Source organism: Gastrolobium bilobum, unplaced genomic scaffold (assembly GCF_033153095.1).
Source record: "Gastrolobium bilobum isolate Gb01-03AN ecotype WA unplaced genomic scaffold, APGP_CSIRO_Gbil_v1 utg15118, whole genome shotgun sequence".
NCBI lineage: Eukaryota > Viridiplantae > Streptophyta > Magnoliopsida > Fabales > Fabaceae > Gastrolobium > Gastrolobium bilobum.
In genome coordinates, this window is record NW_026897539.1 from 270,734 (window position 1) to 342,822 (window position 72,089).

Genomic DNA, 72,089 nt, shown 5'->3' on the forward strand with positions numbered 1-72,089 from the left:
GATAAAATATTGATAAGAAACCAGGTAAAATTACAAAATGCACCCTTTACGTTATTAAGTGGGTCCGCAAGATTTGGTGCATGCATTTATTACCGGATGCTGACAACATAAGAAGACAAGAGATCATAATTCAGGGTATCAACTAAACATGATATACTACATCATCCAAAATGGTGGAGATGAGTCACTTGTCCGTGCGGTTCGTTGGGTTTTGGAAGCTTGGAATAAATAAAAATTATGAAAAGGGGAAGTGGCTGTGGGTGGCAGGAGGAGGGACGGTGGTGGAGATGGCTGAACGGTTGTGGGCTGCGGTTGGAGAATGGGTCGGGGAAGGAGATGTGGTGGATGTGAGAGAGGTGGGTGGTGGCGGTGAGGGGTTTTCGATCAAGAAGGGGTTGTGGTGTGGTGGTCCTTGCCGCCGAGCTTGGAGGACCGGTGGTTGATTGCTATGGAGGAAGGTGACCGAATGGGTTTGTGGGTCGGTGGCTTTGTGTGGTGTATGGTGTGTGGTGGATGTGGGTAGCTGGAATCACTGAGTCGGTGGCGGTTGTGGTTGTCCGGTTGTGTAGGCTGTGGTTTGAGGGAGGATATATGGTGGTTTGAAAGCACCGATGAAGGGTAGTTTTGGAAGCTCCCTTTTCACCCATTTTCACTTCCCTGGTTATCCATCAAATACCACCATCGGAGTGGGATTTCAACGCCTTCTTTTGGGTCCAATTTTACATACAAATCTCGATTGCTAGGTAAATGGGTTAGGTATGCAAATATTTGGATCACTTCTACCAAACATGGAGAACCTATTTACCCACTTTGATATGCCTAGGGAAATTTTGAGAAAACGTCTACCAAACGGCCCCTTAAGTAATCTAGTTGCTCCTTACCCAGAATAACATCTAGTTAAAAGCAAGTCAATTGCATATCTTATCTATAGTTGATTTCTCTCAATTTGACGGTTATAATTTATAAGAAATTAATAATTAATTAATAAATGAGTCTCAATATATTAATTTTTTTTTTTTGAATAAACCATAAGTATCCTCCATAACAGGCAATTCTATTCGAGCTGGGAACATCTGCATCATGGTAGGTCTAGCTCTCTCAAAGAAATTTTTTAGCATTCACAAGAACTTAAAACCCTAGACTTTGTTTAAGTAGAATCAAATATGTACTACTAGAACCAACCCACTTTGGTTGACCTAGTAGATTAAAATTGATAGATTCATGGAAATCAATAGTTATGATTTGGTGTCAAAGAATCCTACTATATATATATATATGTGTAATATAGATGTAAAAAGCAAGAAGTCTTATACCCCTTTTTTGATCTATTTATATTTAATAACTCACATAATTAATAAATTATAGTCGTTAGATAGATGTGAAATTAACAATTAAAATTGAGAAAATTATTTAATATACATAGAAAAACATTTTAATTTTGTACGTTACACTTTCAATTTGTTATTGGTTCTTATAACAACCTGTTAGTATATGGATGTCCTAGAGACAATCTTTTGATTAGATTAGGACATATGTGTACCTTTTATGTTGTCGCAAATAAATCATTAGCACTCTTTATCCTGTTTCATATTTTGTCTCGATATCATTGTTAATATATTGTATGAGTAACTAGATAAATCCCTTGGAATAAAATAGGTATCTCTTGAGTATCTGTGATGAGATCACGATCATGAGGATTCAAGGATACCGGATGTTTATTCCTAATTATATGTTCCTAGTCTAGAGACACTGAGAATGAGAATGGGGATCAGAAATCTCGGGTAAGACTAGCACGGCTTATCTACTTGTATTCAGATACAAGGTAAAGACATCATGAGCTAAAGATATGGAGATGTCTTAGCTAAAGTCGTGGGCGGACCTATCAAGATATAGGTCGCACTGAACAGACCCAAAAAAGACTCTATGAGGAAATCTCACAAATAGTATCATTAGAGCAGCCTCTTATTATTTGGGTATGTCTTTCCTTAGACCAGAAGCTTTCACCTAGACTGTGTTCTAGAAAGCATGTTTTGATTGTATACCTCGTCTTCCTGAAACATGGAGATACATAGGTATATCTTTGGTCATGTCCCGAAAGAAGACAAGCCCAGGGTGATAAGCTGAAGGAATTCGTCAAATCTCTGTGAGAGATTAGGTTATCTGTAAATCGGAGACATCGGGATGACATTTACGGGACTAGGGGATATATGCATAGTAAAAGAGATCATGAGATGATCTGCCTTTAGAGTCAGTAAATTGAAGATTCCCTATTTCGAATTAAAGCTTACCCTAAACCGCAAGGGTTGATACATCTCCTCTCCCTAGGTTTAATGGGAAGGTAACCGAGACGAAAGGAAATACATACAGTAACCAAATACATTTAATAGGATGATCATTTCATTAACCTAACTAACTCTGGGGAAACAAAGCATTGCTAGTGCTCTGTGTTGTCATTAAATGGGTTGTGGTCTTGTTGGGCCCAAGCCCATTAATGGGTCACACACTAACACCTTATTGTCTTGACATTATAGCATTAAAGGTTTTGGACCTAATAATAGTTGTTAGCCCAAGAAGAAGTTTGGATGCTCACCTAAGAGGGAAAGAGGCACATGAATTGTAGTAATAGGCTTGGATGGTCCAAGACATTATTAATTAATTTAATTAGTTAAATTAATTATCTAATATTTAAATTTAAAATTTGAATTTTAAATTTGAATTTTGAATTTAAATATTTGAATATTTGAATTTAAATGTTTAAATTTGAATTTACTATGAAAGGTTGTTTCATAACAAAAGGATGAGATGAGATCTTGATAGTATCTTGTCAAGATCAAATCCCAAGTATCAAGAGGAGATCTTTGGACAGCATCAAGGCTGATTTGGGTGGTCTAATGATGGTCATTTGGCCAACAAATTTAGCTCCATTCTGATTTGGTTTGTTGTGGAAATATTTGAGTTAGTTGATTCAATTTAAATTGCAACTACTCAATATTTTTGGACTGCATTTGGGCTAAATGGGGCGCACCATATGGCTGACCATGTGATGGTTATTTGGCCAAATTTTTGACAAGTAGTTGACTTAGTCTTATGAGAATAGGATAGGAGTTTGTTGGCTAGATTTGATTTGCAACAACTCCACTCTCTCCTCCACCAAAGGGGCGCTCCATGATCAGATTTTGTGGAGAAAAATCTGATTATTTCTGCTAGGGGTGTTGCAGTGGATCCAAATTAAATTGATGATGTAATTGACTGGGAACGACTGAAGACTGTTACTGAGATCCGTAGCTTTCTGGGTCTTGCTAGGTATTATCGTAGATTTATAGAGGGGTTTTCCACAATGGTACTACCGTTGACCCGATTGACAGGAAAGGATACTCCTTTTGTGTGGACCCAGGAATGTGAGAGATGTTTTCTGGATCCTAAAGAGAAATTGACTACTGCTCCTGTGTTGACCTTCCCCGATCCGGAAGGTCAGTTTGAATCATATTGTGATGCTTCCAAGAAAGGTTTGGGGTGTGTGTTGATGCAAGAGAGGAGAGTGGTTGCTTATGCTTCTAGACAATTGAAGCCTCATGAGGAAAATTATCCGACGCACAACTTGGAGCTAGCTGCTATTGTATTTGCCTTAAAAATCTGGAGGCATTTTCTGTATGGGATGAAATTTGATGTATTCAATGATCAGAAGAGTTTGAAATATTTGTTTGATCATAAAGAGCTGAATATGAGACAACAGAGATGGGTGGAATTCTTGAAGGATTATGATTTTGAATTAAAATACCATCCGGGTAAAGCTAATGTGGTGGCTGATGCCTTGAGTAGGAAGTTTGTTAGTGTGTCCCAGCTGATGTTGTGGGATAATGAAGTGATTGAACAATTTCGTGATTTGAAATTGACGGATGTCTTTGTAGGCAGGATGGATGAATTCGAGTGTTTACGAGTTGAAAATGAATTACATGAGATAATTAAAGAAACGCAGATACGGAACAACAGTATCAAGTATTTGAAAGGGCAAAGTGGGATATCTTTGAATGAACAGGGATTATTAATGTATCAGGGCAGGATTGTTGTGCCCAAGGAGTTAGCAGAGGAGGTAATGGTTGAGGCCCATAAGGGTCAGTATACTGTCCACCCAGGTTCCACAAAAATGTATCAAGATCTGAAAACTAAGTTCTGGTGGCCTGGGATGAAGAAGGATGTTGCTGAGTATGTATTAAGGTGCTTAATTTTTCAGAAAGTCAAGATTGAACATCAGAAACCTGCTGGTTTACTTCAGCCGTTGGATATACCAGAGTGGAAATGAGAGAGTATCTCTATGGATTTCGTTGTTGGTTTGCCTCGGACTCAAGCTGGTCACGATTCAATTTGGGTTATAGTGGACAGGCTTACGAAGTCTGCACATTTTCTGCCAGTGCGAGTGGATTTCTCTACGGAGAAGTTAACAAAGTTATATGTGAAGGAGATTGTAAGGCTCCACGGGATACCGGTTAGCATTGTTAGTGATCGGGACCCGAAATTTACTTCTCGCTTTTAGGGAACCTTGCAGCAGGCTTTTGGCACTCAGCTCAGGCTGAGCATTGTGTATCACCCGCAGACTGATGGTCAGACAGAGAGGACCATACAGACACTTGAGGATATACTGAGAGCTTGCACATTGGAGCAGGGCATTGCTTGGGACAGGTACTTGTCATTGGTGGAATTTTCTTATAATAACAGTTTTCATTCCAGTCTGGGCATGGCACCGTATGAGGCATTGTATGGACGGAGATGTCGTACTCCTACTTGTTGGACTGAGGTAGGTGATAAAGAGAGGTTTGGGCCAGATTTTGTGCAAGAAACTACAGCACAGATTGAAATGATCAGAGAGAAACTTAAACAGGCACAGAATCGGCAGAAAAGTTATTATGATAATAGACACAGACCGCTGGAATTTGAAGAAGGTGATCATGTATTTGTGCGGTTATCTCCAGTTACGGGTGTTGGTCGTGCATTGGGTGTGAGGAAGCCGAGTCCTCGGTTCATTGGGCCGTATCAGATAATGAAAATAGTAGGATTAGTGGCCTATCAGCTTGCCTTTCCCCCACAGTTGTCGAATTTTCACGATGTGTTTCATGTATCGCAGCTGCGGCGTTATATTTCAGATGAGTCATATGTGGTGATACCGGATGATATTGAGATTCAGGAGAATTTAAAGACTCTCGTAGGTCCTATTGATATCCTCGACCGCAGTGAAAAGAGGCTGAGAAGTAAAATTATTCCAATGTTAAAGGTTAAATGGGAAGGACGTACACCTGAGGAGGGAGCGGGAGGATGAGATTCTCCGGTTGTATCTTGAGTTAGCGGACATGTATGATTTAATTTTGCGGACAAAATTTCAAAAAGGAGGGGTGAATATAACACCTCACATTTCTAAATCATATATTAATATATTAAATGAGAATTAAAGGGATGGATTAGTGAAAATCCTGGAAATTAGGCTAAAATACAAAGAAAGGGTAAAACGGTAAATAGTCAAACACACAACCCTGGGAAGGTAAAATTGCGTAGAAGGTCTCAGATGATAAAAACAACCCTGGAAATGGATTCAAAACGAAAAATTGAGTGGTTAGGCGAGTTTCAGAAAATTCAGTGAATAGTGTTAAAATTTGAGAAAATTCTGGGTTGGCCGTCGGCCTGTAGGAGGTAGAGAATGCGGACTGCTCAGTGGGCTACTGCACATTGGGCAGTTCTGGACCAAATTAAGTTTATGATATATCAAATTCAAGCTTTAGGTGTCTAGTTTGTTGTATACAAATTTGAGAGCAATTGGCTGAGTGGATGTTCTGCAGTAATTGATTTAATGAAGGATGTTTGGTGCTGTTTGGGGTTGGCTGGCAGATTTGCTTTTTCAACTTCAAACGGCGATATCCGTAGCAAACGAGAACTTTATGACTCGTGTTATAGCTTCCTAGAAAGGTAATTAAGTCTAGAATAACATACTAAAAGATGGGAGGCTTTTAGAATGCAGTTTGTCCTCAAAAAATTAAAGAGCGAACCATGTTCGGATAGGTAGAAAACCCAAAAGTGAGATTTTGGCTAAGTGGGTTAATGGGAACCCCTTAGTGACTTAAGAGATGTAAAATAAGCTATAAAAGTAGTTTAAATAATTATTCTGCAAAGAGTTTACATTTACGGTCACACCTTTTATTTATTACGCTTTTATTGTTTTAAACGCTTGCGTAATAAACGGAAAAAGTTTACTCGCATTTTTATAAATGAACTGCTGTGATTGTAACTGTGCTTAATATCATAATTAATGTTAACAATACCGGTGTACAACGGGCTGTTACACATCCCTTCACGCTAGTCGAATTACCCCAACGTTCACTTTAAATTTACTTTTTTTCCTTTAATTTTCTGTTAAATCTTCTTGTAGTAGTCCGTCTACTTTCCTGCTTTCCATTTCTGCTCTTTTCTTTCATTTTCCCCTTTCCCTTAAGCATCCTTTCTGGTATCAGAGCTTGATGGGAAAGTAGGAATATGTGGGTGGATCTAAAGACTCTGCATATTTAAGATTTTCATCTTCAATTTGTTGGAGAGTATTTTCTGTACTCGTTCCCATTTCTTCTTCGTTTTGCAGTTGAAGAAGGATGTTATGAAGAGTTTGATTGAGAGGTTTATAGTTGGTGACTAAGCGGGGTGTGCCATGCTCAATCATATATATGGCATATGATCAAATTATACTGATGTAAGCATAAAAAATCTTAAAACTTAATCTTAGTCATTGATTTGATTACATTTGACTTATATATAATAAATTAAAGTTGTCTTAATATATAGAAAGCTGATCCAAACTTTGGAAACTTTGCTGATGTGTTGCTCTCTCCTTCATTCTCAGGTTTGTGTTCACAGTTGAAAGAATTTGAAATATTTTCTCTTTTAGAATTTTGTTTTCCATTTTAATAAATTAATTCCAAAATAAATTTCAAAATAATTTCATTTTCAAATTCAAATTATTTAGTGGCCAACAACAATAATTAATATCTCACTACTTTCTGTATGGAAAATAGTTAAGCCTATTAATTGTTAAATTCAAATTCAAAATTTGAACTGAATAAGTGGGAATTATAAGCCTATTAATTGTTAAATTCAAATTCAAAATTTGAACTGAATAGGTGGGAATTATTCAAATTCAAAACTTAAACTTCATAGGTGGGAAACAACTGTATTAATATCCCACTACTTTTTGCATGGGTAATTGTTAACCCTATTAATATCCCACTATTGAGTTTAATTATTAAAAAATGAAATTATTTCATGTATAAATAGAATATGTGTTACTAAGTCTTTTCATTTGGTAATCAACTTTTGTGCACATATTTGTTCTCTTATCTGTGTGTCTATCTTCTTCATCTTCTCAAGTTATTCTTAGATTATATGAACATGTAATATTTTTTTTGCAGCTTTGTTGTAGAGTAAAGCCGGAGGGATGATTTGAAATCACTAAGATATGTTGATGTAATGGTGCCATTTCGGAACTGCGTTATTATAATAACAATAATTTATAGTTTCAAAATAAGAGGATTATTATAAAGACCTTAGGGTCATAAATGGAATGAGGATGAAATTCTAAGAAGTTTGATATCCATATTGATGGTATTTTACACAGATGGATTTTCATCTGTTATTTTTGACTGCTGACGCAGTAATAGTCAGTAGAACAGCTTTAATTTAAAAAAATTTGAGTTAGAGAGCTATTGTGATGATATGATTATCATAGATGAGGCTACTATATGGTTTGATGAAGTTTGATACCCATATTGGGTATTTTGGAAAAGTCACTTCTGCCGGGTATTTTGTACTGCTGTAGAAGCCGCCAATAGAATCCCGGAACGGGAAAAAGATGAGGAAATGGAAAGAAAGACCAATATATGCCTAACAAATCATAATTAGACCAATAATGTTAAAGTTAAGAAGATTATAAAGTTCGGGTACAGTTAAGAACACCAGTAAAGTATATAGTGCAATTAAACAGCAGTAAGTGGATCTGTGATCTACTAATCAAATTTTTAAGTTAGGAACATAATAATTAGACAAACTTAATATTAATTACTTAAAGTTCGAGTCTTGGAGATTTCGGGTGGAAAAATTGATAACGGTCCAGATAAAAATTACACTGGGTGTCACAAAAGAACAGAAAGTCACTTAAGTGACTTAGTCAAAACCCTAAAAGAGACCAGGCAGCCTCCTCTCTCTCCATTCAGCGCCACTTTCTCTCTCTCCCCACCATTTTTGAAGCTCAAGATTTTCTCCTCCTTCTCTCTAACTTTCCACCACCAAACACTTCTCACAAAACTTTTTCTTGAAAGCCAAAATTTCGTGGTGCATAGCCCTCCATACAGCAGCATTTTCATGGTTTTTTCAAGCCATGTTGTTGGTGCTTTGAGTTCTCCTTGAAGAACACCACTTTGTTACTTATTTCCCTACGTTCTAGTGTAAGTTTCTTAAGTTTTCTTCTTGAAAAATCTCACCTTTGTGTTGTGTTCTTGAACTCTAACCTTGATTTTTTCTTAAAGGTATGTTCTTTGTGGAAGGAAAACATGTTGGCTTGAGAAAGATGGGAGCTTGAAGCCTTGGTGCTCACTTGAAGAAATAAGCATGAAACCTTGGGGAAATGGTGACCAAAACACCTCCACACCCACTTGCACAATTCGGCCAACATGGGGTTTTGAAGGGGTTGATGTTCTAAATTGATAAAAATAGGTTCTTGATGTTAGAAAGTGTGGAAAATGATGGGTTGAACCAAGAGAAATGTTAAAAAATGCAACCTTTAAGCTTAAGAACATTAATTGTGATTAAGGAATGGATCTGAACCCTAATAATACCACTTAATCAAATCTGTCCTAATGAGTATAATTTGGGTTTTATGTTTAAAATTTAATTAAATAATGGATTAGTGGACTAATTAAGTGTAGGACTTAATTAACTAAAGAAATAGTAAACTTAACAAGTTAAAGACCTATTTTTTATAACCTAAACAATTCGGCCACCGAGGGATGAATTAGGGTTAGTATATTAAATATTGGTTCAAGAACTAATTAGGACACTAATCTAGGGTTTAATTGAAGTGGACCATGCATAATGTATTAATTAACTATAAAACCCTAAAAGTGGACCTAATTAGGGTTTAGAAGCACTAATTAAGTAATTAGTGATCTTAATGAACTAAGACCTAATGTGGATATGTGGGAATCCATAAATGACCTAATAATATAAAAAACCTAAAATTAAAGTGACCTAGGGTTTTTAATCAAAGATAATTAGGGTTTTCTAATTAAACCTAATTATGGAGTCGTTGACAACCTAGGTTTAAGATTAGTTTGTGGACACATGACCATGTAATATAATGAAATAAAATCATAGGGAATCACACCCTATAGGTTTCGACCATGTAGGAATAATTAGGGTTTTAGGTGAAAAATTATGTGAAGGATGAATTAAGGTTCAATGTGTGGTCAAAGCTTGATTCAACTTGTAATTGAAAATCCAACTTAGGGTTTACCAAGGATATAATTCGGCCATGAAGAGATATGATGACTTGAAAGTGTTGAAAATAATCTAAGTCACCTTAGTGGTCCTAGAGTGTGATTCTAAGATTATGTAAGGTGCTTAAACTATGTGGTGGATTGTGTAACAAATGAAAACTTCATAATGCACTAAAAACATGTAATTAAGTAATAAATGGTCTAGACTTGTAATAGGCATATTATTGGAATATGAGTATAGAAAGTAGAATCATTAAATGATTAAGTCTTGGATATGACTTAATTAATTAATATATAATTAATGATGCAAATAGTTCCTATAATAACCCTAATTAGCTGACTTTTAAATTAGAGGGTTATAATGAGGACCTTATGGTCATAAATAGAATGAAATTTAATTCTAAGAATTTTGATACCCATAATGAGGGAATTATGCACAGATGAATTTTCATCTGTTAAATTTAACTGCTGACGTAATAACTGTAAGAACCCGCACCATTAATTAAGGAATTTTAATTAATTAATTATGCAAAATTAGGAAATGATTCCATAATTGACATTAATAATTATTATGAGGCTCTAATAATTATAGTAAGTGATTAATAATGCTGAAAGTCGTTTTTCGAAAAAAAAAGTGCAGATACCGGTTCTGCTAGTCGATATAAATGCGTATCGAAAAAGTATCCCAGAAAATTATAATGAGTGCATGATAATTACTAGAATAATATGTAGGACTTGTAAAACGAGTTTCAAGTCCAAATAATGAGAACTAGTGCTAGAAACCGGTACTGGCTTTGAAAAGCGCGTACCGAAAAGGTGCTCCGAAAATTATAAGAAAAATATGATAATTCTTGGAAAAATGTGTAGTTTCAGATTCCAAAGTTTGGGATCAAAATGCTAAGCGTAGGAATTAAAGTTAATACTGTGTGTTAAGTGACTTAACCGCCTATATAAGCCTTAGTGGGCACTAAACCCTAGGTGCCACTATTTTCTCTATGTGAGTGTTGCTGAGCTTGAAGTCAGCCACCCCTTTGTCACCCTTTCTCCTCCATTTGTGAGCCAAGTTGCCACATTTGCTCCATTTCTTCTTCTCTTTGGTTGAGTAAACACTTGGGTGAGTGTCTTGGGAGGTTGAGGTCCCATCTTCTGAGTTGTGGGAGCTGGTTTGAGTCAAGGTTTGGGGCTGAGTCCTTGTGTTGGTGTGGTTGGGGCTTTGTGTTGGTTGTGGGAGCTTCAAGGAGTGAACTTTTGTGTGAAAGGATCACTCTTGATCACCATTTTCGTGTGCCTTGAAGGTCAGACCTTAGAGGCAGATTTGAGAGCTCCAAGAGCCTTTCTTCCTCTGTTTTGAGCTTTGGTGAGTTCTACCAACCTTGATCATGTGTTTGATGAGTAAAAGAGGTGTCTTGGTATGTTTAAAAGAGTTAAACAAGTAACCAACAATAGTATGACCCTAAATCAGTATAAAGATGCATGCTTTAACGTAATTAAATGTTAAAAACCCAACCTTGGAAGGATATCTTCACGAAATGCAGTTTCTGCATTCTGTCGTGAAATATCCGGATATGGGATTTGGATATCCGGATACGGGAATCTGGATATCCGGAAATTGTATATCCGGATATGTTCAGTGAGATATCCGGATATTGCATATCCGGATATGGTCCCGAGGAATATCCAGATATTCTGGGATTTCGAAGAACAGTAGCTGTGTTGTGTGTACAGTAGGCTATTGGGGGTTTGTGGACCCTAGTTTGATGAAGTTGAACTTCTGTAACTAATGAACTAAGTCAGAATCAAGTGATTAAGGGCTTATGGCTTGGTATGGAGCCTTAAGACGTAAAACGTAAAGGAAAGGCGTTGTCTTTAAGTTATATGCTTGTGTTGCATTATTATTGATATGGTATTAGTCCATAACAGATTGTGAATCTGCTGTGTTTGGACTTTGAGCTGTGGACTCTTGGCTTTGGGTGTTAGCTTGTAAGGTAAGCTTTCGTGTCCTCGGTTTAGCCATGTTGTGGTTCCACCATGTCCCATGGGGGTGTGGTTATATGCATGCTGTGTTACATGCTTTGAATATTTGAAATGCTGTTGAGCTTTATGCGTAATGGCTTTTAATATGCATGTGTTGTTTCATCTTGACGGTAAGCCTGAGTATGTGGCGTCATACGATATGGTGATCCGGGGTGAATGCAAGTGGCGTCTTGCACTAATTGTGGGTAATAGACGTATACTTATTCCTGCATTTCTCTGGCCAGTAGAATAGAATTGACACACATGACATGATTATCTGCTGCATTACACTGTTTTAGAAATGATATTGATGAACTGCTTCTAAACTTATATTGCACATGTAAGTGAGCTTGGGGTGGAAGATCCTTGAGGACCCCTTGTCTTACTGAGATTTCTTGTTTAGAGATCTCACCCCACGTTTGGGGAATGCTTATTTCAGGTTCAGTTAGTATGGTGACTGATGCCTCTGGCGGCAGGAGGCCAGAGCTTAGCTGATTATGATATTATGTTGTATTGCTGCCATGACTAGATTTGGATGCTGTTTATGTTTTCCGCTATTTATGATTATATGGTTGTTGAAACTGATGTTGGACTTGTTGCCTTATTTGAGTGAGCATGGGGATTGTCCATGACACTTTATGTTAGTACTTTTGATTGGAGTTGTATAACCTGCTAGTTGGTCCGGCCTACTTGTGGTAGTCCCGTGATTTCTAGAGACACACTTTTATTATCTATATTATGAGGTTTTTCAGTTAGCTGTTTTATTGCAATTACATACAGGCAATGTTTTATTAATTGATTAATAAGCAAGTTGGTAATGATAATGACATCATAATTGAAAAGAAAAAGATATTCCGTAATTTTATTAAGCGCTGCTTAATACGATAGTATGATAACATTACCGGATATATACGGGGTGTTACATTTATAGTATCAGAGCAATGGTTCGAGGGAAAAGCTTGTATGTATTGCAATAGTTAGGATGTTTGGTTGTGTCTGTCTTGTGTGTTTACTCCGTCGAATTTTATTATGATAATGCATATGTAATCGCATTGTGTGGGCCTGATCAACTCATAATTTGTGTAACTTGTGCAGAGTCATGGTAAGGTCCGGGAGAACACGAGAGACTTCCGAGGATCAACCCGATCCTATCCTGACTGCATTGGTTGAGATGCAGGCGGCTAGGTTAGCTGATCATGAGGCCACTAGATTGGCCAACGCGGCAATGATGGATGTTGTTCGCGAGGCGAACCAGATAGCCGCAGAAGAGGTTCGTGAAGCGAACCGGAGGACCACTGAGGATGTCCTCGAGGCGAAGAGGATGGCGAACATGACGATGATGGGAGTCATGTTGGAGGAGATGAGGGCTGGTGCTGCTGTAGGCCAGGCACCACCGCCACCGCCGCCGCCGCCTCCACCTAGTGTTCAGGATGAGAGCCTAAGTCACATTGGCAGTGCTGCTCATGTCGCAGAGAAGAGGGAGACTCTTGTAGAGCCCGCTGAGGATCGTGATGTGATAGATCGCCGGCTGAATGCTTTCAGGAAGCATAAGCCACCTGTGTTTGAGGGGTCTTTGGATCCTATTGCTGCTGCAAGATGGCTGGAGTCGCTGGACAAGATATTTCGGGTCATGCAAAGTACAGACCCACAGAAGCTGATGTTCTCGACTTACATGCTGGAGGGCGATGCCCATGAGTGGTGGACGAACACCTCTCGTGCTTATGAGATGCAGGGTCGTGTTTTGACATGGCCATTCTTTGAGGAATGCTTCTTGGGCAGATACTTTCCCTATGATGCGCAGGAGAGGAAGCAGGGGGAGTTTGATAGATTGGTTCAGGGCTCGATGTCTGTTGACGAGTACCTGGCCAAGTTCAATGAGCTGGTGAAGTTTGCGCACTTTCGGATGGTTCCTCCTACTCCGATGTTTTTGGCTGCTAAGTTCCGCAGAGGACTTAGTGAGGTGATTGCTGAGCATATTGTTGGAGCTGCTTCGAGGGACTTTGGTACACTGGTTCAGCAGTGTAAGGACATTGAGGATGTCTGCATAGCGAGTAAGGCCAAGAGGGCCAAGGTCGACGAGACCAAGGGGACTGTGAGTTCAACTCCTGTTTCTACTTCTTGGAAGGATAGGAAGTTTGCTGGGAAAGGCAAGGGTAAACAGTTGGCGACTAGGCAGGCGCCTGGTCAGTTCAAAAGGACTGCTTCACAGCAGGGGAGTTTTGCTAGGCCTCCTTCCACTCCGAGATGTGCGGCGTGCAGAAAGGAGCATGCTGGTCGTTGTGCTTCAGGTCAGCTGATCTGTTTCCAGTGTGGCAAGGAGGGCCACTTCTCTAGAGATTGTCTGTCGTCGACGGCGAGAGCTGCAGCTGTTCAGGCAGTTCCTTTGCAGATGGTTCCGATGGCTTCTACTTCGGCACCTGCGGTGCCACCTTCTGTTGGGCGTGTGTACACCTTGGATAGGAAGCAGTCGGACCGCGCTCCGAACCTTGTTAGAGGTACTGTGTCTATTGGTGGTATTGTTGTTGATGCATTGTTTGACTCCGAGGCTACGCATTCGTTTGTTGCTACCCCGATTGCTTTGGGGCTTGAGTTGCCCATGTCTGTGCTTTCTCCACCGTTGCGGGTGACTACCGCCACTGAAGAGATATGTGATTCTACCACTGTACATCGCGATGTAGCGTTTCAGTGGGAAGGTCGTGAGTTCTCGGTGGATCTGATAGGATTGCCGATGGCCAACTTGGAGATTATTCTGGGCATGGATTGGTTGTCTAGAATTTGTGCACTGATTGATTGTTGTGCAAAGCGCGTGGTGATGTCTCCGTGTGATTCCACAGCTAGTTCCTCGCCATATATTTCATTGCTGCAGGCTAGGAAGGCCTTGAGAGCAGGGGCATTTGGTTATGTCATGTTGGGAGGTTTTGTGAGTGGGACACCAGAGGATATGACTGGCATTCCTGTGGTGGGGGAGTTCCTCGAGGTGTTTCCTGAGTTTCCGCCACTGCGAGAGATAGAGTTCTCCATTGATTTGTTGCCTGGTGTGGGGCCGATTTCTTTAGCTCTATATCCGATGTCGCCACCGGAGTTGGCTGAGCTGAAGAAGCATATTGAGGATCTTTCAGTAAAAGATTTCATCCGGCCGAGTGTGTCTCCTTGGGGAGCACCGGTCATCTTTGTGAAGAAGAAGGACGAGACAATGCGATTGTGCACCGACTACAGCCAGTTGAACAAAGTGACGATCAAGAACAAGTATCCCCTTCCTCGGATTGATGATCTGTTGGATCAGCTCAGGGATGCTTGCGTGTATTCCAAGATTGATCTCCGGTCCGGATACCATCAGATTCGGGTGAAGCCGGAGGATGTCCCGAAGATCGCGTTTCGTTCGAGATACGGTCATTTTGAGTATTTGGAGATTCCTTTTGGTCTCACAAATGCGCCGGCAGTGTTCATGGATTACATGAACCGAATTTTACTAGAATAATATGTAGGACTTGTGCAACGAGTTTCAAGTCCAAATAATGAGAACTAGTGCTAGAAACCGGTACTGGCTTTGAAAAGCGCGTACCGAAAAGGTGCTCCGAAAATTATAAGAAAAATATGATAATTCTTGGAAAAATGTGTAGTTTCAGATTCCAAAGTTTGGGATCAAAATGCTAAGCGTAGGAATTAAAGTTAATACTGTGTGTTAAGTGACTTAACCGCCTATATAAGCCTTAGTGGGCACTAAACCCTAGGTGCCACTATTTTCTCTACGTGAGTGTTGCTGAGCTTGAAGTCAGCCACCCCTTTGTCACCCTTTCTCCTCCATTTGTGAGCCAAGTTGCCACCTTTGCTCCATTTCTTCTTCTCTTTGGTTGAGTAAACACTTGGGTGAGTGTCTTAGGAGGTTGAGGTCCCATCTTTTGAGTTGTGGGAGCTGGTTTGAGTCAAGGTTTGGGGTTGAGTCCTTGTGTTGGTGTGGTTGGGGCTTTGTGTTGGTTGTGGGAGCTTCAAGGAGTGAACTTTTGTGTTAAAGGATCACTCTTGATCACCATTTTCGTGTGCCTTGAAGGTCAGACCTGTAGAGGCAGATTTGAGAGCTCCAAGAGCCTTTCTTCCTCTGTTTTGAGCTTTGGTGAGTTCTACCAACCTTGATCATGTGTTTGATGAGTAAAAGAGGTGTCTTGGTATGTTTAAAAGAGTTAAACAAGTAACCAACAGTAGTATGACCCTAAATCAGTATAAAGATGCATGCTTTAACATAATTAAATGTTAAAAACCCAACCTTGGAAGGATATCTTCACGAAATGCAGTTTCTGCATTCTGTCGTGAAATATCCGGATATGTGATATCCGGATATGTGATTTGGATATCCGGATATTGGATATCCGGATACGGGAATTTGGATATCCGGATATTGTATATCCGGATATGTACAGTGAGATATCCGGATATTGCATATCCGGATATGGTCCCGAGGAATATCCGGATATTCTGGGATTTCGAAGAATAGTAGCTGTGCTGTGTGTACAGTAAGCTATTGGGGGTTTGTGGACCCTAGTTTGATGAAGTTGAACTTCTGTAATTAATGAACTAAGTCAGAATCAAGTGATTAAGGGCTTATGGCTTGGTATGGAGCCTTAAGACGTAAAACGTAAAAGAAAAGATGTTGTCTTTAAGTTATATGCTTGTGGTGCATTATTATTGATATAATATTGGTCCATAACAGATTGTGAATCTGTTTTCTTTGGACTTTGAGTTGTGGACTCTTGGCTTTGGGTGTTAGCTTGCAAGGTAAGATTTTGTGTCCTCGGTTTAGCCATGTTGTGGTTCCACCATGTCCCATGGGGGTGTGGTTATATGCATGCTGTGTTACATGCTTTGAATATTTGAAATGCTGTTGAGCTTTATGTGTAATGGCTTTTAATATGCATGTGTTGTTTCATCTTGACGGTAAGCCTGAGCATGTGGCGCCATACGATATGGTGATCCGGGGTGAATGCAAGTGGCGTCTTGCACTAATTGTGGGTAATAGACGTATACTTATTCCTGCATTTCTCTGGCCAGTAGAATAGAATTGACACACATGACATGATTATATGCTGCATTACACTGTTTTAGAAATGATATTGATGAACTGCTTCTAAACTTATATTGCACATGTAAGTGAGCTTGGGGTGGAAGATCCTTGAGGACCCCTTGTCTTACTGAGATTTCTTGTTTAGAGATCTCACCCCACGTTTGGGGAATGCTTATTTCAGGTTCAGGTAGTATGGTGATTGATGCCTCTGGCGGCAGGAGGCCAGAGCTTAGCTGATTATGATATTATGTTGTATTGCTGCCATGACTAGATTTGGATGCTGTTTATGTTTTCCGCTATTTATGATTATGTGGTTGTTGAGACTGATGTTGGGCTTGTTGCCTTATTTGAGTGAGCATGGGGATTGTCCATGACACTTTATGTTAGTACTTTTGATTGGAGTTGTATAACCTGCTAGTTGGTCCGGCCTACTTGTGGTAGTCCCGTGATTTCTAGAGACACACTTTTATTATCTATATTATGAGGTTTTTCAGTTAGCTGTTTTATTGCAATTACATACAGGCAATGTTTTATTAATTGATTAATAAGCAAGTTGGTAATGATAATGACATCATAATTGAAAAGAAAAAGATATTCCGTAATTTTATTAAGCGCTGCTTAATACGATAGTATGATAACATTACCGGATATATACGAGGTGTTACATTAACAGTCAGTAGAATAGCTCCAAGTTACCAAATTATAGTTAGAGAGCTAATCTAATGATATAAACATCATGAATGAGGTTAGGATATGATTTGATGAAGATTGGTACCCATATTGGGGTATTTTTGAAAAGTCACTTCTGCCGGGTATTTTGTACTGCTGTAGCATCAGCCGGTAGAATCTCGGAATGGGAAAACGATGAGAAAACGAAAATAAAGACCAATATATGCCTAACAAGTCATAATTAGACCAACTATGTTAAAGTTAAGAAGATTATGAAATCCGGGTACAGTTAAGAACACCGGTAAAGACTACGGTGCAAATAAACAACTGATAGTGGATATGTGATCTACTAATCAAATTTTTAAGTTATGAACATTATAATTAGAAAAAATTAATGTTAAGTACTTAAAGTTAGAGTCTTGGGAGTTTTCGGGTAAAAATTTGATGACGGTTCAGTTAAAAATTACACTGGGTCCCACTAAAGGACAAAGACCACTTAAGTGACATGGCACCCCTAATTAGGGAACCTTCCCCTCACATTTCAGACCAGATTCAGTGCCCCCTTCCCTTCTCTCTCTAAATTTCAAATTTTGAAAACTCCCTCACTTCTCTCTAAGATTTCTTCACCTAAATCTCTCCAAACCACCAAACTTCCTTCACAAAGATTGCTCCCCTCATTCTCCTCTTCACAACCATACCATTTTTATGGTGTGAGTCAAAAATTCCGTGCCCCTTATCATCCCAAAAAGCCACGGTTTTGTGAAGAGTAAAGGCCATGGAGTTGTGTTCTTAAGCCTTCTTGAAGAACCACACTTGCTTGCTTGTTTCTCTTGATTTTTGGGTAAGTGTTCTTGAATGTTTCATGAAAAATCTCATATTTTTCTCTTGTGTTCTTGAGCTCAAACTTATGAGCATGTTCATGAAGGTTTGTTCTTGCTTAAAGGAGGGTTCTTAGTGGAAAAATGTGGAGCCTTGAGCTAAAAGAGGAACCTTGAAGATGTAAGCTTCCATTGAGCAAAATAACTTAAAAAGCCTCCCCTTTTTGCCTTGTGATGCCTCGATTTTGTTGTGTTCTTAAGGGAAAATTGTTTAAAAAAATTTATGTCATGGTTTGATGATTATCCTTAAGGGTGGGTGTGTTTTGAACTAAGGAATGATGGATTAGATGACTAAAGGTGCCACCTTTGGACCTTTGAGTGATGTTCATGTAAAAATATGACTATGAACCCTAATATGTACTATGTATGATTCAGCCAAGTCATGGATGGTTAGGGTTTGATGACAAAAATATGTGATAAAGTTATTAAGTGTGGAAAAATGATGAGAAAGATTAACTAGGTGGGTTAACTCTAAGTAAAATTCACTAATCTTGATTAAGGATGGTTAAAAACTCTAATTAAAATAGCTCATCAAATCTTCCTCATAAAGTATATAACGGTCTAGTTGTGTTAAAGTTAAGGAGATGATGAATTAGGGGATTAATTAAAGGTAGGGATTAATTAACTCAAGAAAGGATTAAGAAATAAGCTTAAAAACCCTAATTAGCCCACTAATAATTCGGCCATGTATACTTAAGATAGGGTCACTATGTTAAAATTAATATTAAGACCTAATTAGGACATTAATTCAGGGGTTAAGTGAAGTGGACTTTTCATAATACACTAATTAAGGATTTCACTCTAAAATTGGACTAAAGTAGGGTTTAGGTACACTAATTAAGTAATTAGTAAAATTTAAGTATCATGAAATAATGGGACTAAGAAAATTTCTTTATGTGACTTAATAATAGAAAAATCCAAGAATTAAAGTCAATTAGGATTTATAATCAAAAGTAATTAAGGTTTGTTAAGTAAACACATTTAGGGCTATATAACCAGCTTTTAGGCGAAATTGGGGAGAACATATCTCCCTCCACGGAGATCATATAGGGTTGTGCCTTACATAAAATTGAAGCTTGAGATGTTAGCTATGTGATGTCAAAATTTGGTACCAAATGAAGATGTATTCCATTTTGTATGTTCGTTTGAGTGAGGACTTCCCAGGGAGGCCATGTGCAGGGGTACATGGCTGAAACTTCCACGAATTATTTCTCCCTTTGTGCTAACTCAAATTAGGCTCATAATATGTCGAATTAAATCTAAAGGTGTCTGGTTGTGTGAATAAAAATTTTAGAGCAATTAGTTTAGTAGATTTTCTAGAATCGTAGAAATGGTAAAGGATGTTTAGGGCCCTGTTCGGAGTTGACAAACAGCTTTGCTTGTCCAACTTCAAATGGTGATAACCGGAGCTAGGAAACTCCAAATGAGGTATGTGATACCTTGTTGGAAAGGTAATTGAGTCTAGATTAACATCATAAAATATAAGAATTTTATAACAAGTGAGTTGTTCTCAGTGATTAGAAAACAGAAGCATGTATAGTTATGGGAAAATCGTAAAAGTGATATTTAAGCTAAGTGCGGTTAGGGGAACCCTTAGTAACTTATAATAATCATATATATGGCTTGAATGAGTTGAAAATAATCTAAGTTACCTAAGTGAGCCTTGCATATGATTCTAAGCTATGTAAGTAATTAAATATTAAAGTGGCTTGTAATAATGCACTAAAATATGTTATAAGTAATAATTGGTCTAGACTTGTAATGGGCATATTATTGGCATATGAGTATGAAAAGTAGAATCATTAAATGAGTAAGTCGTGGATATGACTTGATTAATTAATATGTAATTAATGATGTGAATGGTTCCTACTCTAGGTGTGCATAGAGAACCGTGCACTTGCGGATTTTGTTAGAGCATACGTATAATATTGGAGTGTGGGCTTGTGCTAAGCTCCCTAAGGTAAACTCCTAGTTCTAGTTGACTACTCTCTCTTGTGGCCCCACCATGATGGTGAGAATTATGGTTGTATTGTATGAAAGTATATGGTATGATGTATATGTGCATTCATTCACATTCATATAGATGTTATATGATCTTGATGTTATGATGATGCACTGATGATATATGTTATGAGGATCCTGGCTAGTGATCATGGTATGTAGGCTGCCTATGACTTGACTCTTGGAGCTATTTCATACAGAGGTTGTGTTGACTGCCTATGGCTTGACCCTGGAGTCACATAGGTGTAACCGTCTATGGCTTTGACCCTGGGGTTACACAAGGATGATGATGTTATGTCTTTGTTGTATGTTTGTATTATATGCTTTATATCTGACTTGATATGCAGGAAGTGGGCTCAGGGGATTAGAGGATCCTCTATGAACCTTGAGCTTACTGAGATGATGTTATCTCACCCCGTTTGGGGACATCATTTCAGGTACCCATAGCAGTGGTGATGCTTCTAGGGGCAAGGCCCCCGCATTGGAGTAGTTGATGATGCAGCTGATGTTTTATATTATGTTTAGACTTATGACGACATGTAGATTTGTTTAACATGCTGAATTATTGTATTGAGATTATGTTATAGATTTATTTAGGCTCATGATTGTATCCTTAGAGCCATGGATGATTTACTGATGTTATATTTTAGGATTAATATAGACTTGATGTATGCATTCAGTTAATTTGGGCATAGAGCCTTCTTGTTTGTATTGACCCATTGAGGGGATTGTAGTCCATGTGGGACTTTCAAGATATCTGTTTAAGTTATTGTATCAATCAGGTTGATTGTATATGTGGGATCATGTTCTCAGTTATCCGAAATACAGTCGTTATGTTGTCCGTGAGACTCCGTCAGGAATGACACTTGATGCCATATCTTGATGATAAATGGCCACTAATACTGGCTCATGAGATTAATTAGTAGATGTATGTTTAGATTTATGCTTTCGCAGTATTTCATGTGAACGTTTTTAGAAATGTTTTCAGAAAATGTTTTGGAAAAAGTTTATTCGTATTTTCGTAAGATGATTTATTAATCTTTAAATAAAATATTTCGCTGTGTACGCTAAGTATCATAATAATAACAACCGGAGTACTACGGGATGTTACATTTATGGTATCAGAGCAGTTTCACCGGGACGTTGTGGCCCAGGAATTGGACTTCACTAAGCCAGAACTCACACTTCGACCACTTCGCATACAATTGCTTCTCCTTCAGGATCTGTAAAACTATCCTTAAATGTTCCGCCTGCAGTTCTTCGTTGAGAGAATAAATCAGAATGTCATCGATAAACACAATAACAAACTGATCCAGGAATGGGCGGAAGATGCGGTTCATATAATCCATGAATACCGCTGGAGCATTTGTAAGTCCGAACGGAATCACCTGATATTCGTAGTGCCCATATCGAGTCCTAAAGGCTGTTTTCGGAATATCCTCTGGTTTGACCAGAATTTGATGGTATCCCGATCGTAGGTCTATTTTAGAAAAGACTCTGGCACCTCTCAGCTGGTCCATCAAGTCATCTATCCTCGGAAGCGGATACTTATTCTTCACTGTTACTTTGTTCAGTTGACGATAATCCACACACAGACGTAGACTACCATCTTTCTTCTTAATCAGAATTGCTGGAGCACCCCATGGAGAGGTACTGGGTCTAATGAATTCTTTTGACATCAACTCTTCTATCTGCTTCTTCAACTCTCGCAGTTCCAAAGGTGCCATACGATACGGAGCAATGGAAATAGGTCCAACTCCGGGAATAAGTTCAATGGGAAATTCTATTTCCCGGTGAAGAGGTAATCGAGGAATTTCATCTGGGAACACCTCCTCGAATTCATTAACAACAGGAACATTTTGAATTTGGTTGTCAACCGAAGTCTCAGACTCAATCAACAACAGATATCCTGCAGCTCCCCGAAGGAGCTCTTTTCTAACTTGTAACAAAGAAATAGTTGAAAGAGGCTGAAAATTACCATCTCTTGGAGGAACAACGACTTTCCCTGCTCGACAGTCCAATGTTATTCTGTTCTCCGTCAACCAATCCATACCAATAATCACCTCAAAATTGAATACCGGTAGAACCACTAAATTCACTGTATAAGTGTTTCCTTCAAATTGCAAAATAACACCTCCGCAGATTTCTGAGGCCGTACATGATTCCCTCGTAGGAGTACTGATGTTCAATTCATACGGTAACGAAGATGGGGTGATGCCTATTCTCATAGTAATGTGTTTCGCCATAAAAGAACCTGATGCTCCAGAATAAAAAATAACAGATATTGGATAGCCATTCAAAATTACATTACCTCGAATCAGATTAGTATACTTCTGAACTTCATTTGCATCGAGAGTGAACACCCGAGCTTGAGTAGGATTTCGATTAGGATTCTGTGGGCAATCAGAAATAAAGTGTCCTGACTGTCCACACCCATAGCACAAGTTGTTTCCACGTCGGTAAACTCCAGTGTGATTCTTCCCGCAAGTAGGACAAGTATAAGAACTCTGTCGTCCGGCAGATGTTTGACCAGGAGCATTACTTTTCTTGAAGTTTCCAGTCCGAGTCTGCAACTGCGGACCCTTGCCTTTGTTCATTCCGGTAATTTTTCTAAAAAACCGGCCCACTTTGCTTCCTCCCGGAGATTGCATTGGTTGCTTGTTCAGATTCTTGGCTTCACTGATAATTTCCTCCGCCTGTCGACTCTGATTAATTACTTCCGACAAAGTGCGATTAACTGTAGTCAGCATGAGCTTCCGGATTTCTGGGTGCAAGCCGCTTTCATATTTCTCCACCTGCCATTCCTCGTCATAGATGTTTCGGTCATAATTGGCATATTCCATTAGCTGCGCAAATTTCGCAATGTATTCGTTGACAGTCATGCTACCCTGCCTTAGAGACAGCAGCTCAGTGTGTTTCATTCTTCTCATTGCCTTTGGAAAGTACTTATCCAGAAAGACCCATCGGAATACTGCCCAAGTCAGTTCAATATGTTGGGCTTGAAGCAGAGCCTAGCACCGGTCCATTAAGTTAAAGCTTCACCAATCAGCTGGTATGAGGCGTAATCAGTCTCCTGAGCCTCCGGGCATCCCCTGCGTTCAAATATATGCTCGATCATCTGCAACCATCTGGCTGCCGCCTCAGGGTTATCTCCACCTTCAAAGGTAGGTGGCTGAAAATTGCGGAAGTCTTTCAACCTCCGTCGGGCAATTTCCTCAGTATGGTCGGGCATCTGGGGTTGGTTTTGGTTCTAATGCTAATGTTCTCTCCACTCTCGGCTCATGTTCTGCACGAAAGTGGCCAACCCCCCGACAGTAGTGATAAGGTCGTCAGGTGCATTGCCAATTCTTCCCTGAGTGGAACCACGGGTACCTGCAATGTTTCTGCACTCACAATATCATGAAATGAGCTGATCAGACTCACTGCAAGTTATTTATGACAACAATCCCAAGTAGGTACTCGAGTTCAAATCAGATAAGTTAGTAATGCATCTGTCCCTATCACCAGGTAGTTCTAACTATAACAGTTAATATATCTCTAACAATTTAAATAATTTATCATTCAGCAAGTAATAAGTATATAACAGTCAATTACAGTCATCAAACAATTCAGCAAGCAGCAAACAATTCAATCAAAAACAGACACCATGAACCAAAACTGCTTTGATACCAATTAGTGTAACACCCTCCCTTGTATGCATCCAAGAGAGTTGTTTGCTAAGCGGAATTAGAGTTTTTTTTTACGTCATTACTTTGATACTGAAAAATCATTTTGATGTTGCTAATTAAAACTTATAATTGAAGTCGAGTCACTTACAAAAATCAGAGTGCACTTTCAGAATTTCTTAACTTGCTGAAAATACTATTTTCCTGACAGACGTTGCTGTCTTGAAAAATTCATATAAAATCAAGTTCAACGATCCACAAAAATATTCTTTGTAATATAGAAAGAGCACATCTGAGGCTTCGCGTGCATATAAAATAATAGTAAATCGGAGGTCGTTTGCCCCTCGAAACGTAACTCACAAAATGCTCGCAAAACTGTTTATAAATCCGCACTTAATAAAATTTTCAAAAAATATTTTCACAAACGTTTTCAGAATTTTTCCAAGATACGAACTGAACGTAAAAGTCTTAAAACAGTAGCTAAAACATAGGTTCAACAGTAATCCAAACTTCTCGAAATAATACAGTCATCCATCAAATAAAACAGTAACAGCAGCAAGTTCAAACAGTAGCAATTACAGCAAATATCCATATAATCACGTCCTCAAATGCTTTTGCGTCCTCCTGCAATTTTATAAAAATTACAGCCCCAAAGGGGTGAGAAAAATCTCAATAGTGTGACAACAAAACCAATAATGCAATAGTACTAACTAGATACAGAACTACAAAGCAGTCGCATCATCAAGTTAAATTCGACAGATACTAAACATTATCATATTGCGTATATATCGCCAAAACTACTAATCAAGATGCGTATATAACGCCAAAAGTGTACGTTTACAGCACCGTCGTGCCTGTACTCACAAGTACAGTGGAGATCCCATAGTGGCTCCTCAAGAGGGTTCCATCTGCAACCTAAGTGGACTGAAGCCAAGTGTCCCATACCCTGGTAACCAAGGGATGCCTACATGATGCGTGCTCAAACGTATGCATACTTTTCAAAAGTGTTTTCAGATATCAATATGGAAATTATGCATGTATGCTATGTCATGGACCACACACAACATACAGTTAAAAATTATGAATGAGCATGCATGACTAGATAGTCATCAAGATACATATATCTCATGGGGTCTAATATCAAGATGTTGAATCATAATTAATTCTCAAAACAAATATCCAGCATTTAAACCATGAGCAGAATCATATATATAAGAATTCCAAATCGAAGCACAAGAGAGCAACATTCATAACTCTTGCTCCAGCTAGCAGTCACAAAAGGTAATGTCACCAGACACTTACCTCACATGTCACAATTAATTTACCAGGCAACAGCTAAAATGATCCAAAGTCTCACAAAATATGCGCACCTATATATACAAGTGCAATCCAATCAGAATATGTTATAAGCTATTCCTTATACATTACCAACGAGTTTCCAAGCTTAAAGGTTCATGTACCCATTCGGCCACCATGGCTATTTTCCCAAAAATATTCTGACTTTAATTTAAGCTTTACCAATGTTAAACAGCAGGATTTCTAATGTTCCCAACCATGGCAGAATTGGTTTTGACATAAAAATTACTCAAGACTTTATTAATGATATTCCTACTTCTCTACTCATAAAGTGCGCAAAAGGAGAGCTTATTATCATGTTGTCTATATAATTTAAATGGAGTTTAGTACACAATAAGGCTGCACCAAAACAGAATCGGTTTAATCATACAAGGGCCCAAGACGTTTATTCGAAATCTTAGCTTAACAAGACCATAGGTGAGGGAAAGACACGTCTAACCTCATGCTGTATTTTTAATTTAAGAGGGGCCTAGTTCAAAACAGAATTTACCAAAATAGAATGAGTTTTACCTAAACAAAACATTAAAGATAGATTATTCCAAAACTCAACTACTTCAGTCATGGTGCGCTACAAGGGGGGTCTAGGCATACTGTCCATATCATATAGTATCATAAAACTTTAGAGATATACCAAGTCATCATCAAACAGCCCCACCGTTTAATTTTAAGATCATTTCCAAATTTACTAGTTATGCTTTTAAACTATAACCCCAATGATGTAACAAGGCAAAATCTAAAAAGGATAAACTAAAAGAAAGCTATTTCTTAGGCATACTTCACGACCTGGACATAAGATGAAGAAGAGGTTCTACATTTGTGCTTACCTCTCTTGCAGCACACAAGGAAAATCGAACAGAACAAAGAGCAACACTTCCGCTTTCTAGGCTCCACGAACACCACAACTTCAACCCTCCAAACCGTGGCTGTGCGCACCAAGGGAGAAAGGAAATTTCTCGAAGTCAATCCTATGTACAAGGGAATGTTTCCATCAACTAAGCGTGGTAGATGAAAACAATGGAGATGGGGAATTTCTATACCTTCTTGTGTGGAGAACCTCGGCTGGATAGAGGAGGAATGGAAGGAATTCTTCAATTGTGGTTGCTCACCAAGGTTCACGGTTTCAAGGAGGAGGGAATAAGAGTGTTATACGATTTTTGGTGGTCTTTCCTTGGTCTCCTCTCAAGGTCGCGTACGCTCAAGGAGGTTGGAAGAATGAAGATGCAATTTTTTCTCTTTTCTCTTGCTACACCTACAACTCACGGTTAGGGGAATTAGAGAAGAAGGGTTGTTAAATTTTCAGCTGATGTATCTCACAGTCTAGCGCCTAAATAAGGAGAATGGAGGAATAGGACATCTTGGTTGTTGAGACAAAGACACAAGTGCAGAATTCTTTTTGGTCCTAATGGTTGCATAGCTGATAAAGGTTGTTTAAACTTGTGTCCATAACAAGGAGTCAGATTTCTTATTACTCAAACTATGCGCATGACTAGGTTCAAGGGAGAGAGGGTTGTCATGTTAAGATGCAAGACCAATAGAATGACATGCAATTGGATTGCTCTCCCCTTATTGGTTGCATGGGAAGGCAATGAGGCTGACTTGTAAGTCCTCAATAGCAAACAAAGGTCAGAATTTTACACACCCTAGGTGCACAAGTGGCTGAATGATAAGATGAGGCTGCCATGTTTTAATCACTACCCAATCCAAGGCTACCTTGTGAAGATTCTAAGATAAGGCAATTATAAGAAGATTGGGTTGAACCTCATTTGCCCCCTAAACCCCTTAGGGCCGTGGGCCAACCCAAGAACTTGGGTCCAAAACTCTACAATTCCTTTATTGTTTTATAACCAGCCCATTAGTTTATAAGTTTTCATGTCCTTTAACTTTCATAAGTCATTCAATACCTATTACAATTAAATGGTTTATATATTTATAATACAAGTTCCACACGCCCAATAGGTACTCATCTATTATTGTAATTAAATTAATTCCCTACTCGATATTAATTCCTCTCTAACAGCTATATAATTCGAAGACCAAGCATGTATTGTACCTAACTCGAATTTAACATGAATATCCATAATCCTTATAGCAATATATATATATATATATATATATATATATATATATATTTCCTAATTACGTGGGATGTTACAGCTTTCAATGTGATTAAAGCGTGGCACGAGTCGACATCATTTTGCCTTCACATAGAGTTATTTTAGTAATAAAAATTATGGAAAATATTCCCACAGACAGGGAATCCAAAAATACCACTCACCCGGTGTTATTCTAATTTGAGATTTTGCTTCAAAATTTGGAATCTTGGGAATCCGATTTTTCTAGGAAAATTTTCATAATCCTTATCAAACGTGAGTAAATAGGATTTTCAATGTTAATTTTTCAGAAATTCAAAATTTATCCCTCTACATAATAACCGGAAATTCATTCAAAACTATAAAAGTTCTTAAGGTCTCATCAAAGATCTTTGAAGGATAAATTTTATCTTAACTTGCAAATTAAGCATTTACTATTTGAAATTTTTGTCCATTACAGAGAAGATTCTTCAACTGAAATGTTACCAAAGAATTTTTTTAACTTCCTTTTATTCTTTTAACAATATGAGATTACAAAAACGACCCTTGCTCTGTGGTTGGTTTGTTGACGGGAATCACGTGATGACCCGAACTTCCTAATATTAAACTAGTTATTAAATATCACTAATGTAATTATCTTATAAACAAAATTTAATATTAGGACCCACTTACAAACTCAAATAATCCTTTAATAAGATATTTCGAAATAATTATCAACAACGAAGAATAATAATGTTATTTTAAACTATAGTGCATTAAATTTAATTTTTTAAGTGGATTATACTTAAATATTTTTGTCTTATACTTTTTTTACCATCATTGTATTACTATTACGGGCGTTTGGTGGAGGAATTTTTTTTATTTATCCGGGAATCTCGATTTTCAAAATATAATTTTTACATTCAGTTTACGATAATATCCGAAAATATAAAATTTAGAAAAATTCAATTTTTCGGGAATCCTGAAAAATTTCGCGTACCAAACGCCCTTACGTTAAAATTAAATTAATAACTCCTATTTGATATTATTTTATAACCATTAATTTAAGGATTTGATGTTTATCATTTTAAATTATATATATTTATATCATTTTAAATGAGATAAAGACATAGGCAATGAAAATCATGAAACTGTTTATAAAAAAAAAACATCATGAAGGAGAAAATGAGTGATTTTTTAAGTTAAATTTTAAATAAAAATATAAATTTATATCTTTCTCTCTCTTAAAATGACACAATTTCATGTCATATGTTAATTGACAAACACTTTTTTTTTTAATTTAATTACGACGAAATAAAAAAAAAATTATAAAAAATATAAAAAAATATTTATAACTTATTTATTTTATGAAAAAGTATTTGTCATTTTAAATGACATAAAGTTATGTCATTTTAAGAGAAAAATAGGCATAAAAAAATAATTTTTTATTTAAAATTCAAATTAAAAAAAATCACTTACTCTCCCATAATTTTTATACCTTATATTTATTTCTCTCTTAAAATCAGATAACCTATGTCATTTAAAATATCTAACCCCCTATCCTTTTTTTCTATTTAGTTATTGTAAGTTTGTAACATAAGCATTCACTTTCATCTCCCTTGCACGGCAAGCACAGTCTTTGTAGTCTGAGTCTCCTTTTGCATACCCAACCCCAAAACCTCGTTCACCAGATCTCATTCTCTTCCTTACAGCAGAGAGAGAGAGAGAGAAGAGAAAATGACGGTTATGGCGGTTCACCAATTCGCACAATGCATCACTTGCCACGCCTGGAGCCCCGATCAATCCAGTAATTATTCCACCACTTTTCTCTCTGCTGCTTTCGATTTTTTTATTTTCATTTCTTCTTTTTTTCCGGTTTGGTTGCCGAGAAATATTATTGTTTCGAATTTCGATGGAAGACGACTTAGTTTTTGTTATGAGGTTTAGGAATTTTGATTCGAAGGCCGTTTTATTTTTATTTTGTTTTTTGTTTTCTTCTTTTTATTGATGGATTGTGGAGTTTTATACTTTTATTGATTCGATTATGTTTGGATCTAATTTTCTTTTTCCTTCTTCGATGCGTTTTAAGCTTTTCATTTGAAATCAAACAAAGTATGTGGTTAGTGGAAATGTTCTACTTGAACCTTGTTTGGTGGCGAAGTTGATGATTTTTTGTTGTCAGTTATGAACATTTTTTTTCTGTCCATTATGTAGCATTTGGATTCCTTAAAATTAGAAAGAAAGAAAAAATGCTTAAGTTAGAGGGTTAAATCGGCTATTTGAGGAAAAGGAATGATGCGTAACTTGTTTGATCATTTTGACAATCAGTTTGATTAATTTCGTTTCTGTTTTGAATCTATTTTTGCGCTATATGAGTTTTAAGTAAACTAGTATGCTTTCTGATTGTAGGAGTATGTTATTGTTTAGGGAGAGAAAGGGTGGTTTTTGGCTGTGGAAGTGATTAAATCATTTTACACGGGAATCCAGGATGTATTGAAGAGCTTGCGAGAAATGTCTAAAGTAGTGGACCTAAAGCAGTGTGTAGGGTAATAATGCATATGTTGTGTGCATTGTGAAATGTTTGGATGAGAAGGGAAGGGAAGAAATTGGTAGGTTAACTAATAAGTTTCCTTCACTTAAATTTTTGAATGTTTGAAATCTTCCAAAATGGGTTGACTTAAAAATGTTCATAAACGGGACTTTTGGAGGTTCACATGACAATCTCTCATTTTCTTGCCCTTATTTTATAAAACTCCCAAACAAGAGGCAATTCGACAAGATTTATTATGAAAGCATTTCATTGCTTCTCTTTGAGGGAAGTATTTTTTTCCAAGAATGTATCCTAATTTTTGGCCTGATTCATCTTCTGATGATTGATTCAAAGAGCATATCTTCCAAAGCAAATAATATTACCTCAGTAGGATATTCCTTTCATTCTTCCTCTATGTTGTTTACGGAGTCTGGTTCTTTGGGGGCAATTAATCAAATCCGACAGTGGGTTTTGCAACAAGCCTTACAGGAAGCTCTAAGAAATCTGAGTAGTTGCTTGTATAGTGAGTTACATTTACTTACCATCAGTGCTAATATTGGCATGTTTGAGGTGATGAAAGAAAAAAAAAACTGATTAGTCCTTTAAAAACCTTCCCTTCCACTGCCATATCCTCCATCCAAGCATATCTGTTACAATTGTTAGTTTTTATTTATTTTATTTTATTATTTTGTTATTTTTAAATTGTTGTTGTTAATAAAGGGTTGTTATTTGACCCAGTCTTTAGAAACATTGGAGTAGTGGATGGAATAGGATCATGTGACTGTTAGTAGTGGGGTGGGTGGTTGCTATTTGTTAGTGTTTTCATTGTCTATTTAAACTAAGTGAAATGAATAAAATATCAGATTAGAAAAGTTATCCCAAAAGGCACTTGTGCAAGAGGTCAGGTTTCCTCAGTAAAGCCATTTGAGGTCGGACTTCCTCAATAAAGCCAAATTCCCATTTTTATTTATTTTGTTCGTAATAATATCATGCTCATATAATTAGCAGAGAAGGAACGAAGGCTTACATTAATATGTAGATTTCATTTAATTATTATATATTTCAAATATTTTTCTTCTTTATTTCTTTCCATTTTCTTGGCCTCAACTCATATGTTTCCCGGTTTTCAAAAGAATGACTAACCAAAAACCATACCATTAAATCCAGACTAGTGAGGGTAGGGATGAGAGAAATCCTTGGGCACAGCTTTATCCTTGCATACTTGCAAAAATGGTGTTTTTCATATTCAAACCAATGACATTTTAATTACAAAGGAAGAACTTTACCACTGCTCTAGGCTCACCCTCTTTTAAAAGAATGATAACATTTATTGAAAATCGATTTAAATGGTGAACCTAGGTGGAACTTTTTTCATGCATGTTGGCCTTAGATATCAATTTTGTTTCTGGACTAAATCGAATTTGATTCATAAAATGTGTAACCAAAATATGTTGTTGGATGTTTTGTCTCAATTAGCAAAATGATGGGTTGGATATTTTTTTATATTTAGTTGCTTAGTGGTCAAGTGCTAATATTTTATTTTTTTTTGGGACCAAATTGATGACACTTCCTCAACCCATAGTTGTTGTAAAGCTCATCTGACAGTGGAAATGATTAATACATTTCATTTTTATTTTTTTTTAATAACTCTATCTTCACATTTTACTATTTCATGATATGATGTGCAAACATTTCAACATTTTACATAATTTGCTTCATATTAAGTGCTTAAGTTCAAAAATACAGTTTATGGGTCTTACTATAACAAAACCATTTGTTCTCTTAAAGACATTATTGCAGCTTTTATGAATTCTTCAAATATTATAATATACTTATTTGCTTTTGTAGTGGTCGCATTCTGTCCAAACAATAATGAAGTGCACATCTGTAGATTAGTTGAAGACAAATGGGAAAAGGTGCATGTTCTTCAAAAGGTACTTTGCTAATATTCTTTCTCTTTTCTCAATTAAAATAATTTTGTTATTAATTCTATACACTTCTATATCTTCTGTATGTGATCACAGTTAGAAAAGATTTAAAACTGGCATTTTTGGTGCTTATAAGTTAATCAAGTATTGAAAAGGACTTCATGGCCAATGAAAGTGTTTTTGCATTTAGTTGTATTATATTTTAAGTGTATTTCAGCTGTTTTATGAACTACTTTCTGAGTCCTGTAATACTCAATTCTTTGGCCATGAAATATGTTGCACCACTGATGTTGAAAAGAGGGCTAATAGTTTTGGATGTACCCATTCATGCTTGTTTGTCTTTGGTATGTATAATTATTATTTATGCAATTCTGGATCCCTGCTAGGATTACCTAAAGAATTGAGAAACTTATGAGGGATTTTGCGGTCCATTTTTAATTATTCTTCTGACTGTAAACAATTCCCCTCTACAAATGTTCTTTTGCTAGATTTTCTATTTTGTAGGAACCTGAAAGACGGAGAGATTTTTAAATTGCATCTTCCTTTTCTCGTTGCTTGACCATGAAATATGTCATATGTTATATGAGTTTTCCTTTTTCATTGGGTTTCTTTGATTTGGTAAAGTTTACTTCTTAGCTAAGGATGATATCTTATCCATTTTTCTTTGAGTGCATTGATTTTCTTTCTCTAAAAATACTACCAAAGTATGAACCTGTCCATATGTTAATGCTTATCTTTGCAATATTGATTTGATGAGTTGATTATTAGGTGCACTGAAAGTGATGGAATGCATAACTCTAATTTTTCCTGTTGTCTGTCTCCATTCATGCTCCTTTCTCCGTGGATTTGTCATCAGATAGGGTTCTGTTTATAGTCCTTCAGTGCTCAGCCCTTGGGGTGTTTGAGGAAATTGTTGAAAAGCTATAAAGGAGGATATCCTATTTCCTTCTTATTTTATTTGTCCTATTCTTCCCTATTTCTATTGGACTTTCATCTTTTATAATAAATTGTCACACAATAACTTTCTATACTGTTTTGTACTAAATATTTCATTAAACAAAAGGGTGTTTGCTGTTGGTGAATTTTCCCCTTTATCTCTCTTTCTTTCTTTCTTTTTTTTGATACATTCTTTCTTTCTTTCTTTACCTCCCCTTTTATCTTTGTCATTTTTTTTTTTAATTTCTTTCCTTCTTTTCTTTTATTTCTTTTTTCCTCTTAATCTTTATTCTGTTATTTATTTATTTATGTATTTTCTTTTTCTTTATTTTTTTTGTTCCTCTATTTCTTTATTTTTAATTTTTACTTTCTTATTCTTTTTATCCTCTTATGTATCTTTATTTTCACTTTATTTTAATTTATTTTTCCTTTTAATTGTTTACTGCTATTTTTTTATGGATAATGTTGTATATATTTTTTAAAGTTTATTTTTATCTTTTTTTGTCAACTTTTTCATACTCTTCATTTGGATTCATCTGCCACCGACCCTAACTAATTTGGGATAAAAGTGTTGTTGACGTTGATAATCTCTAGAGCTCAACAATTAAGTCATGGCTGATGAGCCTCACGTCTAAGATTGGACGAGTCTAATAGACCCATTATTTGGTTCTTACACCAATTTCTATTTGTACCAATGTACCATGGAGTTAAATATGACATGATGGACAGACTTTTGCTTGTCTTTGGTCAAATATTATTTCCGGAAATAAATGAATAGAGAACTCATATACATATGTTATCAGGATGTCACGGCATGCCAATGATATCATAATTGATTTTCTTTTTTGCTTTCTAATGCATTTCTGTTTATAATGGAACAACTAATTTGGTTGAAGCCTTTATGAATAATCTCTAAGCAATTTCTTGGCTTTTTTCACAGCATGACCAGGTGATTTCCGGGATAGACTGGAGTGCAAGATCAAATAGAATAGTTACTGCATCCCATGATCGAAATTCGTGAGTGCCTGTTTGGTTTAGAACATTAGACTTATCACCCTTGGTCTTGGTGACTTTTTAGCATTGGCATTTATACATAATTGATAGCAATTGATAATACGAACCTTGAGTTCTCTGTAGATATGTCTGGAACCTTGAAGGATCAGAATGGGTGCCAACTCTTGTTATCCTTAGACTAAACCGTGCTGCTCTTTGTGTCCAGTGGAGTCCTGAAGGTATGTGAATCATGCTGCCATGCTTAATTCCACTCTGCTTCTCTTCTTAAGTAAGGACATGTTTATAAAGTCATGAAACTTTACGTAGGGCCTATAATCTGAAAGTTACAAGCTGTGCCTGCCTTGCATAATTAAATAAACATAGTTATGGTGTCTGAGTCATCTCAGAATCTAAAGCAAACATGTAAGAGTGAAATCTCTGTTTCCTTCCTCACCCTCTGCACTGTTGGATTACACTTAGTGGATGTGTTGGAAGATGTAACAGATGGCTAAGATACTACCATAAGCTAACAATAGTTAACCCCATGTCATGCTTGTCTGGTGCAGTTTTATATTTTATCTATATTTTACCGGTTCAAGTCTTTAAGGTGTGATGTTAATATCGAATGCCTGATCCTCCACTAGGCCACCTTACCTTCCCTGTCTCGATGTAAAGAATTAATTCAACCCAAAAGCTTAAGCTGTTGGGCGATGACCTTTTTAATGGTTTATATTATTCTCTAACACACCTCCTTACGTAAGAGCCCTTTGGGCTTGGAGCGTGGATATTGTAATTGAACGAAATATTTTGTATTATGAAATTATGAATTATTTGTCCAAGAGTTCTCTATTTAAAGAGAATAAAGAAACCTAATGGGCTAAGCCCAAATACTGACTATTACAAAATTACAAAATAATAAAAATAATTCTAGTATTTACAATACTCCCCCTCAAGTTGAGGAATGGATATTTATCATTCCCAGCTTGCTAGTAAGCTCTTGAAACCTATCATTAGGAAAACCCTTAGTCAAGACATCAGCCAATTGACAACTAGACGGAATATATGGAGTAGTGATTAGTCCACTATCTAGTTTCTCCTTGATGAAGTGGCGATCAATCTCAATATGTTTGGTGCAGTCATGTTGGACTGGATTGTGCGCTATACAGATAGCTGACTTGTTATCACAGAGTAACTTCATAGGCCCTTCACACCTCACATTTAGATCATCTAGAATGATTTTCATCCATAATAACTCACAGATACCTTGAGCCATGGCTCGAAATTCTGCTTCTGCACTCGATCTAGCAACCACATTTTTCTTTTTACTTCTCCATGTTATGAGATTTCCACAGAGAAACATACAATAGCCTGAGGTAGACCGTCAGTCAGTTACGGATCCAGCATAATCTGCGTCTGTATACACTTCTAAGGATAAGTTTCCTCTTCTCTGGAATAATAGTCCTCTGCCTGGTGTGCCTTTTAGGTATTGGAGAATCCTATCCACAGCCTGCAGATGTTTTTCCCTCGGATCATGCATGAATTGACTAACAATACTGACTGCATAAGCTAGATCAGGTTTAGTGTGAGCAAGGTATATCAATCTCCCCACTATACGTTGGTACTGTCCTTTGTCAACTGGAGGACTCTCATTCTCACTCCCTAGTTTGTGATTCTGCTCAATTGGAGTACTAGAAGGTTTACACCCAAGTTTTCCTGTTTCCTTAAGGATATCAAGAACATACTTCCGTTGACAAATAAAGATACCTTGCTTTGAATGAGCAACTTCTATCCCAAGAAAATACCTCAGTTTTCCAAGGTCTGTAACTTCAAATTCAGCAGTCAATCTTTCTTGCAGAGCATGCTTCTCATCTATATTATCCCTTGTTATAATAATGTCATCAACATAAACAAGAAGGATAGTCAGCTTACCTTCTTGAGAATGTTTAAAGAAAAGTGTATGATCTCCTTGACTTTGTCTGTACCCCAATGAAAGCATAACTTTTGTAAATCTTCCAAACCAAGCACGCGGGGATTGCTTCAAGCCATACAATGCCTTCTTTAACCTGCAAACTTTGTTTTCTCCATTTGTGGAGTTAAATCCTGGTGGAATCTCCATGTAAACCTCTTCTTCTAATTCGCCATTGAGGAAGGCATTTTTTACATCAAATTGTCTCAAATCCCAATTAGAATGAGCAGCAAGGGAAAATAGAACTCTTACAGTGTTCATTTTGGCCACTGGAGCAAATGTTTCTTCGTAATCAATGCCATAGGTCTGTGTGTATCCTTTGGCAACCAGTCGAGCTTTATACCTTTCAAGAGTCCCATCAGAATTATATTTCGAAGTATATACCCATCTGCATCCTACTGCCTTTTGTCCATTTGGCCTGTCAACGACTTCCCATGTATTATTTTTCTCTAATGCATTCATCTCATCATTCATGGCTTGAACCCAATTGTCATTCTTTAATGCTTCATGTACTGATTCTGGGATTGAAATGGAGTCAAGTGCTGTAATAAAGCTTCTATGCTGCATAGAGAGATTCTTAGAGGAGACAAAATGAGAAATATGGTGTTGGGTACAAGACCTTTTCCCTTTTCTTACAGCAATGGGTAAGTCAACAGAATTAATATCATGCTCAGGAACAACAGAAGTAGTGTTTTTAGTACTTACCAGCGGTTCAAGCGACTGCAGTTGCTGGTGGGGCAGTGTGGGTTGTCTCTTCCTTTGGTAAGAGTTGGGCACAGTAATAGGCTGCAGTTAATACAGCTTCGCCCCAGTAAGAGTTGGGCACAGATGTCTGTAACAATAATGCTCTGGTGACTTCAAGGAAATGTCTATTTTTCCGTTCAGCAAACCCATTTTGTTGAGGGGTATCTACGCATGTGAGTTCATGAACCATTCCTTTGTCTTTAATAACTGAGAAAGATATTGATTAACATATTCGGTACCATTATCTGATCTCAAGCGTTTGATACGTTTACCAAACTGAGTTTCAATCATATAATAAAACTGGATAAACAACTGTGTTACTTCTGTCTTATCTTTCATCAAGAAGATCCATGTAGTCCGAGTATAATCATCAATAAAAGAAACAAACCACTTGGCACCAGAAACATTAGGTACCTTGGAAGGTCCCCAAACATCAGTATGTATAATGGTAAAAGGCTCAACACTTTTTATTTCACTAAAATGAAAAGGTACACGATGATGTTTTGCAAATTGACAGACATCACAATTAAAAGACTCAACAGACTGCGACACAAACAAAGACGGAAACATAGACTTAAGTAAACTAAAAGAAGGATGACCCAAGCGCTTGTGATGAAGCCAAATGAGAGAATCTGATGTAGGCTGATGAGTCATAAAAGTTTGATCCCCGGTACCTTCTGCAACAAAATCTGGAATCAGATGATACAACTCACCCTGCTCCTTAGCAACTCCAATTGTCTTCCCCGTGGCGAGATCTTGAAAAACACAATGTGTAGGGAAAAAGGTTATAGTGCAATTCAAATCTGTAGTAAGCTTATGAGTAGAAAGGAGATTGGTAGATAAGCGGGGAACATGGAGAGCATTTTTGAGACACAAGGAGGGTTGGATTTTAATATTGCCAGAACCTGCAACTGATGTATGTGATCCATCAGCTACGACTATAGTACGGAGACCAACAGTAGGATTATAAGAAAGAAAAAGATCATTGCAGCAAGTCATATGATCAGTAGCACCAGAATCCACAATCCATGAAGTTTTGAAATCAGTACAAGAAGCGATAAAAGAATGAGTGCATGAGTTCTTACCAGTCATGGCCAATGTACCAGTACCAGAAGTTTTATTGAGGGAGTCATATACGGACCTGAGCCGTTCCAATTCCTCACGACGAACAGTAGTAAACTCACCAGGCATTTGTTTCTCATTCACTGGAGGAATGTCTGAAGGGGTCAAGAAAGATTGACCATGTCTCAAATCCCCTTCAGAAAGATTGACCATGTCTCAAATCTTCACGTGAAGGTGGCTTACCAAGCTTCTCTAAAACCTGTTGCCTCCCATGAAGACGGTAGCAAACATCTTTTGTGTGACCTGGTCTTTTACAATAATTGCACCAACGCCCCTCTTTGATGGGCTTAAAGGAAGAAGACCCCTGAGGTGACTTAAAGAAAGGAGACCCCTGAGGTGACTTAGCTGAGATCATAGCAGACTCGTCAGAAGCAGTTGAAGTAGTGACTTTAGATGAGATCATGACAGATACTTCAGACAACTTAGTGTCCATCATGACATTCCTACGACTTTCTTCACCCCTGATAGTATGAAAAACTTCAGAAAGAGAAGGTAATTTTTCCTTACCAAGGATTTGAACCCGAATAGGGTCATATTCTGAATTGAGGCCACAAAGAAAGTCAAAGATCCGATGTCGTTCAACAGAGGAGGCCAGAGTGGCTGCATCCTTGCTGCACTCCATCTGCAAACTATCATATTGATCTAGCTCAGTCCATAATCCATTCAGATTTCCATAATACTCTGTCACAGATAAAGAGCCCTGCTTGGTAGAAAAAATCTTGTTCCTTAGATCATAGCAAGTGGCAGCATCTTGTTTCATTGAATAGGTCTGATGAAGAATTTTCCAGATCTCAAAAACAGTAGGTAAGAACATACAATATTGACTAACTTCAGGAGTCATAGAATTCCATAGCCATGTCATAATAAGAGAGTCTTCATCATCCCAATCAGCAAATTTTGGATTTGTTTTGGCAATAACAGGTCCTTCAAGATGAGCAATCTTACGACGCCCTTTGAGAATTGTACGAATCAGCTGAGACCACTGCAAATAATTTTTTCCATTGAGACGATAATTCTGATGGAGAGCAGGAAGATCGTTTGGACTAAGAGAAGCCATAGAGGATGTAACAGGTGGCTGAATTTTCGGATTATCTTCAACGTCAGACATAAAATTTGCTAAAAACTGACTTATCAGAATGATAAAGGTTCAATGTTACTGGAATAGTAACCAGGAGGCCGGAATAGTAACAAATCTGGCCGGAACAGTACCAAGGTGGCCGGAACAGTACCGAACAGAGGAAGAACCACCGTGGGAAGCTGCAACGGGATCAAAAACCCAAGATAACCACATATCCACACTCAGAAGGAAGGGGCGAGTTGGCCTGTGCTGGCCGCACGTGAAGAGGAAGTCCCACGCGCCGCTGCAGCTCCGGGAACAACGCGTCTCTTCCACGCGCGTGAGAGCGCATTTGGTCAGATCTCCAGGTGGGTCCTGAACAGAAGAGGTCGTCTCGTCTGGGCGGTCATAACCGTGGGTGGATTGCCGGAAAAATCGTCGGAAAACTCGCCAGAGACAGTGGTCAACCGCGGTCAACAGTGGTATTTCAATGATAACAGTGATCGGAGTGTCGAAAGGTGATCCTCTCGATCCAAAAGGTCCCCGGAAATATTTTCCGATGGCAGCTAATGGTGGCGAGAGGCGAAAAATAAGGATTCCTCCTTTAAAGGTGTAGATGAGGAAACAGAGCCCTCAGATCGAGAGCTCCGATACCAAATTGAAAGAAATATTTTGTATTATGAAATTATGAATTATCTATACAAGAGTTCTCTATTTAAAGAGAATAAAGAAACCTAATGGGCTAAGCCCAAATACTGACTATTACAAAATTACAAAATAATAAAAATAATTCTAGTATTTACAATAATTGTACAGGCACAATTTTAGTTTACCTTGTGCTTATTTAATTCCACTAGAAAGTAGGAGGCGGTGAGGATCGAATTCGTGACCTCGTGGTCATTGAAACTCTGATACCATGTACAGAACCAATTCAATCCAAAAGCTTAAACTGTTGGGTGAGGGTTTTTTTAATGGTTTATATCATGCTCTAACATTCGGTGCTTGCACCTTCTATGTAATTGTCTTTTTCTTTTTCCAGAATAATTGTCCGAATATTTCCTGTTAATTATTCTATGAAATTATATTATAATTATTAAAATTTATATGGTTGTAATGCAATTCTAAATTCTGTTTTGACAGAAAACAAGTTTGCTGTGGGAAGTGGAGCCAAAACAGTTTGTATATGCTACTATGAGCAGGAAAACAACTGGTCTGTCTCTGTTTCCTCGCACTTTATTTCCCATGTTTATTTGCATCCTGGCAATACAATTGTTATGCATAGTTTTTTTATGTTTGCATTCTGAATCCGCCTAGGTATGTCTAGATCGTAGTTTTATGACTTGGCTGTATGAAGGTGTGTTTAGACGATATTATATTGGTTAAAATATCCTGATGTATCTGGATTACTTTTGATTGATATGCAAGGTATCTAGTGTCTTGCCGTATGATCTTCTATTAGTGAAATAGCTAGTTCTTGTCCTTAACATGCTCCTAAACGTTGACCTTGATGATACTTCCCAACATGCACAATCCAACCCAAAAAAACATACCACTCAAGTTTAAGTATAGGCATTGTGATCATGTTGAGAATGTGACCGAAGAAAATAGAGATGAGAAATTGATGAAGCATCTTATGGACCATTATGGTTATAGCAATCCATATGCTATCTGTGATGACACTTATTTGAATTGACCTATTCGATTAATTATTTTTGAGTTTTGAGACTTGTTATCTTACTTACAGTGTATTTGAGACTTATGTTTACTTAAGACTTGTCATGTAACTTTAGCTATTAGTTTGTTTGAGACTTATGTAAGTTTAAGACTTGCTATGTTACTTTTTTATTTCATTCGAGACTTATGTTGATTTTGGTCAAGACTTGTTATGTGTAATGTTTTTTTCTATTTTGTATCTTGACATTATTTTTGCACTTGAAATTTTTTTTATGCATGACAGACCCACTAGTTCAACCCAATCCAACCCCCTCGTAAGCGGGTTCAGTTGCTCACATTTGTAGGAAATCAGGATTCAAATATTTTCCGTTTTTTCTTTTATTTCCTATTAATTAGGATTGATTGATTAGTCATCGCTGAGTCATTCTTAGCTATTCTGTCTTGTATAAATACTCATGTAATTTATTCAAATCAATATATACAGAAATACAAAATTCAATATGGTATCAAGAGCGGGTTCGTTCCTACCCTAAATCAGCCATCTTCAAGGCTGAAACACCATCCAAAACACCTTCTCACTTCTGTCCAGACCTAGAAACCTATCTACAGACCTCCAATCAAGAAAGTGAAGTGACCATTCGACTCAGAAGGCTCCGACGAGTTGAACGCCACCGGACCCATCACCGTCAGCCGCCGCACGCGCCGCCAGCCTCCGGCACGTGAGCTCCACGCGCCACCTTCCCGGCGTTTTTTTTCGCCGCGACTTGCACAGAACCACTCGCCGGCGTCTCCCCTTCCTGTTCCAGAGGTCAGATCTGAAAAAACAAAAACTTTATTTTTTATCCACGGTCAAATCCTCTCTCTTCCTTCATGTCTTCCTCAGAGCGTTCTTCTGCTTCCTCATCTGTTCCCAATACTCAGTCCTCTGGAGACAACTTAAGTATGCAGATTACTAGTCACTGGTTGAACAGTACAAATTTTCTGCAATGGTTTCAATTTGTTAAGTTGGTGATCTGGGCAAAAGGTAAGATGGGTTATCTTGAGGGAAAAATTAAGAAACCTGTTGAGGATTCTCCTGATTATAAAAATTGGGAGATTAATAATTCCTTGGTAATGGCATGGCTGACTAATTCCATGGAACCACATATTGACCAAATCTATTTGTTCTTCGATACTGCCAAGGAGATTTGGGATGCTGTTCAACAAAATTATTCAGATCTGGAGAATACCTCTCAAGTCTTTGAACTGAGAAATAAGTTGAGAGACTTTCCTCAAAAGGGTATGACTATTACTGAATATTTTACTGCACTAACAAATTTATGGTAGGAACTGGATCTTTATTATGCATCCGATCTTAAAGGATTGGAAGCGAATACCTAGTTTAAAAAACACTTGGAGAAGGAACGACTTTATGATTTCCTTGCTGGCCTCAACAGAGATCTTGATGAGGTTCGTGGTCGAATATTGGGGCAACGACCGTTACCCTCACTTGCTGATGCCTTTGTTGAAGTTCGTAGAGAAGCAAGTAGACAGAGAGTTATGCTATGAGAAAAGGAATCAATTGATAAGTCTGATGATACAGCTTTCCATGTTAATAGTCAAAATCATTGGATCCTTGATTCTGGACCCTCTGACCATATGACAGGTAATCCGAGCTTGTTTTGTTCATACACTCCATACTCTGAACCCTCTCGGGTCGAGATCGCCGAGGACAGTTTTCCCCAGATTGCAGGACACAGAACCATTAAACTTTCTGAGCTGATTAATTTAACATCAGTTCTTTATATTCCTTCTCTGGCTTGTAATCTCATTTCCATAAGCAAGCTGACTTCTGAGTTGCATTGTTTTGCTAAATTCTTTCCCCATGGTTCTGTTTTTCAGGAACAGGACTCGGAGATGATGATTGGCAGTGCTAGAGAGGATGGTGGACTTTACTACTTTGAGGAGGATGTGACTCATGAAGCTGTTTTTGTGGAAAAAGACTCCGTTTCCTTTTGATTCTTGTAATGATGTTATGCTGTGGCACCGTAGGCTAGGCCATCCAAATTTTATCTATCTTCAGAAGTTGTTACCAAACTTATTTATTAATAAAAGTCCTAGTTTGTTTTCTTGTGATAGCTGTCAACTTGCCAAGCATACTCGTGTTCATTATCCTTCTAAAGCTCACCATGACTCTTCCCCATTTTCTTTAATTCATAGTGACATATGGGGTCCAGCCCGTGTAAAGAATATTTCAGGTGCTCGATGGTTCATTACCTTCATTGATGACCATTCCCGAGTTTGTTGGGTATACCTTCTAAAGGACAAGTCAGATGTTGCATCCATTTTTAAAACGTTTTATGCCATGGTTCAAATACAATTCCAAGTTGCTATACAAATTCTTCATACAGATAATGGCAAATAGTATTTTAACTCTATTCTTGGAGAATATCTTTACCAACATGGCATCTTTCATTAAAGCTCGTGTCCTGACACACCCCAACAAAACGGAGTTGCGGAAAGAAAAAACTGACATCTCCTTGAAGTTGCTCAGGCTCTTATGTTCACTTTGAGTGTTCCTAAATACCTTTGGGGGGAAGCCGTTCTCATTGCCTCGTATCTGATCAATCGAATGCCATCTCGCATTCTCAAACTTCAGTCTCCTTTTTCTAGTCTTTTCTGCACCTTCCCTTCCTTCTGAGGCGTCTCCTCGCTACCTCTCAAGTTATTTGGTTGCGTTGTATTTGTCCATATTCCCTCTCATCAACGATCTAAGCTTGATCCTAAGTCTCTCCGGTGTGTCTTTATTGGTTATTCTCCTACTCAACGTGGCTATAAGTGTTATTCACCCTCTCTTCGTAAGATCTTTGTCTCTATGGATGTCAGCTTTTCTGAGACTCAACCTTTCTTTCCCTTGACTTCTCTTCAGGGGGAGTCTATAGGAGCAGATGAAGATCAGTCATTGGAACCGACTGATGCCACAGTATTACCTCTACTGTTGGAAACAGGGGGAGCTACAGAATCCTCACCATCCGGAGCCTCCTCAAAGTGGGGACAAGTTTATAGCAGGCGAAAGCCTCCTCAAAGTGTGAATAACCCAGAGCCTCTACACTGCCAGGATTCTGAACCAAGTTCTAGTTCCAGCACCCCAACACTTGAGTGCCATGATAAAATGATCTACACTTACCTATTGCTCTCAGAAAAGGTACTCGATCTTGTACTACTCATCCTATTTCTAATCATATTTCATATGAAAAGTTGTCCCCAGGGTTCCGTGCTTTCAATACTATGTTGGATAGTACAAAGATACCGAGAAATATACATGAGGCTCTCAATGATAAAAAAATGGAGGGATGTTGTCCTTGAAAAAATGAATGCTTTAGAAAGAAATGGAACTTGGGAGATAGTGACCCTACCAAAGGGAAAACAGGCAGTAGGATGCAAATGGGTATTTACAATAAAATTCAATGCAGATAATAGCATCAACAGATACAAGGCAAGATTGGTTGCAAAGGGATTCACGCATACTCATGGGATAGATTATCATAAGACTTTTGCTCCAGTTGCTAAAGTCAATACCATCCGAGTTCTCTTATCACTTGCTGCCAACCTAGATTGGCCTCTGCAACAGTTAGATGTGAAGAATGCATTCCTAAATGGTGACTTACATGAAGAGAGAATATGGATCCTCCACCTGGTTTTGAAAAAGGAAATGGATCAGTGTGTAAACTAAAAAAGTCTTTATATGGGTTGAAACAGTCTCTTAGAGAATGGTTTGACAAATTCACACAAGCTGTCAAAAGAAGAGGCTTCATTCAATCACAGACCGATCATACTCTCTTCCACAAACAATCTAAAGATGGTAAAATTGTTGTTCTTATTGTGTAGGTAGATGATATAATTCTTATAGGTGACGATAGTAAAGAATTGAACTCCTTGAAGAAGTATCTAGCAGCTCAGTTTGAACTGAAGGATCTTGGAACTCTCAAATATTTCCTTGGTATGGAAGTTGCTAGGAGCAAAACAGGCATCACTCTCACACAAGAAATATGTTCTAGATCTTTTGTTGGAAACAGGAATGTTAGGGTGTAAGCCTGCTGAGACACCCGTGGAACCTAATACCAAGTTAGGTATTGAATATGGGAATGAAGTGGATAAAGAACAATATCAGAGATTGGTTGGCAAACTAATTTATTTATCTCACACGCGACCTGACATTGCCTTTGCAGTGAGCATGATTAGTCAATTTATGCATTCACCCAAGGAGAAACATCTTAGTGCAGTCTATAGGGTGCTTAGATACCTCAAGAACACTCCAGGAAGAGGATTATTCTTTAAAAAGGGGTATAAAAGGACGATTGAAATCTACACTGATGCAGATTGGGCAGGCTCATCAGTAGACAGGAGATCTACCTCAGGCTATTGCACCTATGTGCGGGGAAATCTTGTCACTTGGAGAAGCAAAAAGCAAACAGTGGTTGCAAGAAGTAGTGTTGAAGCAGAATTTCGAGCTTTAGCTCATGGAATTTATGAAGGAATCTGGTTGAGAAGACTTCTTCAAGAGTTGAAGATTTCATATTCCCTACCAATAAAACTATGTTGTGACAACAAGGCAGCTGTCAGCATTGCTCAAAATCCTGTGCATCATGATCGAACAAAGCACGTAGAAGTTGATCGCCACTTCATCAAAGAAAAATTAGATGATGGAAGTGTGCATATGATGTGTGTTCCCAAAGAGCAGATTGCAGATATCCTTACCAAGGGTCTACACCGTCCACCATTCAAAGACTTGATTGGCAAGTTGGGAATGATCAACATTTACCTCCCAACTTGAGGGGGAGTGTAGGAAATTAGGATTGATTAGTTATCGCTGAGTCATTCTTAGCTATTCTGTCTTGTATAAATACTCATGTAATTTATTCAAATCAATATATACAGAAATACAAAATTCAATAACATTGAAGAAGAAAAAATTCCTGAGTCCTACCGTATCCAATCTATTGCTTTAATGATCGGGTTGGATCCAAAAATATCCTGAACTCCACCAACCCATAGACACCTCTGGTTGATATAATTGGAACAATAAGTTTGAAATTTAAACTTGTTCTTGCTTTTATTTGGGTTCATTAATTGCCAACCCCAACTAGTTTGGGATAAAGGTGGTGTTGATATTATTATTTATTTTATATTTGTCTCTCTGCAGGTGGATCGGCAAACTTATCAGGAAAAGACATGATTCTTCAGTGACAAGTGTCTCTTGGCATCCCAATAATGTTAGTATTCTAACTTTCTCGTTCATGTATAATTTTTCCTATGCATTCCAAGTGTTTCTTGTTATTTTATACAAGTTAGTAGTAGCCTCTTGTATGCTAAGTCAGCTCCTGGGATGCACTTGCTTGGCATACTGAAGAATCTGTAATTATCGATGAATTGTTTATGGCTAGTAAAGCATGAAAGTTTCTTTATCTGTGGTTTATTATTCTGTTATTATTTTTAATCCTCTATATTTAAATATAGTCTTTTTTTATCCTCTATTTTCGAAATTTTCCTTTCCTGTGTTGTTTCAGCCATATAATGTCTTGGTCTGTTAAATTATTTAAATTTCACTATCAAATGTTAGATAATTGTTTTTTATGATACTTATGATATAAAAAAACCCTTTGCACAACATCTTATTTTATTGGTTGACTGCAGATTCTTCTTGCGACAACATCCACAGATGGAAAATGCCGAGTATTTTCCACCTTTATGAAAGGTGTAGATGCAAAGTATGATAAAAGGAACTCTGAATGTGTTTGACTTCCCCTGTTTATTTTTTATGTTTGTTATATTATTCAAGTTTGCATGATGAACTGGCACAGGGATTCAAAGAAGGGTACTTCGTCAGATTCGAAATTTGGAGAGGTTCAATATTAAATCTTATTCCTCATGTAAATTCTTGATATTTTTTCATGCTTTAGCATATATATGTCAAGGTGCATCCATTTGTTCATACTCAACTTCGTAAAAGATAACCTCACTATTAGGGGTGTAAATAGGCTAGGTTAGGCTAGATTTTGACTTAAATAGGCCAAGCTTGTGTAAAACACATTGGGTCTGGCCTGACCTTTTAGCCTGTGTAGGCTCCAAATTACAAGTTTGACCTGACTTATATTTAAAAAATAAAAACCTTGGCCTAAGCCTGTTTGCCTGTTTAAGCCTATTAAACTTCAACAATTAAAAGAATAACTAACATAATATTACTTTATTATTCAAAATTATTAAAATAATAATTTTATTTATTTTATTTAAAATAAATAATATAATATAGGCCGGCCTGTAGGCTTATAGGCCCGACATGTACAAAAAAACATGTAACCTGTTTTCTAAATAGATTTTTTTAAAAGTCCAGGCTTGTTCTATTTTACTATTTGTAATAGGCCAAGCCTAGCCTAATATAGGCTAGGTCGAAGGCCTCTGTAGACCGATCTAGCCCATTTACACCCCTACTCACTATTTAGAAGGTTGATGCAAAGAAATTATTCTTTCTAATTTTAATAAATTCTCGATGCCCCCTGCCTCTCTCCTCTCTACAATATCTGTTTGTTTTTCTGTGATGAGGTTGCCAGATGGAGTTGTTTTTTGGCTAATGCTTTTGAAATATCGAGTTCTATGCATATATATTATTAATGCTGAAGCAGTAACCAATTGGCTAAATAGAAAGAAAAACGAACACAAGGATTGCGAGAAAATACTATTCCTCTTTTCTTAATTTTATTTAACCAAAAACAATTGCCTAACAATAGGGTGAAGCAGTAACCAATTGGCTAAACAGAAAGAAAAACGAACACAAGGATTGCGAGAAAATACTATTCCTCTTTTCTTAATTTTATTTAACCAAAAACAACTGCCTAACAATAGGTTCTCCAAGCCTTAAATAGGCAAAATAAAATAACAAAAAAAAGTAAATAACTATAATCATGCGCAATCGAAGGAGATAACACACAATCAACGCACATTCAAACATAATCTAAAATAACAAAAGGAAATAACTAGCAATTATTAAAAATTCCTAAATAAAGAAATAAATTATGGAAAAGTTCAATCCAAGCGAGTCAGCTTGGGTGCATCATCCTCCCCTGCCAAAAGAAGATTCGTCCTCGCACACCAGGTCCTCCTCTTCATTTTGATAAGGGGACAAGTCTGCAACATTGAAAGTTCTAGAAACATTGTACTTCCCAGGAAGTGCAATCTTGTAAGCGTTGTCGTTGATCTTCTCGAGCACTCTGAAGGGGCCATCAGCCCTAGGCTGAAGTTTGCCAAACCTGTTAGCCGGAAAACGTTCCTTCCTAAGGTGGATCCACACCAAATCACCTTCCTTGAAAACAACTAGTTTCCTATGCTTGTCAGCTTGAAGGAACTCCACCCATTTAGCGTACCTGGTATTCAGTTTGTGCTAACCATTGATATATTTCAAGGCTTCATGATCAGAAAACAAGATAAACTCCTTAGAGATTAGATAGTGTCTCCAATGCTCCAAGCTCCGAACTATTGCATAAAATTCCTTGTCATAAGTAGAATATTTCCTTCTGTCTTCATTCAACTTCTAACTGAAGAATGCTACTGGTTTATTCTTTTGACTAAGTACACCCCCTATGCCAACTCCAGAAGCATCACAATGCACTTCAAAAACATCAGAAAAATCAAATAGCACCAGAACAGGGGCTTCAGTTACCTTCCGCTTTAGTAATTGGAATGCCGCTTCTGCCTCCTTAGTCCACTCAAACTTGATTCCTTTCAGACAATCTGTAACAAGTGCTATAATAGTGCCGAAATCTTGAATGAACCTCCTATAGAAAGAGGCTAGACCATGAAAGCTTCGGATGTCATGTATGCTCTTAGGCGTTTGCCATCCGGTAATAGCATCAACCTTTGCTGGATCCATCCTAATACCAACATCAACATCAACATCAACAACACCTTTATCCCAAATACCATCAACAGAAATAATATACCCCAAAAATATCACAGAATTGGTGAAGAAATGACATTTCTTCAGATTGGCATACAACTTTTGTTCCCTTAAGGCCTCAAACACTTTCCTCAGATGTAGTAAGTGATGCTCAACAGAGGAGCTATATATCAAGATATCATCAAAATAAACTACAACAAAAGGACCAATGAAAGGTCGGAAAACCTGATTTATCAACCGCATGAATGTGCTTGGCGCGTTAGATAAACCAAATGACATAACCATCCGCTCATATAACCCATCCCTTGTCTTGAAGGCGATTTTCCACTCATCGGCAGGTCGCATTCTGATTTGATGTAACCGCTTCGCAAGTCTATCTTTGAGAAGACCATTACACCATGAAGTTGATCAATTAAGTCATCAAAGCGAGGTATGGGAAAACGATACTTGATAGTGATCCGATTGACAGCCCTACTATCGACGCACATCCTCTAGGATTCGTTTTTCTTAGGGACCAACAAGGCAGGTACTGCACAGGGACTCATGCTCTCCCTTACTACACCCTTTTTCAGTAGCTCCTGCACCTGTTTGTGTAACTTGTCATGCTCCTTAGGGCTCATCCTATATGCTGCTTTGTTGGGAATAACAGCTCCCGGCACAAAATCAATGCAATGTTGGATGTCTCTCATAGGTGGCAATCTCGGTGGCATTTCCTCAAGAACCACATCAGCAAAGTCTTCTAACAATGGCTTAACCTACAAAGGAATGTTAGAAACACTACAATTCTCTTCCATCACCTCACAAGCAAATACCTTAACGGCATTAGCAACTTCTTCTTGGAAATCTGCTCTGGATAGCATAGTATTCTTTGCGTCATTCCTCAAGTCAGAAGGCCCCAAAGTAATTGTCATCCCGTCCTTCTTGAAAGTATAAGTGTTTTTGAAGCCATCATGTCGCGGCTTTCTATTAAATTGCCACGGCCTCCCTAACAAGATATGACATCCATCCATCAGAATGACATCACACCGCGCCTCATCAGTATATTTCTTGCCAATAGAAAACTGCACGAGACACTTCTTGTTCACCTTCACCTCACTTCCTTTCTTCAGCCAAGAAAGCTTGTAGGTTTGTGGGTGTTCCTCAGTTTTCAGTCCTAACTTCTCGACCATGGTATTAGAGACAACATTCTCGCAGCTTCCCCCATCAATGATCATACTACACACCTTGCCACCGCTGGTGCACTTTGTGTGAAATATATTGTGTCGGAGCCACAACTCATCATCAGCTACATCAACACTCAGAACCCTCCGAACAACCAAGGATTCTCCAACGTCACCATAGATAATCTCACCTTCTTCAGACCTTCCATCCACCTGATCTTCTTCATACTCATAATAGGTGGGGCCTATATCATCAGTTGTTGTATCGACAAGAGTAACATACTGCCGGTTTGGACAATCAGCAGCGAAGTGTCCTAAACCTTGGCATTTGAAGCACCACTTTGTCGTAGTTCCTGTCTTGCTAGCTCCACCATTGGTCGTTACCCCTTTGCTTACTAGTTTCAGGTTAGAACGATCCTTTCCGACACTAGTGTTGGTTGTTGAGCTTGATGACTTTCCTTTGTCATAAAATATGGGTTGAAATTTTGAAGTACTTCTTTTTCTCTTACACTGCTCCTCTACCTTCAAAGCTAGTCGATATACGTCCTCATATGACCAATATTGTTGCATGTATACAACATCTGAGATCTCAGTCCGCGGTCCTCCTAGGTAACGAGCGACCAATTGCTCGTCCTCCTCTACGATATCACAACGCATCCGCAGACGATCAAACTCAGTTGTATATTGTTCAACTGATAGGTCTCTCTGCTTGAGATTATGGTATTCAACAAATACCTCCTGATGGTAGTGAATTGGTAAGAATTTTTGTTGCAACAGTTTCTTCATCTTATCTCAACTCCTGATCTTTGACTTCCCTTCTTTGTTTCGCTGCTTCTTAACTGTGTAGCACCGATACCGACACGATACGACGCGACACTCCGACAAGTTAATTCTAAAAAATATTAGATTTCGATACGTTTGGACACGTTTTGATATTGAATAATATTTTTAGTTTATGTTGCATATATTATATTTAATATTCAATAATTTAAAAAAAAAATAAAGCTAAACTTATAATACCCATTAATTTTGCAAAGAAACATAAGATATCACAAATATTTATATTAAATTCAGTAAAATAGTAATAGTAATCTAATGAATGTAATAGTTAGAACTAAAACTTTTTTTTGAGTTTCTACAACGCGCGTTGAAGTGTCGGGGAGTGTCAGACACGACACGTCGGGATTTTTGAAGTGTCAGTGCTTCATAGCTTCTTAATATGTTCCCACCAAATTGAGGCATGCTTCCTCAGTTTGATAGCGACCAGTTTGACCTTCTGGTCTTCTGCCAAGTCTCTGATATCAAGACTCTTTCGACGGTGTGTAACCAATCGATGAACTCATTTGGATGAGTGGTGCCCTCGAATTCCGGGATCTCAATCTTCACCCCAATATTGGCAAAAAATGATTGATTTCCAGGTTGACTTCGTCCTTGTCGCTCCTGGTTCCAGTCCCAGAATGGTTTTCGCTCCTTTCCTCCTCATGAGATGATCTTTCAGATTCCCTTCCTTCATCTAACTCGTCCAACTGTGTTTGGGCAAACCGTTGTTTGAGCTCCTGAATTCGTCTACCTTGTTCTGCCATTGTAGCGGCCATTGCTACCATTGTGGCGTCTCGCGCATCGATGTATGGTTGTTCACCGTCGCCATAAAGGGTGTTACCACGCCCTCTACCGCCGCCATCGCCTCGTCCACGACCTCGACCTCGACTGCCATTGTTCTGTTCAGCCATTTAAGTGACAACCAGAGCTCTGATTACCAAATAATGCCGAAACAGTAACCAATTGGCTAAACAAAAAGAAAAACGAACACAAGGATTGCGAGAAAATACTATTCCTCTTTTCTTAATTTTATTTAACTAAAAACAACGGCCTAACATTAGGGTTCTCCATGCCTTAAATAGGAAAAATAAAATAACAAAAAAAAGTAAATAACTATAATCATGCGCAATCAAAGGAGATAACGCACAATCAACGCACACTCAAACATAATCTAAAATAACAAAAGGAAATAACTAGCAATTATTAAAAATTCCTGAATAAAGAAATAAATTATGGAAAAGCCCAATCCAAGCGAGTCAGCTTGGGTGCATCAATTATCGTGATACAAATAGCAAATGACCCATACTCTCACAAATAGAAGCAAACAATGATATGCATCGACTTGATGTATAACTATGACTGATCTTCATGTATAATAAATTTTTATACATTTTGCACCCAGATCTTTGCTTGTGAAGTCCATTATAGTTTATATCCTATTGATTATTTAATCACCTGCTGTTGATTGGAAAGTTGAAACTGATTTTAAATAAACAGCGTGTACTTTAAGTATTGATGTCTGGAACTATATATTTTGTGGTAATTGCATTGATTATTTTCTAGCATATTGATGAATGACTGAATGCTTCTGAAAGAATTTGTTGTATGAGATTATAATAACTGTAAAGGACCTTGGGATACACCACCCCAAAAGCTAGCTCAAGAGGTGGGAGTGCCCAAGACCTTATAAAGGCCATATTAGTTGCTCATCCAATCAATGTGGCACTATATATCTCAACACGCCCCCTCACGCAAGAGCCCATTGGGCTTGAAGAGTGGACAATGCAACAGGCTCAGCCTACCTGTGCTAAGAAACGCCACAAGAGAAAGTGGGGGACGGCGAGGCTCTGATACCATGTAAAGAACCTTGGGATACACCACCCTTTGAACTAGCTTTTGGGGTGGTGTATCCCAAGGTTCTTTACAATAACAAAATGAATTTTGGTTTCTAATTAGTTTTCTGATTCACAATTTTTCTTCCATCTCCCCCCAATTAAAAGTAGAGAAAGGAAATGGAATGACCTGTTGGATCATGTAGATTCTATTTATAATATTTTTCTTGTGCAACAGTTAATTGTTCAGCTTGATCTCTCATCATCTTGGACATTCGGAGTTAAGTGGTCCCCAAGTGGCAATACTCTAGCTTATGTAGGTGAGAAAATTCTCTCCTCTGCTTGACTATACTTGGCTAGCTGAAATTATGGCTGCCAGCTATATGTTTCTTTTTGTGTTCTTTCATTTTTCTTCTTTGTAAAGTCAAGAATTCGAGATTGCTTGATGTGATCTTCAGCTGATGTTTATTTATTTTCTTTATGTATAATAAAAGAAGAATGAAAAGGGAAAAATATATTGGTACTATTAGGTTTTCATTGTGAACAAAGATTTAATTCATTTATCTTGACCCATTTGTATTTTTTCAAAATGTTATTGTGGTCAATTTTCTAAAAAAAAAAAAGGGACTTATTTGTATTTTATTAGGTTTGTTTGTGTTTTCCAATTGTGACCTACTGTATTTTTTCCTATTATACAGGTCATAATTCTATGATATATTTTGTTGATGATGTTGGTCCTTCTCCATTGGCCCAAAATGTTTTGTTCCGTGATTTGCCTCTCCGTGATGTGGGTCAGCATCCACTCTTTCTGACCATTTATATTTTCTGATGGTCTTCTTTACGGATAATTTACTGATATTTTCTGGAACTGGTGGAATATGGCATGTTTTCAGGTATTGTTTGTTTCTGAGAGAACCGTAATAGGCGTGGGATTTGATTGTAACCCAATGGTTTTTGCTGCAGATGAAAGAGGAATTTGGTATGTGAAAATTCAGATTTTGTGTTTCTAAGATTGGGCCTAGTCAATGTGGGTGGGCAAACTTATGTGTAATCTTTCTACTAAAAATAGATATTATCGAGGCTTTTCATCTCTAAATGTTGTTGCTTTGAATTCTCTCTCCAGGTGGCAGAGAAGTGACTGTTTTGGTTCCTCATTATTTTTCCTTCTTTTTTGGTGTTTTTCTTTTCCTCTAGGAGTTTTATCAGATATCTTGGGGAACGGACAGCAGTACCTTCTGGATCAAGATATGGCTCACAGGTAAACTACATTTCTTAAAATGGATTCTTCAATAAATGGCTGAGAAACTTCAATCTCCAGTTCGAAATTGTTGGCCTTGCTAAAGAGTATGCAAGATATGCGCAAGTATATGCAACCACAAGTAATATAGGGTTCTTAAGTTCCAGTTATCATTCTCACAAGGATTTTTTAGCGAAAAGTTCAAAAGTAAAATTGCAATTGCTCAAAACTGAATTTCAAAAAGAAATTAAGATTAAATTGGGTAAACAGAAAATAAGAGAAACTAGAAATTAATGTTCACTTGAAGGTTTCTGATTTAAAATTGAAGTCACTTGCTTAAAACACAAAATAAAAAGTATAATAAAATAAATTGAGAAAATTATTTTTGGGATTTTCTATTTGATTATATTTTCATAGAATTATTAGAATTTACGTGAATAAAGAAAAATCAGAATTGATAAGGTTTTAAGAAGTCTAATTAGAAAAATGGGTTGAGTGTGATTCCTTCCCTACAGATCCTGATGTATAATTACTTAGCAAAATTCTTTAACAATTATTTTCCAGTTGGCAGACTAATGTAGATTTTTAATCCCTTAAAAATCTTTTTCCCTTTGTTCCTACACAGCTTATCCCTAGGCTAGTGAGATTCAGAGCTTGAAGCTCAGGTCCTTATAGCCACATGGAAGAGTAAAATTCATTTCTGAAATACTCCCTCAAATAATCCCTTATTTGAGTCCATGAGTAAACTCATTTTCCAGAGACGAATATTTCCCAATAAACTTCTCCTACACAAACATATTCCATTTGGCCGAAATGGAAGAACATTCAAATATATAAAGCAGAGTTGAACTACGAAAATTAAACATTAATATCATAAAAGTAATTAACATCAGTCACTGTAGTTGGGGTCTTAACCACCCAACCCTTTGAGAGTTTAGCTCAAATCCATAAGGATTGAGCTTAATGACAGGAATGAAAGAAACTACAAAGAAAATAAAAAGTGCAGAAATCTAAATCTACAGCCCGAGAACTATTGACAGAAATAGCCTTATCACTATGCTCAAATTCACAAAACAAAACAACCAGAAATTACAGTACCAAAAGCTCAAAATAAAACTTGAACGAAAGAAATTGGAGAAGAGAAATTACAGAAGAGAGAATCCATTCAATGAGCTATTTCTTCTCTTTTATATCTCCTCCTTCGCATGCATGGGCTTTGGGCCTCTTCACCAGCAGCCTCTACATGCGCTCCTTCCACATGAGTCACACGAGCACTCCTTGCGTGTCTTTTCTTGCTCCACGCTCTCACCAAGCGCTCCACCAAAGAGAATCTCACTACCCGATTGTAACAACCTCCAGGTCACTTTTCGGTTAGGGTCAGTGTTTGCTTTTTAGGGGATAATGGTTAGAATCAAACTTTTAGACGGATGGTTAAGTGAATCACTAAAAGGAGAGGATTTTTGTGGTTAGATGGCTAACAAAAATCGAGCTGGAAGGTCGATGCAACGATTGTGGTTGACTTGAGATGGTGGTTCGAATGGTGAGGGGGGCTAGGGTTCGACTGCTTGGAAGTTGTGTTTTCAAAATATGTCCTACGCTACACAACTTTTCTTTTCTTTTCTTTCTGTCTCTCTTTTGGGCCTTTCTGATTTGAACTCCATAGCCCTTTTTTTTTTCTTTTGCTTTAGTAGCCCACTTCTTTCACTCATCTATTTGGACCTGAAACATCAAAAAATAACCCATTAACTTTTTACACCATATATTTTCAACTTAAATGTAATTGGGGTTAGTTTTACACAAAAGGTATTCTTTTTACCACATTTTCATATCAACAACTATATGTTCTAAGTCATATTTCGTAGACTTATTAGAAATCAATTTCACCAATCTTAATAAATGTTGATTGTGAAAAAACTAATGAAGTTGTGGCATGCCTAGCCTATGATGCACCGACACTTCAAAAAAACCGACGTGTCGTGTCCGACACTTCCTGACACTTTAATACACGTTGCAGAGACTCAAAAGGGTTCAAATATTGCGTTGCGTTACGTTTGTAGTTCCAACAAATAGATTCGTTGGATTACGATTACCATTTTATTGAATTTAATATAAATATTTGTGATATCTTATATTTCTTTGCAAAATTGATGGGTATTATAAGTTTAACTTCATTTTTTTATTAGATTATTGAATATTAAATATAATATACACTACATAAATTAAAAATATTATTTAATATCAAAATGTGTCCTAACGTATCGAATTTAACATTTTTTAGAATTAACGTGTCAGAGTGTCGTGTCGTGTTTCGTATCGGTGCAACATAGTGCCTAGCTTGGTGCAGAGGGTTCGTGATCCTCCTAACACAAGTCTTGAGAAATGAAAAGGAAAAAGAAAATACTGGGAAAAAAAACAAAGCCATCAGCTTGAGGGGCCCTTCCAGTCCATTTGGATGTCCAATGAAGAGGCTCTCATTATAACATTTAGCTGAACCCCACAAAATTTTAAAAAAGCTACTATTTTTGCAAACAAAAATGCATGGATCAGAATCAATTGTGACCTGTAATTTTTTTTTTCTCTTTTAGAAAATTAAATTTCATTTTAGAAACAGAGAATATAATATCCTCAAACATAAGTCAAGCCCCGGACGAAAATTATGCATTACAATGTAGGGCACAATTCTGTGGCATCTTTCCTTTTTTAATCTTGTAAAAGCTAAAACACTGGTTATTAAGAAATGCTTCGAAGATGCTGAACTGATCCATTGCTGACTAATTTTTTTTTTAAATTAAACCCCTATACCTGTCTATAGCCTACCTCATAATGTCAAAAAGGACAACGATCAACTATTTATGAACTTCAGTAGCTCATGACATGAATCAATTGGGGGTTACCGTTGTCTTGCCTTTAGACTTTAAACAAACCTTGGCAAATTATCAATGTTAATCCTATTCAGTACTTGTTGGTTTATCATACATTGGTGAGCACGTGTGCATTACCTGAAGAATTGGTTTATTTCATCTGTCGCCTTATTTTACTCTTTGCATGATGTCTTGTTTTTGTTATTAAGCGTTAACTAAAACCCATATTTATTGTACTGCTATTGTGAAATATGCAGCTAAATCAAGCTTTGAGATAGATTAGCATATGGTCGTTAGCTGTAGCTATTTCTGTTGTGGTTTGTGTTGTTAACTTGAGGTTTACTCTTTTCCCAACTTTTATCAAATTCTGTCTTTTAATCAGTTCTCTGAAGCATTTGGGAAGTTTTATGGCCAATCCAAGCATGGAGTGAACAATGATTCTGTTGAAACTTCAAGAACACGTGGAGCTGTTCACGAAAACTGTATAAAGTATATATCCCCCTCATGATCTTCTCCCTACTATTCCTAAACAGTGGTTGATTATGTTATATATTTTCTTTGTAAAATGCGCTTGGTTTTTTCAATACTGTCCAATTTATTTGACTTTCTCCCACCCACGATACAAATGGATGAGGTCGACTAACAGTGGGATTTGGGCAACTTGTGTCTGTATAAACTGTTAATGACTCGTGAATTTTGGGCTTGTAGTTGTATCATGCCTCTTGGGGAGCATGGGACATTGGTAAGGCGTTTCAGCACATCAGGTTAGTGGACGGTGCATAGTCATCTGAAATTGTTATTTTTTCGTGCTGATAATTTTCTTTGCCAGTTTCGACTGGTCTGCTTTTGCTAATGCGTACTCCTTGAAACTACAGGATTGGATGGAAGAATTGTGGTATGGGATTTGGAAAATGAGCCAGATCTATTGGAATGATAAGCTCGTCAGTAAATTGTCTTATTTTCGTGGTAAAGTCTCTGAAGGTGATTGTAGCATACTGGCATGTAGCATTATACCTTACAGAATAATATGATTGTGAGCAATTGAAGTTATCTTTAATCGTTGTAATCAAGGCTTGACAGTGTCATATATCAGCCCCCAGAATATGTTTATAATCTGTAACTGTATGATAGCGTATTTTCTTTTTTCTATATCTAGGATGGTGTTCTTCTAATGACTCACTGGGGAAAAGTTATAAAATCAAAGGGAATATCAGTATTTATTTGGATGATGTTGATGATGTTTCGACTCTGCTGATTAAACTATTAGTACGAAATAGGAGTACGGTTCTAGCAATAGCATGTTTCCGGTGCTTAGATGGTTATAAATTATTTTGTCCAACTTAAGGCAGATTCTTGTAAATACTTGGGCAGTACTACAACCCTTCAGGTGAACAGATATTATTGTTTCTACAAAATTAAGAATATGTACGAAGTTCTTGTAAGGTGATTCTATTTTAAATTATAAACAGATGAGCTTTTACTAATCTATACATGTATTTAATTTTATAAAATTGTAATACCAATAATTGAGCAAGAAATTTAGGCTAAAAAGTAAGTCAAATTTGCAAGTTATTTCAACCCGTATCTTTAGATACAAGAAATTCCGGTAAATACAAGTTTAATTTGGGCTAGCTTTAATATTCTCCACTATAATCAAGGTTTGCTCGTGAACAAGCACAAAGCTTCGTTGATAAATTGAGAAAATAAAGTTGAATAATTTAAGTTAATTAAATGCTTGAAATTGTTATAAAACAATAGATAATTAGAAAAATAATAGAGATAAGGGAATCATAGTGAACTGGAAGAGTATAGATGGAAATTCCATATGAACTCTATTTATAAGCTCTAATTACATATTATTAACTTATGGAGGAATTATATTTCTTTGGGAGTCATGGAAATCCAAATTAATATTATTTGTAATTCTCCCCTTGAATGTCTATTAAGATAAGGTATCTCATTAAAATCTTACTAGGAAAAAAATTACATTGAAGGAAAAAGAGTATACATTTTTAGTAATATGTATTGCAAACTGTTTCATTACAAACCATAACAGGAAAACTCAATGAGACAAAATCTTGATGAAGGAAAAAAGAGTGTAGTACATATTTTACCCCCTCAATGATAATATCATTTAATATCTCTAAGTCTACGAATCTCAATTTTATATATTAGCTTCTCAAAACTTGAATTAGGCGATGTCTTAATAAATAAATCTGTCGAATTATCTCTTGAACAAAAATAGTTGTGCTTTCATTTGTGATCGAAATCTTGTTTAGGAGATTGTCTCATTATAAATATTAAGAAAAACTTAGTTTGATGAAAATTATATATTACTTTGCATACAAAAAAAATTATATATTACTTTGGCATACTAAATGAGTGCTCGTTATCCATGTAAAATCTCTTTAAAATATTATTTATATAAGTTAATGGATAGATAAATATTCTATAAAGGTTATTATACCTAATATTGTTAGGAATGTGGCTTCCATACTCAAGAGAGGAGGTGAATTGAGTATTACAAAAATTTTACGAAAGTCCCATTCTAGTTTCTAAATTAATATATCAAGCAAACTTTGATATATGAAAAGCTAATCAATATATACAAGCTATAAATAACATATAATCTATTACAATTATAGAACCTATACTAGCATATACAAAATATCAAATAAGCAATTAAAATGTTAGAAATAAAGAGTTTAGAGAATTGCAAACACAATATATCTCGGTTCAGTCACCACCACTTATGACCTACGTCCAGACTGAAGTCGCTCGATCAATTCTTTCACTATCTATCAAGCTTTACATGTGGTTGACAAACCGCTACAATCTTCCAAGACTTCAGGTTCTTTGATACCTTACAACCTCCAAGTTTATGGGTATTTGGAAATCTTACACTTCACTCCAAATTTACTTATATATTTGGATACCTTTCTAATACAATGGGTTTCACTACCCTCTCAATTCAAGAATGCAAAAGGAAGGTGTTTGGAAATAAATATACACTCTCAAAGTGTAGATATACAACTTGAAGTACTATAAGTATATGAATTTTCAAAATATGAGCTCAAATATATTTGATCTTTGAAAAATATGAAAGAATATGTAAATGATAGTGTAGAAGTTCTTAAATTATCCTTAGTATGTGTGGAAATGATGCCCCAAATGTTTTAGAGCCGTTGAGAATGCATATATAGTGTTCCTATTGAAAACTAGTCATTTATAGCTGTTATATGTATTCAGGACAGTAAGGATTTGAATGCTTTTCATGAGGGATTCAAATCCTTTCTTATGGGAACAAGAGATTCAAATCCTTTTGTGAAGGTTTTGAATCATCCCCTGACTACAATAACATTGTTTTGTATTTTGGTATAACTTGAGTTATTCTTATCAGATTAATTGATATTGGTCTCTTTGCAAAGATAAAAGATATATCTACAACTTCTATGAAGAACACAAATCCAAATATTTCATCTTTGATACAAAAAATTATCTAAAAGACAGCAATCAAATTATGCAATAAATTTTAAGTTCAAATATGTTCTAGCTTGCTTCCAACCACTTTTGTGAAAGATCTTGACTTGATAAATATGTTTTGAAGATATGAAACATGTCAATGATCTTTTCCATAGATTTTTAAAATTTCTTTTAAGTATATAAAAGGTTATGAATTATGCAATTTGAAAAACATGTTTACTTTGAGCTCATAGAATGCAATATACCATATACCCTTACATGTGAGTCTAAATCCTAGAGATATAATTCTAAAAAAGATTTGGGACTTAACTTCTTATCTTAGTGCTTGGACCTGGATGCTTCTCTTGACTTTTGCACTTGACTTGTTAGATTGAAAATACTTGGCCCTTTGTTGGTTTTGATCCTTTTTCACCATTATATTGAGCTTTTTTAGATGTTATCCATGGTTTGTTGTTGCCTTTGATTTTCAATGCTCATCCTTGCTCTGCCCACTTTGATGACTCATCATTCTTCTTATATGACTTTATCGTATATCTTTAATCTTCATATAGACATGATGTTTTTGCTCTTGATTAAGGTTGTTCTCTTTTTGTTGTTGCCACTTTGTTATCATCAAAACTTACCTTATATCTAAAAATATGTCTTTATTGCTTTAATCCATTGAATGGTATTTGAAGCTTTATTAAACAAATTTCCCAGGAATTTTAATATAGCATTTTGGATCCGTCTGGAATTTTCATATAAATTTCAATATCGAATGAATGAGCCATATAAGTAGGCTATAACAACATCTATTAGATACATGTCAACTTTTTCACAAGTTCAAGTCTGTATTCAACAACCAATATAGACGGGTCAGGCCTACACAGGCCAAGCCAAATGTCCCTGAAATGCCCCTACTTTTTTAACACCTCTAATTGTAACCTACCTTGTCTTGAGAGCCTATAAATAGAGACATGTACAAAGCTTCAGAATATACTACAATACAAGAAGAAGCTATTCCTTTACCTCTCTATTACCTCTATTTTTTCTTATAGTTATTCTTTTATAGTTACTTACTTTACCTTTGTTAATTTTTTTTAGTTACCTTTTATTTTACAACAGTTTGATATTTTTTTAACATTTAATATTATTAGAAAAAAAATCTCATACTGACCTGTTAATAGAAAGTAGATTCTTGCACTTAGTGAAAGTTAGCACATAATTTCAAAAAAAAAAAAAAAAAAATAGTATTAAAAATAAGAGAAAAGTTCATAATCCCCCCATGTGATTTTTTTTATCACTTACACCCCTATGCTTTTTTTTTTCTTATCAATTATCCCCTTGTAATTTTTTTGCCTAAGTCCACCTTTAACTTTAGTAATTAAACTAACTTGTCCACTTTATCCTTATTTTATAATTGAAATTTTGTTTATCAAAAATAGAATCTGACCCTAAAAATAAAAAATGTGACAAAGTCTACTTGATTATGACTAGAAAAAAACAACATGTAATAGATCGGAGAACAATAGTTGTTGGAAAGGGGCTTGAAATTTTTCACATGAAATAATTTATAGCTAGATGTGACAAAATGAAGGAAATCACATTAACTAACAAAAAATAAAAAGCGGTCAAAAAGCATTGGCCCCAACATCAAATATGCAAATTGTAACACCCCATGTGCACCCGGCGTACTAAACATACATATGGCAATAGCGCAACTAATTAAATGCGGAAGCTAACTTTTCTTTTCGATTATGACGTCATTAATATTAACCAAATAGATTATTTAATCCATTTTCAAAATAATGTCTGTATGTAAATTGCAATAAAAGCTAACTGAATAACCTCATTAAATAAGTGTGTATCTAGTCACGGAACTACAACACGTAGACTGAACAATATCCTGATAGATTGTACAACTCAAATCTAACTAAACAAGACATAATCAATGTGCCATGGACAATCCTCATGCTCACCAAATAGGGCAACAAAGCCTAATAGAGTATCAGCTCAAATAACCATATAATGATATACCAAAAGCAAAGCATGATAATCATCCAGAAAATCAGCACAACAGCAGGCATAAAATCAGTCAACTAAGCTCCAGCCTCCTGCCTCCTGAGGTATCAACCTTCGAGATACCTGAACCTGAAAATGTGCCCCAAACGTGGGGTGAGATCTCTAAAAAGAAATCTCAGTAAGACAAGGGGTTCTCAAGGATCTCTCCACCCCAAGCTCACTTACATGTGCAATATAAGTTCTAAAACAGTAAACAATACAAGTTCCAAAATCTGTACAATGCAACATATAATCATGTAATGTGTGTCAGAATCCTACTGGCTAGAGAAAATGCAAGAATTACATACGTCTACAACCCTCAGTAGTACAAGACGCTCCTTGTACCCACCCATAGGATCACCATATTGTATGATGCTACATACTCAGGCTTACCGTCTAGGTGGAACACTACATACATATCATAAGGCATTTGCATTTAACAGCTCAAAAGCATTTCAATAAATCATCATTTCAGAGTTAATTGAAGATTAGTGGTGTGTTTGAGTGATTTTAAATGAGGTGGCACTTGTGGGGCCTACCTCACTTAAGTGGGATATTAGGGCACATGACAAATAGTGAGAGTGCATCATCTTCCTCACTTTCTCCTTCAAAACCCGTAGCCCCCTTCCACCATTGAAGAAAAGAGTTAAAACTTGAGAAATTCATAACTCAAGCTACACTCAACGAAATCGAATGATTCCAAAGCCAAACTTGTGTAAAATTTCGAGAGGAAAACATTGATACCCTTATTTTCAAGTGGGGAGCACTGTGTGAAGAGATCCTCCCCTAATAAAGTGACGGTTTTGAAGCTTTTGTGGGCCATTGGAGGTGGCTTGGCTTGCTTTAGTGCTTGAAAACACATCCTAGGAGTTCTTGGAGATCATTTGTGGTAAGTATTCCAACATTTGACTTGATTTGACGATAGACTAAAAATGGGTATAGATTTTGAATAAGTGTGAGTGGATTGAGGTAGTTGGAGGCATGTAATGGTAGTGTCCCTTTGAAATTTAATGCTCACAATGATGAATGATGATGAATGAACTAATAAAAATTATTGTGATAAAGTTTGGTAACTTAGACAAATTTTGATGGATGAACTAGGAGTTCTTGTAAAACAAGGTGTTGAGGAACGGTGTAAATGAGTTATGGATGCCTTGAATCATTAATAATAAGGTAAAATGAGTGTGTAATGCATATGAATTGAGTGGAAAACCTTGTCCCCCATGATATGTATTTTCGGCCTAGAGGGAACGATTAGGGGAACGTGATGCTAAGTGATAATGTAAGGTAAATGAGAATTGTATTGGTGTTGAGAAAGGTTCTGTAACCATGAGTTGATTGGGTGTGATTGAAACACGGGTAACATTTTGGGCCTTGTGGCCGAACTTATAGTGTGATGGAAGGATTGCAATATGTTATTTGTTGTGCTTGTTAGATAAGTTAATTGATGATCATGTGTGTGCGATCATTGTAGGTGGCCTCCCTCGGACATGATTGTAGAGGACTAACTCTTGAAGATACCTAGTTTGGGAGCTTCTAACAGGTAATTCCTTAGTACTGGGGTTAATCCCCGTGTGTGCTCCACCATGCCCATTGGGGTAGTGGTTGGAAAGTTGTTTGTTCAATGATGTGATTATAACATGCTCATGCATATGTATATATATATATATATATTGGGTACATAGAGTGTATCGTATCTTTGGCCAATAGATAGTTGCTTTCGGGCGTTACGGACTTTCACTGGATAGGTCTCCATGATGGAGTTTCAGTTGGTCTGGGGCCATAGAGCTGTGATCCTTTAAGGAGCACTCTAGGAATGTCTCGGGTGTATTGGATGGAGGGTGCCTTGGATGATGTTCTGGGAACACTTCCTTAGATGAGAACACGTAGGCTATATGTCGAGGCCAATAGGCCGGATGTTGCGTGGTTTTGGCTATGACCATTCCAGCTTCATCATATGTTTACTCCATATGCTTCCCTACTTCACTAAATCCCCTTGCTTTATCCCTTTTTGGTTGTTATGATGCGTTATTGATATTACATCTGAGTGAGCCATTAGGCGAAGTGATCTCCAGAACCTCTGAATTACTGAGATATATTCGTATATCTCACCCCGTGTTTGGGGCATTATTTCAGGTAGTAGCAGTGGGGCTGGAGCTGTGGGCAAGAGGCCCATAGGATGCGCACTTGGGGATTTGAGCACTGTTGCATTTTTGGGGCCACTTTGGCATAGGCTAGACTTAGGGCATGAACATTGTATATGGATTTAGGATTATGTATATTGTCATATTTGTTCATACCATATTTTGCCTAATTCTAGCTGATAATTTATGATGTTGTATTTCGGAAGATTTATTTGTATTTATGCTTATTATTTAGAAGGATTGTAATTTGTAAATTATGGACTTTGTGTAATATTTGAAGTATGTATGTGATGAAAGGGCAATAGGCCTATTCTAGGTATGATTATATGTTATTTCAAGAATGCATGCAAATGGGACAAGGTGATTGAAATAAATCTAAGTTTTGATAAAGTGAGCATGAATGATAAATGGACGAAAATAATGCAAATGGTTATGGGTTGTAAGAGCACCAAGGCATTGTTGGTCTTTGAGTGCCACCCTTGTCTATTAGGTACCCTTGAGGCATAATAACACAGTTTTGATAAAATGGGATAGGTTGAATAAACAAAGGAGGTGCCGTCAAAATTTATAATAAATGGTAGTTCTACGATGACTTTGGGAGAGCATATCTCCCTCCACAGAGGTCCAATAGAGATGTGTCATATATCATTTTGAAGCTTAAGATGTCAGCTATGTTGTGTTAAAATTTGGTATCATTCGGAGAAGTATAACTTGCCAAGTTTTCAAATGAATACAGACTACTCTATTCCGCGCTATAGAATGCAGCTTCTGTAAACGATATTCAAAAATTCATATCTCCCCCGTTTCTTACTCAAATTAGGCTTATGATATGTCAAATTAAAGCCCTGGGAATCTAGTTTCTTGTATCCAAAATTCAGAATTTACTGGACAATGGACCACTCCCAGCTTGAATTAGAACTAACGCTGCTAAACCTTAAAATGTTAAAATGGAAGTGATGTTCCGATAGCAGGATCGGGAACGACTTATATGTATAGGGAACGTTCCGTGTATGGGGGAACGTCACACGTTCCTAGCTCATACATGATTTAGTAAAATGGATATAACTTGAGCTATAGGGCTCCAAATTGAGTTAGGTTTGGACCTATATGAAGCTAACACATAGGGTTATAACCTAGTAAAAGTTTAGGACGATTGAGTATATGGATTATTCCCTGTTTAATTTATAAGTTGCTGCCCTGTTTTGTTTAGAGTCTATTTACAGTATTGAGGGATCAACTTCGGGTGAGTGTATCCGGAGTTATAGAACTCAAAATGAGGCGTGTGATACCTTGTTGGAAAGATAATTGAATCTATTTTAACATACTAAAAGATGGGAAACTAATAATGTGTGTATCACGCCCAATAGTGAAAGGACAGAAGCATGTTCAGTGTTAGGAAAAGTGGAAAAGCAAGATTTTGCTAAGTTGGTTTATGGGAACCTCTTAGCAACTTAAATAAATATTGTATGACAGTTAAGCATGTGTAATGTTAATTCTACATATAGATTTCAGTTATTATCACAGTTTATATCATTACAATTTATACTGTTTTCAAATACTTACGTAATGAAAAGGAAAAAGTTTACTCGTATTTTTAAATAAACTAATGTGATTATAACTGCGCTTAATATCATAATCAATGTTAACAATACCGGACGTAACGAGCTGTTACAATTTGCATTTAATAGCTCAAACGCATTTCAATAAATCATCATTTCAGAAAGGCACATCATGCATATAAATCATCCCTCCATAAGGTATGGTGGAACCAATAATGGGCAAAACCGAGGACACGAAAACTTACCTCGCAAGAAATCAATCCAAGCCAAAGTCCACACTAGCTCAAGGTCCACAAACAGCACAATCACAACCTGTTTAGGCCAGCAATCATATCAATATTTATAATCTAATAGTTCATGACATAAAGACAACGTTCTCCTTATCGTTTCATGCCATTAGGCTTCTCCCAAAGCCACAAGCCCTTAATCCAATTGATTCAGACATAGTTTAATCGTTACAGAGGCTCAACCCCATCAATCATGGGTCCACAAATCCAAAATACTATTCTGTATGAACAGGACAGTGACACTCTCGAAATTCCCAGAATATTCGGATATTTGTCGGGGCCATATCCAGATATCCATATCCGGATATCATATATGGATATCCATATCCAGATATCACCAAGCCCATATCCGAATATTAATATCCGGATATCAATATTCGGATATTTCGCGACAGAATGTAGTTTCCGCAATCCGCGAGATATCCCTCCCAAGGTTCCGTTTTAACACTTTTAAATGTTAAAGCATGCATCTTTATTCCCCTTTAGGTCAGTATTCATGTTGGTTACTTAACATAATCATTTTACATGCCAAAACTCCTTCTTTATCAAATAAACTCATGAACCAAGGTTAGAATATATACAAGCTTCCAAAACAGAGGAAAAACAGTGACTTGGAGCTTCCTATGACACTCAACAGTGCAGCAACCAAGGGACCACGAAAATGAGTAACAAGTTAGGTCCTTTATCAACAAAAATGGCTTCTTGAGACAACACAAACAAAGAAAATGGCTCCACAACGCCCAACCAAATGGGTAGCCCGCAACTCAGAATACACAGCCTACTCCCACTCTCAAGGTAGCACCTTCCTTCCTCACCAACCACACACCCAAGTGTTTACAATATTTGGAGAAGAAATCAAAGAGAAAGGATGAGTTTTGCTTGAGTTTTCATGAAGAAGAAGAAGGTGGCAAGCTAGGAGGCTCAAAGTTTCAGAAAGAGACGCGTAGGAAATGTGGAGCTGACCTAAAAACTTGTGCCACTAATATTTATAGGAGGATTAAGTTTAATCACATTGTATTAGCACTAATAGCTTCGCTTCTAATTTTAATCCCAAACTTTGGATTCTGAACCTAGCCATTTTTCTAGGATTTTTAATATTTTTATTTTATTTTTCGCAGCACTTTGTCGGTATGCGCTTTTATGTAGCCGGTATCAGTTCTGACATCAATTCTCATTATTTCGACTCCAAACTTATTATACTAGTCCTAGATATTATTCTAGTGATATATACATACTTTTCATCATTTTTCGGAATACTTTATCGGTACGCATTTATACCGAGAAGCATAACCGGTATCTGCACTTTTCGTCAGAAAAGCAACTTTCAACCTTATTAATCACTTACTATAGTTATTTAAGCTCTCTCATAGATATTCAAGGTCAATTATGGAATTATTTCTTAATATCATAATTATATTAATCAATTTCCTTATTTAACGGTGTAGGTTCTTACATTCACCCCACCTTTTAAGGATTTTGTCCGCAAAATAATAAGCATATCTGTCCCGAAACTCAGGGTACTGTCGGAGAAGCTCGTCCTCTCGCTCCCAAGTACATTCCTCAGGAGTTCTTCCTGTCCATTGTACCTTGACGAAAGGAATGATCTTGCTCCTCAGCTTCTTCTCGCCACGATCGAGAATCTTAAGTGGTCCGACGGGAGTATTTATGTTCTCCCGAACTTTCACATCATCAGGTTGCACCACGTGCGATGGATCCATAATATAATTCTGAAGTTGAGACACGTGAAACACGTCGTGGATGTTGGTCAAGTTCGAAGGCAAGGCAAGCCGGTAAGCAACAAGCCTTACCCTACCAATTATCTGGTATGGCCCAACACCGGTGACAGGTGATAGTCTCACAAACACATGCTCACCCTCACTGAACTTCAGTGGTCAATGCTTGGTATCGTAGTAACTCTTCTAGCGATTCTGCTCCTGCTTCAGCTTTTCTCTGATCATCTGGATTTGCTGGGTGGTATCTTGGACGAAATCCAAGCCAAACAACTTACGATCTCCAACCTCAGACTAACAGGTAGGAGTCCGACACCTCCTACCATACAGCGCCTCGTAGGGTGCCATGCCTAAAATAGCATGAAAACTGTTGTTGTACGAAAACTCAACCAATGGCAGGTACCTATCCCACGCTGAGCCCTGCTCCAATGTGCAAGCTCTCAACATGTCCTCCAAGGTCTGGATGGTCCACTCAGTTTGTCCGTCAGTCTGAGGATGATAGGCTGTACTCAATCTCAATTGAGTACCAAAAGCTCCCTGCAGCGCCTTCCGGAACCGAGATGTGAACTTCAGGTCCCTATCACTGATGATACTCTCGGGCACCCCGTGAAGCCTCACGATCTCGCAAACATACAGTCTGGCCAACTGCACAGTAGTGAAGCTCACCTTTACTAGAAAAAATGGGCAGACTTAGTCAATCTGTCCACAATGACCCAGATAGAGTCATAATCAGCCTGAGTCTAAGGCAAACCCACCATGAAGTCCATAGAAATGCTCTCTCATTTCCACTGTCGTATCTCAAGAGGTTGAAACTTACCAGACGGTTCCTGGTGTTCAATCTTCATCTTCTGACAATTCAAACATTTGGACACATAGACCGCTATGTCTTTCTTCATGCCCGGCCACCAGAAATTCCTCTTCAAATTCTGATACATCTTTGTAGCCCCAGAGTAGATAGTGAATTGGCTCTTAAGAGCCTCTGACATCACCTCCATAGTCAATGAACCTCTGGGTACAACAATCCTCTTCTGGAACGTCAACAGTCCATCCTCATTCCAAGATATATCATATTGGTTCTTTACCAAGTCTAGGCACTCTCTCTGTACTTGCGCCTCTTTGATCTTCTCCATCAACTCGTTTTCAACTCCAACGGTTTCCATCTTGAGAAGTGCACCCCCAACAGAGAGGTCACTGTCAGATCTCGAAACTTCTCAATAACATCAAAATCCTCATTCGATTCTCTGGGATCACCAGTCACTTCATCAATAGAGGTGACCTGGCCCTACATATTCTACTCCTCACAATAACTCAGGTGAGTTTAGGTCCTATTCCATGACTCTATCCTTGTCTCAACTTACAATTTCTATAAGTCATTACTCTCAAAATAAAATCATATTCATGTTCATTTCAGTTAGTATATGTTAATTGATTTACCAATTCACATAGTAACGTTCCTTAGTTCACGTACACTTGCAAAATTTTCTAATTCAAATAACATAATAAATAAATACTCTATGCAACATCATACCTCAATCTCCATGGCATCTGTAAAATCGAAAGTCAATAAAGGATGGTACAACATCGAGGTATTAAAACAGTTCATGGCATTTACTTCATGCTTAGTACTATTCGTGGTGTTCACATGCAATCTACATATGAAACATATCACTAATTTCATGTTAACATAGAGTTATAGAGACCACTCAACCCACAAAACTAACTGTATATACACTTGCCTCGCATATGTCAGATTATGCGTGGCCTTGCCACAAAGTCCAAGTGTTACACACTTAACTCCTTAAAGAGAATTTCACATTCTCAACAAACCTGACTAGAGAGTATTCCTCACTCACCAGCAATAAGATATCTTCTCTTTTGTTTTTAAAATAAAGCACCATCACAACATGTAATTGCATAAGCCATCTTACCTTTCATGCCAAATTTGGCATATCACTCTTCGTATATTTTACTCATATTTCAAGTCTTTGATGCATTATCACACCGTGAGGCAACTAAAATTTATTGATCTGTGCACCCGGGCCACCCGATGAGTCAAACTCAAATCGATGCCCTCATGGGATCTTAGGATCCAATCCCCAAAGGAAAGCCCATGACATAGATTATCGGTCAAAGAACAACTAGGCATACTAGCCTTTTGTGTACCTCGTACACAAGGATCACTCAATGGATCACGCATCAACTGAGCGTTCCAACAAACTCCTCAGAGGCAACCTCTTCGGTTGCATCCCCTCCAGGGATAGTCCACCATAAGCTGATGGCCAATAACCCGCTCTATAAACCTAGTTCCTCAGGCTATATTATCAAACACTTCAATACAACATTCAATGTATAACATAATTCATACATCATATTATGCAATCACAACAATCCAACACATAATTTCTCAACAGCCTGTGCATACCCAAAGTGATCTCAAGGTTGACCATGGGTAGACAAATAAGACCTGTTACGCAGTCTTGGCCATCCGACTCAAATACCACATCTAGATAAATAGATGAAGCATCGCATTTCTTCCCCGTAGTGGTAATAACCCTTAGAGATAGAGAAAACTCAAATATGGGCAAGTTCAGCCCCACAACAATCAGAGTCGCAATAAATAAGTGCGCCGTCCCTAAGTCAAAAATATATCACCAAAGTATCTCCAACATGAATTATACCTTTCACAAGGTGCAGATCTCGGTCCGTCTGCTGACTATCCGACGTATAAACTCGGTCGGTCTCTGGTGGTGCAGAAATCATCTGGAATGGTACCTCATGAGCAACCGCAGCACTAGCGACATGTGTAAAGCAGTCTCTGGAGTAGTGGCCCTCCTTGCCACTCTTGAAGCATATCAGCTCACCCGAAGCACAACGTCCCAAATGCTCCTTCTCGCAACCTGTACACTTCGGGACAGTCGAAGATCTAGCAAAGTTTCTCGCCTGAATAGTAGTCCTCTTGAATTTGTTGAATAGTTGTTTTGCCTGTAGCTGCTTCCCTTTACCTCTGCCCCCAAATTCCCTAACCCTCCAATTGGTGGAACCACTAGTTCCTTTCGCCTCAGATTCTTTGACCTTTTTTGCCTCGTGGTTCACACGAACCTTCTCGAAATCACAGCCTTGCTGAATGTAGGTATCGAAGTCTTTAGATGTTAATCCAGCTATCCTCTCCATTTGACCCCCTGTAACGGTTTGTACCCTTGCAGCTTGCTCCGCCTTCGTAACACACCTCTTGACAAAGTGACCTGACTTGCCACATCTGAAACATACTTTTTGTTCTTACCTGCAAGTACCCTTGAGTCTTTCCACACGTGCTGCACTTAAGCAATGAGGATTCATTCCCAACTAGCATCCCTCTAACTCCACTCCCAAACTGATGTGGGGATGGAGGTGGTGGCAGCGGAGGATGTTGACCGTCATTACAACCCATTCTCAACTCCTCCAGTACGACCCGTACCATGGTCATATACGCTAGTCGGTTCGCCTCTAATACATCTTCAATGGCTTTCCAGTTTGTCTCTCTAATGACATCCATCATAGCCTGGTTGGTCGCATCTAGGTGGAACACTACATACATATCATAAGGCATTTGCATTTAACAGCTCAAAAGCATTTCAATAAGTCATCATTTCAGAAAGGCACTTCATGCATATAAACCATCCCTCCATAAGGTATGGTGGAACCAATAATGGGCAAAACCGAGGATATGAAAGCTTACCTCGCAAGCAATCAATCCAAGCCAAAGTCCACACTAGCTCAAGGTCCACAAACAGCACAATCACAATCTGTTTAGGCCAGCAATCATATCCACAACACCCAACCAAATGGGCAGCCCCCAACTCAGAATACACAGCCTACTCCCACTCTCAAGGTAGCACCTTCCTTCCTCACCAATCACACACCTAAGTGTTTACAATATTTGAAGAAGAAATCAAAGAGAAAGGATGAGTTTTGCTTGAATTTTCATGAAGAAGAAGAAGGTGGCAAGCTAGGAGGCTCAAAGTTTATGAAAGAGGCGCGTAGGAAATGTGGAGCTGACCTAAAAAGTTGTGCCACTAATATTTATAGGCGGATTAAGTTTAATCACACTGTATTAGCACTAATAGCTCCGCTTCTAATTTTAATCCCAAACTTTGGATTATGAACCTAATCATATTTTTATTTTATTTTGCGCAGCACTTTGCTGGTATGCGCTTTTACGTAGCCAGTATCATTTCTGACTTCAATTCTCATTATTTCGACTCCAAACTTGTTATACTAGTCCTAGATATTATTCTAGTGATATATACATATTTTTCATAATTTTTCCGAATACTTTATCGGTACGCATTTATACCGAGAAATAGAACCGATATCTGCATTTTTCATCAGAAAAGCGACTTTCAACCTTATTAATCACTTACTATAGTTATTTAAGCTCTCTCATAGTTATTCAAGGTCAATTATGGAATTATTTTCTAATATCATAATTATATTAATCAATTTCCTAATTTAACGGTGCGAGTTCTTACACAAATTAAGGCATCTTTTATCTTTCTCCTCTTTTATATATATATATATATATATATATATATTATATATATATATATATATTATAAAAAAAGAAAATAATAGAAGTGACGTATAAATAACATTTTCATAATAACATAAAAAGAATAAAACGGTAGCTGCATGCCAAACAATGCGGGATTGGTTAAGGAATAATAGAAGAAAGATCCCTTTATTTAAAAGTGATTGCTTTCAAAATTTCGAATGTTAATCTTTTTTGTGATTTTTTTAGGGTGTTATGTTCATTTTTTGAAACCTTTGAAAAGGACATAACACATGGTTGT

The 72,089-nt window shown here is 37.3% G+C and overlaps 1 protein-coding gene across 2 annotated transcripts; it reads left to right on the plus strand.

Moving 5' to 3' along the window:
* The first annotated feature begins 28,867 nt into the window (after positions 1 to 28,867).
* Positions 28,868 to 57,218, plus strand: LOC133307859 (actin-related protein 2/3 complex subunit 1B-like). 2 transcript variants are annotated; one of them, XM_061508413.1, is made up of 15 exons: positions 28,868 to 29,035; positions 31,607 to 31,692; positions 33,563 to 33,639; positions 33,760 to 33,854; positions 39,645 to 39,714; positions 45,361 to 45,430; positions 45,852 to 45,925; positions 46,019 to 46,061; positions 52,158 to 52,239; positions 52,618 to 52,706; positions 52,813 to 52,898; positions 53,114 to 53,177; positions 56,400 to 56,506; positions 56,726 to 56,781; positions 56,893 to 57,218. In XM_061508413.1, exons 1-15 carry the CDS (start codon positions 28,966 to 28,968, stop codon positions 56,949 to 56,951), a joined length of 1,128 nt encoding a protein of 375 aa, XP_061364397.1. In that variant the 5' UTR covers positions 28,868 to 28,965; the 3' UTR covers positions 56,952 to 57,218. The 2 variants fall into 2 exon arrangements, with proteins under 2 accessions (XP_061364397.1, XP_061364398.1); XM_061508414.1 differs by lacking the exon at positions 46,019 to 46,061 and having other exon boundaries at positions 45,852 to 45,948; positions 52,126 to 52,239.
* Positions 57,219 to 72,089: the final 14,871 nt, after the last annotated feature.

Coding starts and splice junctions, on each gene's coding strand:
- LOC133307859 (XM_061508414.1), top strand. CDS start 28,966: ATGACGGTTATGGCGGTTCACCAATTCGCACAATGCATCACTTGCCAC. Junction 29,036..31,606: donor CTGGAGCCCCGATCAATCCA/GTAATTATTCCA, acceptor TTGCTTTTGTAG/TGGTCGCATTCTGTCCAAAC. Junction 45,431..45,851: donor TCTCTTGGCATCCCAATAAT/GTTAGTATTCTA, acceptor GGTTGACTGCAG/ATTCTTCTTGCGACAACATC.